This window comes from Sturnira hondurensis, unplaced genomic scaffold (genome assembly GCF_014824575.4).
Source record: "Sturnira hondurensis isolate 20B ecotype Veracruz unplaced genomic scaffold, ASM1482457v3 Scaffold0008457, whole genome shotgun sequence".
NCBI classification, from domain to species: Eukaryota; Metazoa; Chordata; class Mammalia; order Chiroptera; family Phyllostomidae; genus Sturnira; species Sturnira hondurensis.
The window spans coordinates 234,232-306,320 of record NW_028081088.1 but is presented as its reverse complement, the minus strand read 5'-3'; the positions used below and the strand labels follow the sequence as shown (position 1 = coordinate 306,320).

Sequence of the window (72,089 nt, the reverse complement as noted above, 5' to 3'; positions counted from 1 at the left end):
AACACCAGGTCCTGCAGCCCAAGGTTCCAGTGCAGCAAAGATAAGTCCCCATAACTTCTGGATACAAAGTTGAGTGGAGACGAATTTAGTGCAATTAAATCCTAGAATCCCAGACAGTTTTTTTAAAGAAATCACACACAGATTTACTCATATTTAATCATTGATCAACAGCACCAGGGTAGGAGGTTGAAAGGCACCAGTGGCATGCAAGGGAGAAATGAAGTGTCTGATGTCAAGGCAAGTGTTGGAGGACAGTTTTCTCCCAGACATAAAGTTGAACAGAGTCCGTTGTCACTTTTCTCATCCCTCCCTACACAGATCCGTTGAGCCAGCATGTGAGTGCCATATCAGAAACTCCATGAACCATGATAAAGCCATTGGTCCTGCCCTGGAGTTTCCCTAAGGCAACATACCATCCAACGTATAGGTTCACCCAAGGTGTTGACAGTGACATTCCATATAATGGCTGTTTTTGGCTTGTTCTTCACAACTGCCTAAAACCCTATCAGTTGCTAAGTGCTCAGAGGTCCAGGCTTCCAGTGTAGTTTCACTGCCAGTGTATGTTCAGAATTTGGCTTCTCCTGGAACACTGCAAGCCCAGAACAATAGCAGTCATCTTCAGACTGTTTTATAGCTAATTCAGGGTTCCCCTAGAAAGAATAGAGGTGGATCCTGGTCTTGGCCTGCCCTACTTAGATAACCCTAGAGACTGTGCACCCAGTGGAGAGCTTCAGACTATCTATGAGCTCGACTGCCTTGCCCCTGCACAAATGATCCCCCACAGAGGGAAAAAGTAGTTGGTCTCTGGTCACAGAAAGTCCTTGCAGCTTACTGCTGTATGTAAATATCTCCCACTGACCTGCAAAAAACAATCAAGGCTCAACTACAAGAGAAGGATATACTCATTCCACTCAATGAGTGCATCTCAAGTACCCAGCTTGCATTATAAGGAAGAATGTGAACCTGATCCCTACAGAGTACCTAATATATTAAGCTACACTACCAAGACAGGGAGTCAAAGTAGTTCTACCTACTACATAGAAAGAAACACACAGGGGCTGCCAAAATTAGGAGACAAAAAATAAACATACAAATCAAATATCCGTAAAATACTAAACAAAATTAAGATAAGTAGTCTGTCAGATGTAGAGTTCAAAATACTGGCTATAAGGATGTTCAAGGAATGTAGTGAGGATCTCAACAGCATAAAAAAAGATCCATTCAAAAATAAAATATATACTAGTGTAAGTTTTTTAAAAAATAACAATTTATAGGAAAACAATAGTACAGAGCATGACCCAGAAGAAGAAGAAAAGAAGAAGAAGAAGAAGAAGAAGAAGAAGAAGAAGAAGAAGAAGAAGAAGAAGAAGAAGAAGAAGCCAATAAGAATGGCACAAAGAAAAAAGAATCCAATAAAATGAGGATAGTGTGAGAAGCCCATGGGAAAACAACAATCATTCCAACATTTGTATTATATGGATGTAAGAATGAAGAGAAAGAGCAAGAAACTGGAAATTTATTTGAAAAAAATGAAAGAGAACTTCTTTAATGTAGTAACGTTAATAGACGTGCAATTCCAGGAAGCAGAGAGAGTTGCAAACAAGATGGATGCAAAGGGGCCCACTCCAAGGCACATCTTAATTAAAATGCCAAAGGTTAATGATAAGGAGAAAATATTAAAAACAGCAACAGGAAAAGCAGTAAGTTACCTTTAGGGGAACTTCCATAAAACGATCACCTTCTCAAAAGAAACTTGACTGATCAGAATGAATTTGAAAGTAATATTCAAAGTCATGAAAACTGGGGAATAGAACTGCTCTACCCAGTTAAATTATTATGTAGTATCAAAGGGCAGATAAAGGGCTTCCCAATAATGTACCATGCTCATGGGTTGAAAAAATTAACACTATCAAAATACCCAAAACAAGAAGCAATTTACACATTTAACACAATTCCTATTCAAGTACCAATATCATTTCACATATATAAAACAAACATTTCAAAAATTTATATGGAACCATAAATGACCCCAAATAGCTGCAGTGACTTTCATAAAGAAGAACAAAGTAGGAGGTATCACAATACCTGATATCAAACTGTATTACAAGGCCACTGGAATCACAACAGCCTGGTACTTTCACAAGAACAGACACACAGATCAATGGACCAGAACAGAGAGCCTAAAAATAAACCCAAGTCTCATTGGTCAATTAATGTTTGACAAAGGGGGCAGAAGTATAAAATGCAGTAAAAATAGTGTTGGGAGAGTTGGACTGCTATGTGCAAAAAAATAAAACTTGATCACCAACTTACACTATACACAAATATAAATTCAAGGTGGATAAAAGACTTAAATGTAATTCGTGATACCATAAACCTCCTAGAGGGAAACACCAGCGGGAAAATTTAGACTTTCTATACAGCAACATCTTCACTGATATGTGCCCTAAAGCAAGGGACATAAAGGAAATATTAAACAAATGGGACCTCATCAAATTAAAAGAGCTTCTGCAGGGGTAAAGAAAACAGCATTAAAATGAGAAGAAAACCCACTGTAAGGGAAAACATATTTTTCAATGATTCCTTAGACAAGGGTCTGATCTCCAAAATGTACAAAGAACTCACAGAACTCCACTCCAAGAAGAAAAAAATCCAATAAAAAATGGGCAAAAGACTTGAACACTTCTCCGAGAAGGACATACAGAGGGCTCAGATACATATGAAAAAATGCTTAGCATCACTGGCCATCAGAAAGATGCAAAGTAAAACCACAATGAGATACCACTTCACACTGGTGGGAATGGTCATCATAAACAAAACAACAAACAAGTGTTGGAGAGGATGTAGAGAACAATGAACACTAGTGCACTGTTTGTGGGAATGCAGCCTGGTCCACCCATTGTGTAAAACACTACGGACTTTCCTCAGAAAACTAAAAATGAAACTGTCTTTTAACCCAGCAATTCCACTGCTGGGATTATATCCTAAGAACCCTGAAATACCAATACAAAAGAATCAACGTACCCCAATGTTCATAGCAGCTCGATTGACGATAGACAAGTCCTGGAAGAAACCTAAGTGTCTGTCAGTAAATAAATGGATAAAAAAAAAACTATGGGATATTTACATGATAGAATACTACCAAGAAGAAAGAAAGAAGGAGCTCCTACCCTTTGTGACAGCATGGATAGAACTGCACAGCATTATGCTAAATGAAATAAGCCACGCAGTGAGGGACAAATACCATATTATCTCACCTTTAAGTGGAACCTAATCAACAAAACAAATCACCAAGCAAAATATAAGGTGAGACATTAAAATTAAGAACATACTGACAGTAACCAGAGAGGATGTGAGAGGGGGTAATGGGGAGAAGAATGAAGAAAGGTTTTTTTGGGAAAAACTATAAAGGACACATTGAGAAAACCAAGGAGAGTGGAAGCAGGGGAGGCAGGTGAAAATGGCTGGGGTGGGGACAAGGCGGGGGTAAATACAGACAACTGTACTTGAACAACAATAAAATAAAAATGAAAGAATAAAAAAGAATTTAGTGTGACTAATGTTCAATGTACTGCCCCGCCCAAAAGCACTTTCAACACCTCTTCTCTCTCAAAATTAAAGAAGTTCATCATCACCAAGCCATTTTATATGAAATGTTAAAGGACTTATTTAAGAAAAATTTTCCAGATGGCAGGGTGGGTGGAAGACAGTTGAAGAGGTGAGGGGTGTAACTACAAATAGGTAGTTACAGAGTACCCACGTGGATGTAAAGTAATGTTCAAGAAATGGATTTGCCAAATAACTTATAGACATGATCCATGAACATGAGCGATGGTGCAGGGATTGCTTCAGGGAGTGGGGGTACTGTGTACAGGGGGCAAAGGAGGAAATTGGGAAAACTGTAATATGACAATGAAGAAAATATAATTTACAAAAACAGAAGTATTTTTTAAAGATTTTATCTATTTATCTTTAGAGGGGAAGGGGAAGAGGAGAGAGGGAGAGAAATATCAATGTATGGTTGCCTCTTGTAGGTCCCCTCCTGGGAACTAGCCTGCAACCCAAGCATGCACCCTGACTGGGAATTGAACTGTGATCCTTTGGCTCACAGGCCTGCGCTCAATCCACTGAGCTCTGGCAGCCAGGGAAAAAACAGAAGTCTTGATGGCAACCAAAGTCTCCAGAAGAGGCCCTGACCTATACACTGAGACGTGCACGTTGATGGTGTAATGGGAAGAAGAGAGGGCTTGTGTCCCATCTGAGTTAATTAATTATGGACAGGAAGTAATGGCACATAACACAACACAGGAGGACCCCTGTAGCTACTGTCCTTTCTGGAAGGTTGGAAGCACCAGAAACTATGGCAATGACAAAGAGCCAGACCAGAGTCCTAATGGGCAGTCATTCAAATGGCATCCTTGTGAAATTCAGGCATCGGGACTGTCAAACACTGAATTTAAAATGACTCTGATTACTTAATAGCAGCTATTAAGAAGAGGTAGGCAGACATCGGGATCATGAAGGTAACTCCAGGTGAGTGATGGAAACTAGAGGAAATGGTTGAACTGAGAAAATGACAACACTGCCTCAGAAATGAACACAACAATGAACAGACTCATGAGCAGACCCCTGGGTGTCAGGAACTCAGGATAAATATCCCTGTAAGAAATTGCCTCACCCTGGCAGGATGGATTTTACAAAATGACACAAAACAGAAGTGAAATGAAATAAATGCTGGTGAGCGTGTTGAGAACTGGAGCCTTCCCACTCTCTGGATGAGAAGAAAATAAGAGTGAAATTATAATTTCCAATTTATATTTATGTAATTTTGCCATTGTACAGTGCATTCCTCATGTGCTGTATTATATGGAAAATTTCTTTTACAATTAGGAAAAAATCAAAATAATTGTGTTTAATTATTCCTTATTTAAATAGACATAGAGTAACAAGATTGCTTTCTATAATTAGTGACACAGTTAATAAGAACGTGTGTTCTACTTTTCCTGTCATTAATGAGTTATAATCGGAACCCATTTACTGTCAAATAAAGACATGGAGTGCTAGAACATCTAATAAAGGATCAAATCATTACGTACTGACTGAATGCCTCATTCTGGCCCAAAGACTTATTGTTAGGTTGTTAGAAAGACCCTAAAGATACTAACTCAGGTGGTGTTGACAACGATGTCCTCCTTGACCAAACCTCAGTCAGCCTCCCCTAGGCCCTCTTCTCAATCATGTTTTGATCTTGGACTTCAGTGCCCATTCTTGTTATACCTGCAGTGCCCACTTTTAGCAAGAATCCTGTCTAGAGAGAATTGTCCCTCCATGTTATCTAATCAGATTGCACTGCTTTTAGCAAGAATCCTGTCAGAATGTTTCAGCAAGAATCCCCTTTCCCTTGAAGTTTCCTTTTAGTAATTCCCATCCACTGACCCCTGCAACCTTCCCCTTGCTTTCAAATATGCACTTTCATGGTTGTGTTCAAAACCAAGCCCAGTTCTACTTTAAGGTCTGTTTTCCTATATTCCAATAGTTTGTGATTAATATTTGTCATATAGTAAACAGCAAGCTTGTTTTTCCACCAAATTTTCTTTTGAAATCCTGCAGGATCAAGCTACACAACTTCTAGGTGTTCATTCAATAATAAAAACAAAGACTTGAAAGAGATATTTGCACTGCCCTGTTCATTGCAACATTATTCATTTCAGCATGATTCACTGCAGTCAATATGTAAAAACCAACTCAGTGTCCATCAGTAGGTGAGTGGATTAGTATGTGCTGTGTAATCATGGCTGAATGTTACTCAGCCTTAAAACAGGAAATCCTACCATAAACCAAATGTGGTTGAAATTAGTTGACATCATGATCTGTGAAATGAAGCCATAATGGAAAGGCACATATTGTATGCTTCCACATATACTATGAATTTAAACAAGATTTCAATTCCAGCAACATCTGAAGGCATTTAATACCTAGGTGTTGCAGATGGTAATTTCAGGAGATGGGGAATCAGTGGATTGTCTGCTGCCCTGGAGTCCCACTGCTGCCAGTGGGAGAACCAAAGACGGGGTCTCCTAGAGGAGACAGCTCCTGTCAGGACAGTGTCAGAACTGGTGATGGATGCTGTGCACTCATAGGAGCCTGGAGGTGTTTGCTTCTTTGTGCAGAGGTGTCCATCCCTCAGGGATCTGATGAGAGTGAGGGAACCATCAGTCTGAATGGAGTACAGCATCCCACCTGGGAACAGTGATGAAGGGACAGAAAGCCCAGCCAGCCACTCTAGTCAATTGATTACAGAGTCAAAAATTCATTCAGAGAGTCTTCCCTCCCTGGGTCTGTTGGATCAAACCTTATATACAACTGGTCAGTCGGAGTGGTTCAGCTTTATTTTCACCACCAACATCTGTGGCTTTGTGGACAAATGACATAGTTATAATCAGAAATGCAAGAGACTGGTTCATCAGAAGTAAATTTCAGAATCCTCCTGTCCACCGTGGTTCATCCATTTTCATGGCTGCCCTTGACCTGAGAGAATGCTGTCACCTCATCCACATGGAATGAATGTCACCTGGGCATGAAGTCACATGTTGTGGGGATCAGTGTGCAGAACTGGAAGGAGATACTCTAAGGCATATGGATAGTGGCATTATGCAAGCCTGGCACTAACACTTTCCAGGGTTTTTTTTCTTTGTGTTGTGATTTTTCTCCTCATGTAGCAAGCTCAAGTTGTCTTACGTCATTTTCTTTAGAAATAGCCTCACATATTCATTAATACAATGGGTTGGCCAAAAATTAATTAGTTTTATTCTGTAAGAGATTTATAGTAGTACTTAGCTTGCTTTATCTTTATTTGATATAATTTTGTTTGAATTTTGTAAGAGCTGTCATATTCAGCATGCATTAAGAAACTTCAGAATTAATGGATTTTTATATTAAAACAGAAAATACACATTTTGACATATTATACTTAATTATATTAAGAAAGATAAAATAAAACTTAAACACAAAAAATATCTCAGTGTATTGAGGTGGTAGTGTGAGTAATGAAACATATCAAAATTGGTTTGCAATGTATCATGGTGGAGATTTCTCACTGGATGATGCTCCATGGTCAGGCAAACCCACTGAAGCTGATGATGATGAAACCTACACAACACATGGTATCAATAAATGTTATATTATGGGTGGTAACCAGCATACTCAAAATATGCCAATCCATTAAAATTGATGAAAATGGAAAAAAAAAACTTTCTGGACAGCACACTGATTTGAAAAGTAATCCATCACCTGTACTCAGCCATGCAAAGTGAAATCTTTCCTTCTGTGACAATGTGGATGGACCTAGAAAGTATTATGCTGAGTGAAGTAAGTCATAGAAAGATATACAAATACAATGTGATCTCAATTATATTCAGAATCTAAAGAACAAAATAAATAAACTGGCAAAATAAAAACAGACACATAGACATCAAGAACAGACTGGGAATTTTTAGGTAGGAGGAGATTTGGGAGCAAGGGAGGAAAAAAGTAAGGAGACTAAAAATTACAAACCAGAAGTTGCAGATTAAACACAGGGATATAGAATACAGCACAGTCAGTAAAGTCAATAATAGTGTAAAAAAATCTGAGTGGTGCCAGGTGGGTACTGGACATATTGGGCCATCAAATCACAAATTCTGTAAATGTCTGATCATTCTGGTGTAGGATATAAGCTCACATAATTTGAAATATAGAGTATCAACAGAAATTGAAATGAAGAAAAAACTATCTCAAATTTTAGGGAGGCTAAGGCAAGAGTGTGGAGCTGAGTGGAACAGCAGGAGACATGGCAAATTCCAGGAGTGTGCTCACATGTTTCATCTTTACGGGGGAAATTCAGAATATCTTGTAGGAGTCTTAGTGACTACCATGGATAACCTCGACCTAGTATTATTCTCCTCTGGTTCCTACCTTAGAAACTAACTGAATGGTGCTATCGGGGCTTACTATAAAAATCTGACTTGCTGAAGGGCCTTTCCTGTCTTTCCCAGAGTGTTCAACTCTGTGCATGACAAACATTCATTTTCCCCTTGGTGTGTGTATGGTCAGTCTGAACATCAACACAAAGCTGTTGTGGGGCCCTTTCCCCTTTTTGATGTCACAGAAACTTGGTGCTGAGACCATTATTCCCAGTCAATGAACCATCACCAAAGGGGTCATTGTTCTCTTGGGTGTAGTCCATATGGCTCTGGTGCTTGCTGTCCCATATTCACATGCCCTGCTGCTGGACATCTTGGACACTGATCTGTGTGGGGTTTCGCTACAGTATAGAGCTGAGGAGAGCCTCTGGGTAGATTCGGCTGATGAGAGTCAGAAAGATTGATGATTTATTGGAGTTGGGAACAAGAAAGTGTGCAACATGCTCTGCTTGTTGTCCATGTGAGAATGATGTCTTCCTTTACCATAGACTTTCCTTTTTTTCCCCAATATTCTTTTTTTAGTATAATTTTGATTTAATTCTTGTTCAAGTACAGGTTTCTGTCTTATATTCCCAACCCTGCCCGCCCCCACCCTTAGTTATTGTCCATGTGTCTTTTATACTTGTTCATGTGCGTCCATTCCCGTTTCCCCTATGATTCTCTCCCCTCTCCCATCTGGGCCCTGACAACCTGTTCCATATTTGAGTGTCATTGGTCGTATTTTGCTTGCTTGTTTGGTTTGTTTAGATTCCTGTTAACGGTGAGATCATATGATATTTGTCTTTCACCGACTGGCTTATTTTGCTCAGCATAATGCTTTCCAGTTCCATCCATGATGTTGCAAAGGGTAGTAGTTCCTTCTTCCTTTCTGCAGCATAGAATTCCATTGTGTAAATGTACCATAGTTTTTTGATCCAGTCATTGACCGATGGGCATCTAGGTTGCTTCCAACTCTTGGCTATCATAAATTGTGCTGCTATGAACATTGGGTGCATAGGTTCTTTTGGATTGGTGTTTCAGGGTTCTTAGGATATACTCCCAAGAGTGGAAATTCAGGGTCAAAAGGCACATTCATTTTTAGTTTTCTTAGAAAATTCCATACTGTTTTCTATAGTGGTTGTACCAGTCTGCAGTCCCACCAACAGTGAACTAGAGTCCCCTTTTCCCCACAACCTCTCCAGAACTTGTTGTTTGTTTCTTTGTTTATGATAGCAAATCTGACTGGTGTTAAGTGGTATCTCATTGTGGTTTTAATTTGCATCTCTCTGATAGCTAGTGATATCGAGCATCTTTTCATGTGTCTCTGGATCCTCTGTATGTCCTCCTTGGAGAAATGTCTGTTCAAGTCCTCTGCCCATTTTTTGATTGGGTTGCTTGTCTTCTTTGAGTGGAGTCGAGTGAGTTCTTTGTATATTTTGGAGATTAAATCTTTGTCTGAGGTATAATTGGCAAATATGTTTTCCCAAACAGTTGCTTCTCTTTTTATCTTGATACTGTTTTCCTTAGACATGCAGAAGCTTTTAATTTTGATGAGATCCCATTTGTTTATTCTTTCCTTTATAACCCTTGCTCTAGGGGACGTATCAGTAAAAATATTGCTGCGTGGAATATCTGAGATTTTCTTGCCAATGCTCTCCTCTAGGGCTTTAATGGTTTCACGGCTTATATTTGTCTTTTATCCACCTTGAATTTGTTTTGGTGTATGGTGTAAGTTGGTGCTCAAGTGTCATTTTTTTGCATGTAGCTGTCCAGTTCTCCCAACACCATTTGTTGAAAAGGCTGTCTTTACTCCATTTTATGTTATTGCCCCCTTTGTCGAATATTAATTGACTGTAGAGTGTTGGGTTTATTTCTGGGCTCTCTGTTCTATTCCATTGGTCTATGTGACTGTTTTTGTGCCAGTACCAGGTTGTTTTGATTACAGTAGCCTTGTAATACAGTTTGATATCACGTATTGTGATCTCTCCTACTTTGTTCTTCTTTCTCAAAATTGCAGCAGCTATTCGGGGTCTTTTCTAGTTCCATATAAATTTTTGAATTATTTGTTCTATGTCTGTGGAATATGCCATTGGTACTTTAATAGGTAATGCATTGAATCTATAAATTGCTTTGGGTAGTATGGACATTTTGATGATGTTAATTCTTCCAATCCATGAACACGGTATATGTTTCCATTTGATTGTGTCTTCCTTGATTTCTGTCTTCAGTGTTGTGTAGTTTTCTGCATACAGGTCTTTTACCTCCTTGTTTAGGTTTATTCCCAGATATTTTATTTTTCTTTTTGCTATATCGAATGGTATTTTCTTCTTGATTTCTGCTTCTGCTGATTCATTGTTAGTATACAAAAATGCCTTTGATTTCTAGATATTGACTTAGTATCCCGCTGTTATTTATGAGTTCAAATTCATTTATTAGTTCCAGCAGTTTTTTGGTAGAGGCTATAGGGTTTTCCATGTACACTATCATGTCATCAGCAAACAATGCCAGTTTTGTTTCCTCCTTTCCGATTTGGAGGCCTTTTATTTCCTTTTCTTGCCTAATTGCTGAGCCTAAGACTTCCAACACTATCTTTAATAGAAGTGGTAAAAGTGGACAACCTTGTCTTGTTCCTGATTTTAGTGGAAAAGCTTTTAGGTTTTGCCCATTGAGTATGATGTTGGCTGTAGGTAGTTCATATATGGCCTTTATTATATTGAGGAATGCTCCCTCTATTCCCACTTTGCTGAGTACCTTTATCATAAATGGGTGTTGTATCTTATCAAAAGCTATTTCCACATCTATTGATATGACCATGTGGTTTTTGTCTTTGCTTTTGTTTATGTGTTGTATTACATTTACTGATTTGCAAATATTGAACCCTCCTTGCATCCCTGGGATGAATCCCACTTGGTCGTGGTGTATGATCTTTTTGATGTATTGTTGGATGTGATTTGCCAATATTTTGTTGAGGAGTTTAACATCTATGTTCTTCAGCAATATTGGCCTAAAGTTTTCATTCTTTGTTGTGTCTCTATCTGGTTTTGGAATTTGGATGATGCTGGCTTCATAAAAAGAGTTTGGAAGTTTCCCATCATTTTGGATTTTTTGGAATATTCTGTGAAGAATAGGGTTTACCTCTTCCTTAAATGCTTTGTAGAAATCTCCTGTGAAACCATCTGGTCCAGGGCTTTTGTGACATGGGAGTTTTTTGATTACTGCTTCAATTTCATTTGCTGTTATTGGTCTGTTCAGGATTCCTACTTCTTCATTGAGTTTTGGAAGATTATATTTTTCTAGAACTTTGTCCATTTCACCTAGGCTTTCAAATCTCTTTGCATACAATTCTTCATAGTAATTCCTTACAATCCCTTCTATGTCTGTGGTATAAGTTGCAATCTCTCCTCTTTCATTTCTGATTGTGTTTGTTTGGGTCCTCTCTCTTCTTTTCTTGATGAGTCTACTTAAAGGCTTGTCTATTTTCTTTACCTTTTCAAAAAAAAAAAAAAACAACTCTTGGATTCATTGATCCTTAGAATTGTGCTTTTAGTCTCTATGTCATTTAATTCTGCTCTGATCTTGGTTATTCCCTTCTTTGTAATTGCTCTGGGCTGTCTTTGTTGTTGTTCTTCAAGTTCTTGCACGTGCAGGGTTAGGCTGTTTGTTTGAAATGTTTCTGTTTCCTTTGAGTAAGCCTATATTGCTATGAACTTCCCTCTCAGGACCACATTGGCTGTGTCCCATAAGTTTTGGGTTTGTGTGAGCTCACTTTCATTTGTTTCCAGAAACTTTTTGATTTCTTCCCTAATTTCAATCTTTACCCCTTCGTTGTTTAATAGTATACCATTCAGTCTCCAAGATTTTGGGTTTTTGGGGTTTCTCTCCTGTGGGGTTGGTTTCTAATTTCAGTCCCATTTGGTCAGAGAAAAAGCTTGGTATGATTTCAATTTTCTTGAATTTGTTGAGTCTCGTTTTGTGTCCTATCATGTGGTCTATATTTGAAAATGTCTGATGTGCATTTGAAAAGAATATGTATTTAGCTTTTTTTGAGATGAAGGGCTCTACATATATCAGTCAAGTCCATTTCATCTAGGGTGTTGTTTAGTGCAGCTATATCTTTGTTGATATTTTGTTTGGAAAATCTGTCCATTTTTGACAGGGGGATGTTAAAATCCCTTACTATAATTGTGTTGCTGCCAATATCTTTCTTGAAGTCTTCTAGGATTTTTCTTATATATTTGGGTGCTCCTATGTTGGGTGCATATATATTTATGAAGTTAATGCCTTCTTGGTGAAGTGACCTTCTGGGTCTCTCTTTATGGCCCTTTTTTTGAAGTCTGTTTTGTCTGATATTAGAATTGCTACCCCGGCTTATTTTTCTTGACCGTTTGCTTGGGAAATTTGTTTCCAACCTTTCACTTTTAGTCGGTGATGCTCTTTTGTCATGAGGTGGGTCTCCTGTAGGCAGCATATGTGTGGGTCATGCTTTCTTATCCATTCAGCTGTTCTATATCTTTTGATTGAAGCATTTAATCCATTTTTGTTTAAGGTTATTATTGAAACGTACTTATTCATTTCCATTTTTGTACCACAGTTCCCCTCTGCCTTTCTCTTTTCCTTCCTTTCCTTAAAGCAGTCCTTTTAGTATTTCTTGTGGAGGTGGTTTGGTGGAGGCATATTCTTTTAGACTTCTTTGGTCTTTGAAGCTCTTTATCTGGCCTTCTAGCTTGATTGAGAGCTTTGCTGCGTAAAGTAGCCTTGGTTGTAGGTCTCTGGTTCTCATTACTTGAAATATTTTTTGCCATTCTCTTCTTGCTTGGAGTGTTTCCATTTAGAAGTCAGTAGCTAACCTTATTGGGGCTCCCTTGTATGTTACTTCCTTTTTCTCCCTTGCTGCCTTTAAGATTCTCTCTTGGTCTTGGAATTTTACCATTTTAATGATGTGTCTGGAAGTGGGCCTCTATTGGTTCCTCTTGAATGGGACTCTCTGTGATTCCTGGATTGATGTAACTTTTTCTCTCATCAAATTAGGGAAATTTCCCATCATTACTCTTTCAAATAAGTTTTCTACCCCTTGTTCTTCTTCTTCTCCTTCTGGTATTCCTATTATTCGAATATTATTATGTTTCATATTATCTTGCATATCTCTTAGTCCCTCTTCATTCTTTTTCAGCCTCTTTTCCCTTTCTTGCTCTTTCTGGGAGATTCTTTCTACTGTGTCCTCCAACTCGCTGATCCTATCTTCTGCCTCATTGATCCTGCTTTTCATCCATTTCCTCTTGGCCCTTGCTGATAGTTTCTATTTCCTTTTTCATGTTGATATAGTTTGTGGAGAGCTCATTGTAGCACCCCTCTAATTTCTGGTAGCTCCCCTCTAATTTCTGGTAGGTCATTGTGAGCTCTTTGAATTTCCTGATAACTAGTGTTTTGAATTCAATATCTGATAGCTGACTTGCCTCTCTTTCATCTGACATTATTTCTGAGACTTCCACCTTTTCTTTCATTTGGGCATTGTTTCTTTGTCTTCCCATTGCTTATGAGACTCTTCTTGTTAGCTTCAGCTTCTTAAATTGATCTGTTCTGACTCCCTAGGTTTATGGTGTGAACTTCTGTGGTAGAATACCTGTGATAATCAGTGACACAGTCTCCTGCAGGTATCTTGATGTATTCTGCTTCCACCTAATCCTTTCTTTGTGTGTGTTTGATCACCTGGATGGGGAGGGAAAATGGTTTATGACCGCAGGAGAGTACTTTATGATATTTATAGTCACAGCCGATAGGGAAAAGATAGAAGGTCTTTCAGCTCTATAGAGTGTTAACTGTAATCTTCAACCCAATTTGCCACTTTTTAGAAAGGATAGACTAAATATAAATTCTTGTTGGGGAGGGAAGGCTTGTGAATTGTATCTAGAAAGCAGTGAGGTTGTGGGTGGTCAGATTTTGAGGTAAGCTGAGAGTAAAGAATAGTTAATAGATGTTGCCTGTGATCAAGAAGAGTTAATCTCTACAGTAATAAAATTCAGAAATCTTTAAAGTGGGCTAAGATCTGAGAGATGTGTTGTGACGTATTTACAGTGGTATAGAAAGCAACAAACAAACAAACAAACACACGAAAAAAAGGGAAAGAAAAGTGAGGAGAAAGCAATAAGTTTGGGGTGAAAGGAAGAAGGACTAAAACAGGAAAGAATAAAGGAGAGTAACAGAGTACTGAAAGATACAGCAAGAGTAAAATTAAAAAATATGAGTACTGGAAAAAGTTTTTTTTAAAAAAAGTAAAAAATAAAACTCCTTCCTTGTTGGTTTCAAACTGTCCAATCTGGTTTTTCTGGTTTTGGCAGGACCCCTCTGTGGGCTGGGCTGTTGGCCCAGGTGCACACCCACCCGCCAGCAAGGATACTAGACTGGGGTGTGTGTGACTGCCCTCCCAACAGGCTGCCTTGGGTCCCACGGGATCTGGTACTGGTCCTTTCCAGTCCTGTGGCTGGGTGAGAAGCAAGTCAAGCTGCCTTCAGAGGAGAACACCTCAGTCCACTTTCCAGTAAAAACTTCTCCAGAAAGTGTGCCTCTCAGACCAGCCCAATCCCCAACCTGACTGGTTACGACAATGCTCCTCTCAAATTTCCTGGGCTGGCAGGCTGGTGGGCTGGCAACCACAGAGATTACAACTGAACATGGCCCCATGCCCTTGCCATCCTCCCTGCACACCTAGGCAGACAGGTCTCTGCCACCCAGCCCCGCCTAGATGGTAAGGGAGGGTGCCAGCTCTTCCCAGGACCAGGCAGTCGGCCCAATGCTCCCCTGTGTGCTGGGCTCCCTATGAGTTCTCCGAGGCACTGGCTGCCTATGGAAGCCTCTACACCCCTAACACAGTGACAGCGGGGGCTCTGAGGCATTTCAGGCTGGCAGAGTGCAGCTGGCCCTGCCGCTGCTGCTTTTGTCTTTACTCACAGGTGCTGCACTTCCGATGAGTCCTCTGTGGCAGACGCCTTGATGCTAGCCATAGATAGAAGCCTCTGGGCACAGGAACTGCAGCAGCAGCAGCTCTGAGGTCTTTTCATGCCAGCCAATGGCTGCTGGTCATGCTGCTGCTACTTTTGACTTTACTCTGGGGTTCCTGGCTCTGGAGGGCTGCCAGCCCTGCTGCTGCCACTTTTGTGTTTACTCACAGGTGCTGGGGTCCTGATGAGTCCTCTGTGGCAGTTGCCCCTGTAGCTGGGTGCAGGCGGAAGCCTCTGGGCCCTGACCGCAGGGGCAGCCCCAGCTCCCAGATCTTTATGTGCCGGCCAATGGCTGCTCTCCTGCGGCCGCTGCCACTGCCCTTGACTTTACTCAGGGTCGCCGGGCTCCCAATGAGTTCTCCATGGCAGAGGTCCCTGTGGCTGGGCACAGACGGAAGGAAGCCTCTGGGCTCCGACCAATGAGGCAGCTGTGGCTCAGAGGTCTTTATGAGCCAGCCAATGTCTCCCGCTGGCCTGGCCGCCACCGTCCTTACTCCCGTCCCTGAGCTATCGCATTTGTATAGGCTAGTTTACAAACTAAAACAACATAGGATACAAAAGGTACAAAATTTTGGAAGAATGGCGAGTTTCTAGCCCTGGCTGACATAGCTCAGTGGATTGAGCGCGGGCCTGCGAACCAGAGGATCGCAGGCGATTCCCAGTCAGGGCACATGCCTGGGTTGCAGGCCGGTTCCCTGCAGGCTAACTACCAGCAGGGGTCGTACAAAAGGCAACCATACATTGATGTTTCTCTACCTCTCTCCTTCCCCTCTAAAGATAAATAAATAAATAAAATCTTAAAAAGAAAAAAAAAAAGAATGGCGAGTTTCTGCCTCAGAGCTCGTCCCCTCTAGAACACCCAAAGAAGAATAACCCTGTCACGGTTCGCCAGGCCAGCCTGATCCTAGGCTGTGCCCAGAGTTTCTTCCCATCCAAAATACTGTTCAGTAACAAATGCAGACAGCTGCGGCATGATCACCCAGGCTTTCTTACCATGGACTTTTCTAACTCAGAGAGTTCAGAGATGTGTGCAGAATCAGGAATTCAGAAAATATGCCTGCAAGAAACTGTTATAAGAAGAAGAATATGCACAGTAAACCATCCCAAAACTCAAAGTGCCCCTGTTCCTGGGATGGTTTTTGTTGTGTTGTGTTCAGTGATCCTGAACAGCTTCTTGGGGTCTCAGCTCCTCCTGCAGGAAACTTTGTCTCTAGGCACACACTGACTTCCCCTCACAGTGTCTCTGGCACAGCAAGAGCAGTGTCTTCAGCTCTCAGGCTGTTTAATCCTTTAAATAGACTTGGCTCTTGGAGGTGTCCCTGATGAAGCTTAGCTGGCATTTCACTGTTGGTTGTATGCTGTACTTCCACCGCTCCATATAACATCAACTCACTCCAGACACTTCCATGGAGCCCGCAGCTCATTAAAAAGAATCCAGAAACAGCACAGGTAAACAAGAGGGTCTGGAAGTGCTTCACCAGGCTTGGGCCTAACTCATGAAGCTACACCTTAGGCAGGGCCCCTAGGGACAAGGTGCATCTGTCCCTGTCAGTCACATGTAGTCAATGCCATACCCATGTCTGACATCTGAGACACTGACACTGGGGGGTCTGTCACCAGGAACAGGAATAGACACAGTAGACTCCTCTTATTCTAGAGTACAGCTCTGCCTTCTACAGAGACCTTGGCCTCATGTGAGGAGAGAGCTGTGAGTCTACTACAAAGGGGAGGTTGTGACCTGGAACCGGCAGATAAATTTGCCTATGGTCAAGCCTTTATCTTATAAGTGGAGAGGGCCAGAGGACACTCACCCTGGTCACTCTCAGGCTTCTGTTGGAATGTCTCTGCTCTTAAATTCACTCATCTTGTTTGTCAGGAGTAGCAGATCACCTGGTTTATTGGACACAATGGAATGATATCAAAGGACAACCTGACCTTTGTGAGCATAAGAATAGATAGATGGTGGACCAGATGAGTAGAAAACTTTAGATTCTCATGCATTTTACAAATTAGAAAACAAATTCCCCTTGTTCAGAGAGTTTCTAAGTCCCAAAAGTCTAGTATACATATAATTATAAAAATTTATATATTTTCATACGAATAGTATCTACTTCGGTAGAAACAATAAAGGAAAGTCATAGTAAATATCTAATTTCTTTATTTCTGAACTTTTATAAGATGCTGGTAAGTTTGCTTGCTGTAGAGTTATTGTTGTTGCTAATTTTCAATATTGGTCCATTTAGCACAGTTTAATTCACAGATATGTTCCACATGCACAGTGTTTCATGGTGTTCAGCTCAGAATAAATGCCCTGTACAACCTTGTCCATGTGTCAACTCACAGAGCAAGGTTTGTCCCCATCATAAGCCTCCCTGGCTGAGGGGATTAGGCACTGCAAGGGCTGCTCCTTGTGCTTCCAAGACAGTATCCCTGCCCAATGTTTATCTGTGCACTGAGAGTCCATCACCATCAAGAGAGTGTGGCAAAAGAGTATGAACACATGTAGAGAATTTTAACACCCCCGGAAACCCTTTATGCTGAACCTCTTTCCTCTCATCCCCCAATGGCTTGCTGACTGTGACATCAAGTGACTGGGGTGGGCACAGCACAGTGATAATTATTCAGTAAGAGGTTACTCTGCACCAAATGCCACACTGTCATTATTGTATATAATCTTTCAGAAGTTTGAAAGCATGACAAGCTTAGTTAAAATGATCAAACCGAAGTGGAGCCTCAAACTTCCTGGGCCAATGACCCTCCTGAATGGTGTTACTGCCCAGGCCTTCAAGCACAAATCAGCCAGATTCTTGTGATGGGTGACTGGGTGGACCATGAATTTGTAGGTCCTACCTCCAGTGAATCCTGGACCTGGCTCCATGTTCTGTGGTAAATACTGAAATGGTTCAGGCACTATATCCACTTCTAACACTGCCTTCCTGACCTCCACCCAGGAAACTTGTCTGTGTAAGAAAAAAAAAGAAGAAAAACTGTCATTGAATATCACTAAAAGAAAACCCACGCTTTACTTTTTACAATAAATATGACAGCGACTCTTCAGGAAGTCAGCCCTTGTGATCGTGTTACACAACAATCCTAATCCACCCTGGGTGCGATAACAAACTCCTGTGGTTTGGGTCACTGCCAACAACAGACATGTATTTCTCACAGACCTGTTAGTGGGAAATCTAAGAATAGATGCTGGCAGATTTGATGTCTGGTAAGAACCTGCTTACTAGTTGGCTGTTTGTTCTCTGTGATCTCAGAGGGTGGACAGGACAAAGGAGCTTTCTGACTCCTCTGATACAAAGGCCCTAATGCTGTTCAGGAGAGCTCCACCTCAGGAGCATCATCGTCCCAAGGCCCCACCTCCTAATACCACCCATGGGCCTCTGGTTTTAATACATGAGTTTTTGAGTGACAAAAGCACAAGCTCACGGCAACAAGTGAATCAAATCATTACTCCACGCAGATGAAAAGCTACACAAGTAGAGCTCCCCAAAATGAGGATGCCCATAATTCTGAGGAAGATTCTCACCTTTTGGAGCAGAAATGGGACCCAAGCTATTCATAACAAACTGACAACCTTGTAGACTGGGCAGGTTCTATGGTGGAGTTGAAACCAAGATGTCATGTAATGTGTTATTATTTTCATTATTGCTTACATATAACCATAACCTTCATTTCCTAGGGACTCAAATCATTTTTACTCCTGATGTTTGGTAGCTTGGTGCTCTCACTCATGTTTCCTAGATGTTCTGTGAAATAAGGAGTCAGGCTCTAGTGTTTGATGTTGGATGCTGACATGTTGAGGTTCAGTACTCTCTCTCCTTCTGTTCACTTCTGCTGAATCTGACATGGAAGTAGGATTATCCCTAGTTTGGTGCAGATGGACGATGGAAACCACACAAACCACTCCTCTGAGTAGAACCCAGCTTGGGGATGAACAATAAAACCTGGACCAGATCTTTATCTGACATGATGCAGCCACACCTAGCTTGCTAAAAAGTCTACCCTGCTCTCAACAGATTCCTCAATGAATGGACAAACTTTCCACAGCCCCTCTGTGTGTGTGACATCATCACTCTGGACACCACAACAAGGTATGGTAGGGGTCCCTTTATGTCCACATGTTGTCAACTGCCATTGATGCCATGGATGTGTAATTAAGTCAATTACCATCACCCCTGGATTTTTTCCCCTCTGGTACTGGGTTCCTATAACTCTGGTGTCCACTGTCCAGCATGCATGTGCCCTGCTGCTGGTAGCTTAGACTCTGATCTGTGTGGGGATGGGCTGCTTCTTGTTTCCAGCAGAGCCTCTGATTGGATTCAACTGATTTGGGCCAGGAGGTTTGATGATTCATTGATATTTCATTAGAATACGAGAAAGCAAATGTATGTGACTCCTTGATTTTGGAGCATATGAGAGGGTTTTCCTTCTATGACAACAAGCCTATATAACTCAGATACTAAAGAAGTCAGCACAGAAGCATTAAGGGAGGGAGGCTCTGACAGGGAAACTGGTGTGTGGAGAGTCAATCACACACCTTCATCTGCAGCAGCTCCCAAGATGGTTACTGTGCTCAGTGTGACCTGAGAACTCCCTGAGGTCCCAAGCGTCCCCTATAGCCCAACCCTCCTACCTCCCACAGGAGGTTTATGTCTAGGGTCACACTGGCTTTCCTTCACTGTGTATCTTCTCACAGTAATACATGGCCATGTCCTTGGCTCTCAGGTGTTCATTTGCAGGTAGATTGTGTTCTTGCCATTGTCTCTGGAGATGGTGAATCGATCTTTCACAGAGTTGGCATAGTATTTGCTACCACTACTACTACTAATGTATGAGACTCACTCCAGCCCCTCCCCTGGAGCCTGGCAGAGCCAGTGCATTCTGTAGTTACTGAGGTTGAATCCAGAGGCCACACAGGAGAGTTTGAGGGAACCACCAAGCCTCACTAAGCCTCCCCCATACTCCACCATCTGCACATCACACTGGACACCTGTTAACACAAGAATGTTGGTTAGGAAACTGTCACTTTCCACTGTTTTTCTCAGCCGTATCACTTGCATGCTCAGTGTCTCGCATTATCCATGAATTACCTCTTAAAATATCAACAAGGAAAATCCAGCTGAGCCCAAACACTCTGGTGAGTTGTCTGTGTTCTGTCCTGAGCAGGAACTGGGAACACCTGGGAATGCTGGGCTGGGCTCCTGTCCCAGAGCTTCAGGTTCAGGGCTGGGCTGCTTTTCGTGAGCAGAGAGGTGCCATTTACATGCCTTCCTGCTATATACGGAGCTCTGGGGCTGGACGCTGACAAGAACCACATAGTGCCAGAGTGTGACACATCGAAGGGTTGAAATAGTGCATGACCTAGGGTAGTAAATTCTTACAAAACAGGGGGATTTAAAATGACTGATGCCTTTTAAAGTCACCAGTAGTGAACTCTCCAAGAGGATTCAATGTTCACAAGCTGAGGGAGAATTTAAAAAAGCAGGCGATTGTCGTTCATGTCCCAGGAAGATCCAGCTGACCCCTTTTCCCCTACAAAACAATCAGGGTGCAAACTACAAAGAGAGTGTGACCCTAGAGCACATGGACCCAGTGTTGGGGGAGGTGGAACATCTGTGTGGATCATTGGAGACAGAAGTGTGAACTCTACAGAGAGCAGACTGTGCTCCAAGGTCATGTTCATAGAATAAAAATTGGTGAAAAATGTACAGCAGACTCACTGCCTCCTTTTGTTTTTATTCTCTAGACTCTGTGGTAAAACCATATTCAAATATGTGGACATAGAAGAAATTCAGTCACGACCAGATCTGCTTTGTTGAAGATGGAGGTGGAAACTGGGTAGTGAGTATATTGACATTTTAGGAAGTTCATTATGGAAACCTTGATGCAAACCACTAGTAGAAAATAACTGATTTAAATAAAATCATAATTAATATGAAGAACATTATTTTTATGTATCCATTGATTGGAGGATGAATAAGTCATTCAACACTTCCTATTAGTGGACCTCATGGATTTACCTTTATATTAAAACTGTTCATCATTGCTGGTTCAGCCTGATGCTCACTGTCAGGATCTGTGTTTACATGCACATGTGAAATAGCTGTAATCAGAGAGCAGGAGACAGATTCAATTTGGCACCCTTGTTCTTCTATAGTTGATTTCAAAAGAACCATCTCCTCTTTCTGTCTCTGTCTCTATTCATGTCTGCATGAGACCCATGGGAAACTTTCACTAGGGTTGTACCTTATGAGTGTCCACTGAACTTGAACCTGAAACACTGAATATATCAATGTGCAATGTAGGAAAATAGACTCCATGCATGGGGGTGAATTACTAGGGATGGTAAAAGAAACTCATTTGAGCTGAAACACTTACTCTGACCTCCAGACTCTGCAAGAATAAATATGTGTAGATGACTGTGCCAGATTTGTGATTAGTTCAGTTTTCATAGGAATATAGTGCAGGTTGGATGTGGGCCTCCCATTGTGAAGCATGTCCTCACCCTCCTCTCTGATGTATGATGACCACTACTGGCCAGGGACCAGGACACTTGAAAGGCTGTGATCTCAGATGAGGAGACTTCTTAGAATCTCACCATAATTTATTACCAATAGAACAATGTGATGTCATAGACTGTGCTGGATCCTGGAACACTGTCCACCTTCATCTTTGCTACCAAAATGCCATATCTGTGATGCATGGCCAGACAAAAAGGACACAGACTTTTATCCTTGACTTTCATGTACTTATTTTCACCAACCACACTTGCACTGTTCAGATTATAGGGGTATGCTCTAGAAATTTCTGGAAAGACCCCCAAACTTTCCCCTCACCAAGATACCCAGATGGAGCCTACAAGTTGTCTGTGAGGGACTCTGTTCTCATTAGTGTGGAAGCAATGAGGTATCTGTCCCATGTCATTCTAAGTCCTGAGCACATTCCTACTCTTGGACTTGATTGCATGGGTAAGAAATGGGAGAGCAACTGGGTTTTGAGACAACTTCAAAAAATGTCAAAGGACAGCCCTTTTTTCTACATTTAAAATTAAAAGTTGGACTGGATGAGAGGATTCCAGTATTTTGATTTCATCAATTTCAATTGCATATTTAAAATGATTAACATTATACCAAATCATCTTCCATGTAGGAGACCAGTTTGTTTTGGCCTGGCAAATGTGACTCAGCTCTGCATGAAAAACATACAAAAGTGAAGTGATGGGCAGGATCCTGACCTTCAAACCAAGTTTTCCCATGGGAGTCAGGCCTAGAAAATACATACAGATTGCTATGGCTTGCTCTTGCGAAAACTCCATCACCCTGGTCTAAAACAAAAAATATGTATAGTCTATCTTCAAGATAATATCCAAATCCTGTATGAGTTTTCCCAATGAAGAGCTAATCAGCTCATCATCATTCCCCTCTGCATGTTATTTTAATTTTTCTTGATTGTACCCAAAAATTTTATTGTAGACCATAAAATTCTATGTAATAGAATTTAAATATTTCTCTGATGTAAGACCTCAGGAGAAAAGAAAAGCCTGTCTAGACAAGGGTCAAGGAACTCCCCTCTTGAGGGAGTGGCTGAGGCATCCATAGGCACTCTTCCCTTGAGAGAATAGTCATGCCATTCCCTTTTTCTCCACAGGATTGTTGTCACCTGTGCATTCATTCTTGTCATCAGTTACAACAGGCAGGCTCTGCTGGCCAAGGTCTGCCACACAATCATCTTCCCAAGTTCAAAGAAATGTATGAAGTAGAGTCATCATTGCTGAATTTGATAATCATAATGCCAAATACGATAACATTTAATGTAAATTTGGTTGTAAAATTAATAGCAAAACAAAGAACAATCTTTCCCTTGACCTGGATGAGGACCATGGTCCTGCAGGTGGTGGTATGGGTGAAACCCCTGTCCCAGTCCTTGTCTAGTGAATGGGCCACGCTGCTCATGACCTGCTGCCCATTGGCCAGTCAAGACCGTGCCGCTGAGACAGGTGTAGACATGCTGTATCCTTCCTTTCATCTCACTTCTCTCAGGGCAGTGCTGCCACTTCCCATAAGTGAGCTGCTCAGGAGGCCTCCAAAGTTTCTCAACCACATGAGATGCTGAGACTGTGGAGTTACCATCTCCCAATGACACAGAGGCCCTGACTTTGGGTCAGAAGATGTTTTGAGACCGGTGAGGATGACAGGATCTTCTTGCTGGTCATACAGATCAGTTTGGTACCTGCCATCCCCACCTTCCCCGAGACCTTGCTCAGGGGATCTGGAGACTGATGTCCAGGGAAGGGGTCTAGGAGCCCATGATGGGCCAAAATTACAGATAGAGGGAAGCCAGTGTACAGAGTAGTTAGTCATATTGCATTAAATGACTAAACTGAAGTGAAACATACAAGGGGATTTAATAGCCTGGTAAGTGCTTAAAACCTGATTTACTTCACCAAACCTCATATAATCCATAAACAGAAAATATCCACTGAAGCACCATTATTTTATAGGTCACAGAAAGGCCTGCAGTGCATTTGAGAGACTGATAACATCTGTGGAACACGTGGAAATCAAGGAGAGAGTGTACTGTGAGGGTCATAGAGGAGTGTCCAGGTTAGTTCTGGTCCAAGGACTCAGGACTCAGTCCCAGGAGGAACACGAGTGCCACGGTTTCTGGAAGCAGGACCAAAGCTACTGTGGGCACTCCAGTTCCAAGGCCATCAAGCATGATTGTCACACTCATTCCCTGAAGGACTTCAATGGTCAGGTAGGACCTCCCACATGAGTGTCTGACACCTGAGACACCCACACTGTGCGGTTGTTACCAAGGACAGGAGGAGACCCAGTAGTCTCATCTTATTCAAGATGATAGACCAGAGCTCTACCTTCTGCAGAGACTCAGCCCGTGTGAGGAGACAGGTGTGAGCCCCCATATCAAAGAGGAGGGTTTAACTTGGAATCGCAAGAAAAATTGGCATGCAGGGCAAGTTTTTTCCTATAAGTGGGACAGCACTAAGTTTCAACTACCGGGTCTTTCAGGAGCCTCTATGGGGACATTTTTCCCTTGAAATTACTCAACCTGTGACTCAGGTATAGGGGATCACCTGGTTTCTGAGACACATTGGAAAGAGATCAACAGACACCCTCACTGTTATGAGCATAAGAAGAAATCGTTGACGCCCTGTGCAGGGGTGGGAGGGTGGCATTTTAAAATTCTCTTCCATTTAGTTTTAAAAGGTATATCATTAGGGTACAGTTTCTGAATCAGAGGAAATATCACACAATTATAATTCATAATTATGAAATATAATCACAATTATATCCATGATTAACAAAAATAATATTATAATTTCACACAAGAAATATCTACCACAGTAGAAAATTTTGAGAATATATCAGTCATTATATATGTACTGTTTCTTTTCTTATTAAACATTTTTATTGTTGTTAAAGGACAGTTTTCTAATTTAATCTATGTTGCCATTTTGTTTCCAGTAAATCCCTCCCAAACACAGACAGGTAAGACATCGTGAACTCATTTTTAAAGTTTTTTTGCTCACTTATTGTTAGAGAGAGGAGGAGAAAGGGGGAAAGGTAGGGAGAGAAACATCAATGTTTGGCTACCTCTCATACACCCCTCACCCGGGACCCTGCCCACAACCAAGGCATGCGCCCCAGCATGAAACCAAATCAGCGATCTCCCACTTCAAAGTCCTGCACTCAATCCATTGAGCCATAACACACCAGGCAGGGCCTGAATTATTGACTTTGGAAGTTATGTGATGGTGTCTAAGCCCCTTGTGCAAATTATTTTCTAACACAGGCCTTTTGCACATTGTGGAGACCTCAGAATAACCACAGCAGAAATACTCACAATTTTACATGAATGAACAACCAGAAAATTTAAAAAACATGATTATGTATGTTTACAACTCAGAAATCTACATTTGTTGAAAAGATTATGGCAGTGGCTTAACTGACCTGTTTTCTCAGACTAGTGTTGTCAGTGATGTTTTGGTTCAGGGGGCAGGAAATGAAGAGAATTTTAAGTACAGATTGGCTCATTGTAAAGGGAACTTCTACCTGCACAGGAAACCCTCACTCTGAGCCTTTCTAAGCCCTGTTTCTGGAGATGATCTCTATGGTAAGAGGGTTCTGGAATCATCCACACAACATATAATATACTTAATATATAATGAACACTTTCTTCCATCAGACATGCAATTTGGAAACATAGTCTTCATGTTCTACTCCATATTTATTGGCTTAATGGATGTTTGTCGGGACAAACTTCTCTAATTTTAGCAAAGTGTACTTTATCAATATTAAAATGGATCTTTTGTTAGGTGTTATTTTTTTACAAAAATCTTCCCAGAAAAATATTAGCTTCCACTGTCCATGTTTATTGGTTACAGCAGGTATAGTAATTAGAGCAGACACTTTAAAAATAAATAAGAAGAAGATGCTGACTTACGGTCACAAACAGAGTATTACTTATTTTCATGAACACAGTTCACTAGACATATGTGTTTAAAGACTTTTGTAGGGGAGGAGACAAAAGGAAGTACAGGGCATGACAGAGATAGTTTACATCATTTTAGAAAAGAGGAGTTTGTTAGAAATAGAAATGTTGAAGATTCTGCAGGTAGAGATCTAGGGAAACAAGGAACATGTCCCTAGTGTTTGCTAGTACACTAGTGGAAAGGGGATTGCTTGTTACCCATTCACATTTTCACAGTTTCTCTGTTACAGTTGGTAACTAGGTCACAGGTGTGGGAAATGAATACTTAGAAAGCTTTCAAGTCACTAATTGTCTGGTCACACTATGACTCACCCAAGCTGAATAATTCACTGGGGCTCCATTTAAAAAAAAATATCTCAACACTGACAGGGAAGAGAGGACACCCTTGGCTGGAGGAGCCATGGTGATGGTGTGTCCAGAGAAACATCATTTCATTGAAGCAAGACAATTGACTCAATCCAAGTTTTTCATCATCCTAATCCTCAACATCACCATTATCTTCATTACCATCACCATCATCATAAAGATAACCATCATAATCATTGCCATCACCATTATCATTATCATCACCATCATCATCAACATAAACTGCCTTCTTATAATCATTCTTCCTTTCGTTCTCTGTACTCATGGATATTGTTCACACATAATGAAATTTATCTCATGCTTTGCTCATTTTTATGGTTAAATAAAATAGGCAGTCACGATTTATATTATTTTATATTTGACTTGTCAAATGAAATCATATTCCTCTCTCTTCTCCATCTGCCCCACACGGAAAATCTGATGAGTCTAGGTCCCCTTTTTTGATGTCACTGGGAGACTGAAACCACACAATTTCCCAAAGCACATCCCTCTCACATAAACCTCTACAAAATAAAAACCCTCAGGAAGTTCCTTTTTTGTGCCATCAAAGCATGTTTATCTTGGAGAAGTACCCTTCCTGTTCTTCCCAGAGATTTAAACTATGTGCATGATAAATGTTCTATGTCCCATTGGTTTGTGTTTTTCATGAGCCCAGGCATCTACACAAAAGTTTGTGGGTCAATCTGCTTCTGCATGACATAACCTACACATGGTGCTGTAAGCCTGATGGCAAGTCAATGATCATTACCACTAACCATCTTTTGTTCCCTGGTGTTGGTCCCTATGCTCTGCTGAACATTGCCGAGCAGGCATGTGTCCTGCAGCTGGCCAGCTTAGAAACTGAGCTCTGTGGGACTGTGCCACACTGTTGGGTCTAGCCCAGACTCTAATTATATTCAACTACAAGGGCCAGAAGATTTGATTATTCCTTGGAATTGGACACAAGAGTGTCTGAAAATGACTCTGCCTCTTGTCCATGATGGAAAGATGTCTGTCTTTACAATAAACACTTCTAACTCAGAGAATTCAGAGGGAAGCACAGAATCAGGAATCCAGAGACCTTGCCTGAAGGAAACTGTTACAGAAAGAAGAAACCACACAGGAAACAGCCCAACCCTCCACCTGCAGCTACTCCTGCGGTTGTCCACATTCAGAGATGTTCAGTGCCCATCGATGGTCACAGCCCCTCCTGCTGGAAGTTGCAACTCTTGCCTCACTGAGTTTCTGTCTCTGTGTGTCTCATGCAGTAATGCATGACTGTGTCCTCAACTTTCTAGCTAGCTGTTCATCTGTAGATAAGCATTGCTTTCTTTAATTTATTTTATTGTTGTTCAATTACAGTTGTCTGCATTTTCTACCCATCACGCTCCTCTACCCCCACCAAACCCACTTCCCTTCCTTTCTTTTACCCTGTTTTGGTTTGTTCATATGTCTTTCATAGTAGTTCCTGAATATCCTTCACACCACTATCCCTTCCCACCTCAGCTTTGGTTACTGTCAGATTGTTCTTAATCTCAATGTCTCTGGTTATATTTTGTTTGATTTTTTCTTTTGTTGATTAAGTTCCAGTTAAAGATGAGATATGGTATTTGTTCCTCTCTGTCTGGCTTATTTCATTTAATATAATGCTCTCCATTTCCATCCATACTGTCACAAAGGATAGTAGTCCCTCCTTTATTTCTGCTGTATAGTATTCCATTGTGTAAACCTGTTGTAGACTGCTCTGCCTGGTTCTAGGAATTGTATCTAGACCCCTTGTGGCTAAGGGTGAGGGATGAACTCTGAAATTGGAGCTGCAGGAGACAAAGCTTGTCTTTGGTAGCAAATGCTGCCTCAGTTTCCTCTCCCTGCCCCCAAAGCTTGGTCAGTAGTCAATGTCCCCTCACAGTGGGGGGCAACCTAAGCCAGACTTGATCATGTGGGAGGCCTTCATAGAAGGACTCGGGTGCTGCAAAAAAGAGCAATGGACTCTCTCCACCAGGCTTTGACATAACCCAAGTCCCCATGTTCTGTGGGAGAATCACTTCCTGGCTCTAACCCCCTAAAGCCTGAATACCTGTTGGGAGAGGTGCAGCTCCTTGCCTTTCTAGAGTGTGTCCTGGGGAAAATCTGGCATCACAAAGACTTCCTGATAAACCTGTGTAATCTCTGCTAAGCGTGCTTTCATTCATATGTTAAGGGTTTGAGCAGGAAACCCTAAAATTATGTTCCTGACAGACTCTGACTCAATCTAAGCCCTCAGATTTTTAAAAAATATCATCTACTGTTTGATTCTTGCTGCTCTGTATTCCTGTGTATTAGAACCCAATAAAAGGCCCTTGAGGAGGGGGCTCAAGGCCTTTTTCTCCTCAGAGAAACTGGCTGCTACTGGCCTTTTCCACTGAGAAACTGGCCACTGCTCATGGCCTATATCCTCTGGGAAAATGACCACTTCTCCTCCCTAAGCAGATCACATCGTGTATTAGCCATATTTACTCTCATCCGTGGCACACAGGGGAACTTGAGAGGAAAGTCTCCCACACATAAACCTACCATAGATCCACTCCTTTACTGATGGGCATTTAGGTTTCTTTCAGCACTTGGATATTGTAAATTTTGATGCTATGAACTTTGGGGTGAATAGTTTCTTTTGGATTGGTGTTTCAGAGTTCAAATCCCTAGAGTGAGATTGCTGGGTCAAAGAGCAGTTTTATGCTTAGTTTTCTGAGAAAATCCCATATTATTTTCAACAGTGACTGCAACAGCTTGCTGTCCCACCAACAGTGCACTGGGGTTCCCTTTTCTCCACATTCTTTTCAACATTTGTTTGTTGATTTGTTTATAATGGCCATTCTTGCCAGTGTGAAGTGGTATTACATTGTGGTTTTAATTTTCATCTCTCTGATGGCTAGTGATTCTGAGCATCTTTTCAAATGTCTCTGGATCCTCTGTATGTCCTCCTTGGTGAAGTGTCTGTTCAAGTCCTTTGTCAGTTTTCTAATTGGATTTTTTGCCTTCCTGGAGTGGAGTTGTATGAGTTCTTTATATATTTTGGAGATCAAACCCTTGTAAGAGTTTTCATTGGCAAATATGCTTTCCCACATTGTTAGTTGACTTTTTTTATTTTAATGTTGTTTTCTGTAGCCATGCAGAAGCTTTTTAATTTGATGAGGTCCCATTTGTTTATTTTTTTCCTTTATGCCCCTTGCTTTAGGGGAGATGAGCAGTGCTTTTAAAATAATCACTTGAAACAGCAAAACTGACATACACTACTGCGGTGTATTCTATTGTGTAACTCTTAGTTTTGTTTCTAGTAACACCTTCAGACTCCAGTCTCTTTCTTGGAGGCTGGATGATCCAGGTTACAGAACAGTCACTGAACCTGAATCCAGAGCCTTTGGAAGAGAATTTCATATTCCAGCAGGCTGTCTCAGGTACCCCTCAGACTCCATCAGCTGCACATCACATCAGACACCTGTAGACAAGAGTCTCTCATTAGAAGTACACACCCTCAAATTCACACACTCAAATTCTACTTCATTCACAATGTTACATGTAAAAGCATTAAAACGGGTTCTCGGCTCAGCTCAAACTTCATGGTGCTTTCTCTGTGTTAACTGCTGGAGTGATTGCAAACAACAGAGACTCTGGAGCTAGGGCTGCTCTCTCAGGTGCAGGGTCAGTGGCAGGGCTTAGTTTATCAGCACAGGGAGCACACCATCTCCATTTAGTCCTCCAATTAGGGACACTGAAATGAAGTCCATGGGTAAGAGACCCTACTTGATTCAGAGGGACAAGTATCCTGGTTGTGATAGTGGGAACTTTATAAGAGGATGGTTAGTCTGTGTGCCATAAAGTTATTGTCGTTGCTAATTTCTACCATTGATCAGTTTAACACAATTTAATTCACTGAGATATTCCACCTGCACAGTGTTCTTTGCTATTCACCTCAGAATAAATCCCTTTGAAACCCTGTCCATGTGTGGACACACAGAGGGAGGTTCTGCCCCCATTGTCAGCCTCCTGGGTCTGAGGTCAGTGGTCACTGCAAGGGCTGCTGTTTGTGCTTTCAATACAGAAATCCTGCTCGTTGTGCATCTGTGCACTGAGAGTCCATCAGTGTTGAGAAAGGGAGTTGGAAGAAGGAATAAACATGTAGAATGTTTTAACTGCCCTAGATATATTCTGTGCTTAGCCTGATCCCTTTCTGCTCCCAATGGCTTATCATCACCTCAAGTGACGGACGTGAACACCACAAAAAAAAACACTAATATGCAAGGGGGTACTATGATCCAGATGCCACACTGTCATTATTATATACAATATCCGGGAAGTTTGAAAACATGACATGCTTTGTTAAAATGATCATAGCTAAGTAAACACTTTAACACCCTTGGCCAATGCTCCTCCTGAGTGTTGATCCTGTCCACACCTTCAAGCACACATCAGCCATGTCCCTGTGACATGGTGACTGGGAGAACAACAAATTTCACCTCATTCTATGCTGATGTGATAAATACTGAAAAGGGTTCATGGATTAAACCTACTTCCAACGCTGCCTTCCTGCTACATCTGTTTAGGAGCCTACCATAATGTCCAATCAGAAAATTTTTATGTGTGGAAGAAAATAACAGAGAAACACTGCCCTAGAACATCACCGGAAGAACACCCAGGAAGTATTTTTTACAACACCAACAGCAGTGAAACTCTAGACAGTCAACCCATGTGGTCATGTTACACTACAGTCCCAAACCATTCTGGTTGTTGTAACAAATTCCTGTGGCTGAGACACTGGTTTAAAAAAAAAGAAATCTATTACTCACAGATCTGATGTGAAAATGCAAGGATAGATGCTGACCATTTAGGTGACTGGTAAGATTCCACTTTGTAGATGGCTGTTCACTCTAATCTCAGAGGATAGATGGGTCAAGTCAGCTTCCTCAGTCCTCTCTCATGAAGGCCCTGCCTCCATTCATCAGAGCTCCACCCTGGGACCAACTCTTGTCTGAGGCTAGGCATTCTAACACCATAACATGAGTCTCAAATTTTAATGTGTGAGATTTTGAGTGACACAGTAACTCATAGGAACACAAAAGAAATCAAATCATGTTTCTGTCCACTGGAGTGAAAAGGCCACTCCAGCAGACCTACCCAAACTGAGGATCCCTATAGTCCATGGAAACTTCTTATCTTTGGAAGTAGAAAAGGAATACAAGTCCTCCAGAGCAAGCTGAATATCTTGTATAACAACAGGTTCCAGCCTAAATTTTGAGCTAAGATACCCATATAATTTATTATTATTTTCTCTTGTTGCTTACATATAGCAATTATTTTCATTTTCTAGGGGCTGAATTTGTTTCCTACTGATAATGGCTGCTTGCTTCATGTTCTCATTAATGATTCCTAGGAGCTCGATGTAATAAAAAGTGAGGATCATTTTTTTTTTTATGTTGGATGCTGACATGGTAAGATTCATCCCTCTCTCTCCTCTTGTGCACAGGTGGGTAATATATAGAGAAAGAAGTGACTCTCTCTAGTTCTATGTGGGTGGAAGATTAGAACCACGCAAACCGACCCTGTGAGGAGGACCCTCTTCAGCCTTGTCATGGATGAACAATAAGAACCAGAACAAGGCCCCTTACCTGATGTGAAACAGACATTCCTGACTTGCTGAAAAGTCTTCCCTGTTCTCAACAGACTCCACAATGAAGTGGAAAACTATCTCATAGTCCCATTTTGTGTGTGACATCACCATCCTGGACACCTGTGCCAAGTTAGAGTGGAGGTCGCTCTACATCTACATGATGTCACCTGCTATTGGTCGTCATGAACATGGAGTCAGGTCAATACTATCTCCCCCAGGGCACTTGTCCTCTGGCACTGGGCTCATATGCCTTTGTGCCCACCGTTCAGCATTCTTGTGTCTGCTTCTGGCTGGCTTGGACTCTGAGCTGGGTGGGGGGCCGGCTGGGCTGCACTGTTGGGTCCAGCAGAACGTCATGTTGAATTTATATGGTGTGGATCATGAAGATATGATGATTCAATGATGTTTCACTAGGATACAATTAGGAAAATGTAGGTATCTTTCTGTCTCCTGTGCATGTGAAAATATTTTCTTCCTATTATAGGAAGCCTCTGCAATTCACATGGTTAAGATGTCAGCACAGAATAATGAAGGAACTGAGGTTCTCTGAGAGAAACTGATGTGTGTTGAATTAACCCCACATATGCCAGGATACCAACACCTAATGTGCATTTGCAGCTGTTCCTGACCTGAACCCAGTACTCAATGTGACCTGAGCACCTCCTAGTGTCCTGAGTGTCCCCTGAAACTGCCTTGTCTCTTTCAGGGAAGTTTGTGTCTGGGCTCAAAATGACTTTCCCTCACTATGTCTCTCACACAGTAATACACGGCTGTGCCCTCAGCTCTCAGGTTGTTCATTTGCAGGTAGAGCTCATTCTTGCCATTGTCTCTGGAAATGGTGAATCAGCCTTTCAAAGAGTTGGCATAGTATGTGCTACCACCATTAGTATTAATTGCTGAGACCCACTCCAGCCCTTTCCATGGAGCCTGACAGACCCAGCTCATCCGGTAGCTACTGAATGTGAATCCAGAGGCTGAACAAGAGTGTCTCAGAGACCCCCAAGGCTTTGCCAAGCCTCCCCAAGACTCCACAAGCTGCACTTCACACTGGACACCTGCAAACACAAGGACATCAAGTCAATAAACTCTTGCCCATCCACCTTATATTTCAGACGTATCCACTCACATAATTAGTGTCTCCCATTCTCTAGAGATTACCTGTTAAAACAGCAACAATGAAAACCCAGCTGAGCCCAAACATCATGGTGAGTGGTCTGTGTTCTGTCCTGACAAAACTTCAGGAACACATGGGAATCCAGGGATGGGATCCTATTTCAGAGCTGCAGGCTTTGGGCTGGGCTGCTTTTCATGAGCAGAGGTGCCCTATTTGCATACCCTCCTACTACATAGGGAGATCTGGGGCTGGATGTTGACATGAAGGTCATAGTCCCAGAGTGTGAAATATCTAAGGACACATCTCTGTTACCAGTTACTCCCCATATTTGAGCTTGCATTGGTCCATGAGATGTGTACATGACCAAGGAGAGTGAATTTTCATGGCGAGGTTTTTAAAATAAGAGATGCCTTTGAAAGTCAGCAGTAATGAACACACCAAGGAAATTCAATGCTCATGACTGCAGGAACATCCAGCAGGTTCCTGTTCTTGTCATGGGAAGTCCCATATGTCTTATTTCCACTAGAAAATACAAAACAATCAAACTATGAAGTAAGGAGAGAGTGTGACTCTAGAGCTCCTGGACATGGTATTGGAGGAGATGGAGGGTCTGTGTGGTTCTTTTGGAGATGGAAGTGGGAACCCTTCACAGAAGTGCACAGTGTGGACTGGAACATATTTCTCTAGTGGAGTTTGGTGCTGAAAATGCAGCATATTCACAGCCTAATTTTTTTTTTAGTTTTTTTTTTAAATTATTTAATTATTTTTCAAGTACAGTTTTCTATCTATTACCCCCATCCCATCCCACCCCCGTGCTCCCCCTCCCTCCCATTTCCACCCTTCTCAGTTGTTGTCCATGTATCCTTTATATATGTTCCTCTAAATCCCTCCCCTATTTCCCCTGAAATTCCCTCCCCTCTCCCCTCTGGTCACTGTCAGCCTGTTCTCTATTTCAGTGTCTTTGGTTATATTTTGCTTTCTTGTTTGTTTTGTTGTTTAGCTTCCTGTTAAAGGAGATATCATATGGTATTTGCCCTTCAACACCTGGCTTATTTCCCTCAGCATAATGTTTTTCAGTTCTATCCATGTTGTTGCAAAAGGTAGAAGCTCCGTCTTTCTTTCTGCTGCATAGAATTCCATTGTGTATATGTACCATAGTTTGTTTTTGCATTAATAACAAATTGATCAATATTTATTAGGTCATTGTGGTTTATACATACACATGTATATTTACATATATATTTCATTTTTTAAATTTATTTCAATTTGGAGAAATATCCCTCATTAAGGCAGGAGCAACTGAAATCATCAAAAAGTTATTAAACTAAATTAAATTTTGCAGTGAACATTATCACAAATTTACATATATTTAAACTCTTGTGAGGTCACATGTGACAAAATATCATTATTGAAAAATATTATAGACTATTTTAATATCAAATGCTTGTTTTAAATCTTTTCCCCAATTTTTATTTAATTATTTTTCAAGTACAGTTTTCTGTCTATTACTCCCATCCCATCCCACCCCCATGCTACCCCCTCCCTCCCATTTCCAGCCTTCTCAGTTGTTGTCCATGTATCCTTTATATATGTTCCTCTAAATCCCTCCCCTATTTCCCCTGAAATTCCCTCCCCTCTCCCCTCTGGTCACTGTCAGCCTGTTCTCTATTTCAGTGTCTGGTTATATTTTGCTTGCTTGTTTGTTTTCTTGTTTAGCTTCCTGTTAAAGGTGAGATCATATGGTATTTGTCCTTCAACACCTGTCTTATTTCACTCAGCATAATGCTTTCCAGTTCCATCCATGCTGATGCAAAAGGTAGGAGCTCCTTCTTTCTTTCTGCTGCATAGAATTCCATTGGGTATATGTACCACAGTTTTTTGATCCATTCATGTACTGACGGACACCTAGGTTGCTTCCAACTCTTGGCTATTGTAAATTGTGCTGCTATGAACATCGGGGTGCATATGTTCCTTGGAATTGGTGTTTTAGGGTTCTTAGAATGCAATCCTAGCAGTGGAATTGCTGGGTCAAAAGGCAAGTCCAATTCTAGTTTTCTTAGAAAATTCCATACTGTTTTCCATAACAGTTGTACCAGTCTGCAATCCCACCAACAGTGGACCAGAGTCCCCCTTTCCCCACACCCTCTTCAACATTTGTTGTTTATTGCTTTGTTTCTGATAGCCATTCTCACTGGTGTAAAGTGGTATCTCATTCTGGTTTTAATTTGTATCTCTCTGATGGCAAGCGATATTGAGCATCTCTTCAGGTGTCTCTGGATCCTCTGTATGTCCTCCTTGGAGAAGTGTCTGTTCAAGTCCTTTTCCCATTTTTTTAATTGGGTTAGTTGTCTTCTTAGAGTGAAGTCATGTGAGTTCTTTGTATATGTTGGAGATTAAAACTTTGTCTGAGGTATCATTGGCAACTATGTTTTCCCATACAGTCGGTTGTCTTTTTATTTTAATGCTGTTTTCTTCAGATGTGCAGAAGCTTTTTATTTTGATGAGATTCCATTTGTTATTCTTTCCTTTATATTTCTTGCTCTAGGCGACATATCAGTAAAAATGTTGCTGTGTGAAATATCTGATATTTTCCTGCCAATGTTCTCCTCTAGGACTTTAATGGTGTCACGGCTTATATTTAAGTCTTTTATCCACCTTGAATTTATTTTGGTGTATGGTTTAAGTTGGTGCTCGAGTTTCATTTTTTTTGCATGTAGCTGTCCAGTTCTCCAAACACCATTTGTTGAAGAGGCTATCTTTACCCCATTTTATGTTACTGCTCCCTTTGTTGAATATTAATTGACTATAGACAGTTGGGTTTATTTCTGGGTTCTCTATTCTGTTCCATTGGTCTATGTGCCTGTTTTTATGCCAGGACCAGGTTGTTCTGATTGCAGTGGCCTTGTAATACAGTTTGATATCAGGTATTGTGATCCCTCCTACTTTGTTCTTCTTTCTTAACATTGCAGCTGCTGTTCGAGGTCTTTTATGGTTCCATCTAAATTTTTGATGTGTTTGTTCTATGCCCGTGAAATGTGCCATTGGTACTTTAATAGGTATTGCATTGAATCTGTAAATTGCTTTGGGTAGTATGAACATTTTGATGATGTTAATTCTTCCAATCCATGAACACGGTATAGTTTCCATTTGTTTTTGTCTTCCTTGATTTCTTTCTTCAGTGTTGTGTAGTTTTCTGCATGCAGGTCTTTTATCTTCTTGGTTAGATTTATTCCCAGATATTTTATTTTTGTGTTTGCTATATCGAATGGGATTTTTTTCTTGATTTCTGCTTCTACTGATTCATTTTTAGTAGACAAAAATGCCTTTGATTTCTGGATATTGACTTTGTAATCCGCTGTTTTGCCTCATTTTTGTTTTCATTTCCTAGACGCTGGGAAAATTAAGTTCACACATTTAAGACACAGAAGAAAGTCAGTCATAAGTACATGTGCTTATGTGGAGATTTATGTAAAAATTGGGGAGTAAGTAGGTTGAAATTTTAGGAATTAGATTATATAAATCCTTGGTGAAAACAACTAATAAAAATAACAGATATAAATAAAATCATAATTTATATGAAGAACATTATTTTCTTTATAAATTGATTACAGGATGAATAAATCATTCAAATAACCCCCCATTACTGGAGCTGGTGGATCTGATGTTATGTTAAACTGTTCATCATTGAGGGTTTAGCCTGATGCTGTCTTTTAGGATCTGTGTTTCCATGGACATTCAATGCAGCTGTTATGAGGGAGCAGGGGAGGGAGTATAATGGAGCCCTCTGATTCTTTGACAGTTAATTTCACAAGAACCATCTCTTGTCTCTCACGGTCTCTATTCATGTCTGCATCTGACTCATGGGAGTGTTTGACCATGGCCATACATAATGGACATCCTCTGAACTTGAACCTGATGTAATGATAGTATTGATGTGCAAAATGGAAAACAGTACTCCATGCATGGTGATGAATTTCCATGAATGGTGAGTGAAGCTGGTTTGAACTGACAGTTTTACACTGACCCCTAGAATGTACAATAAAAAATGTGTGTAGATTGTAGTGCCAGGTGTGTGATAGTTGTTACAGTTGACACAGGAATATAGTACAGGCTAGATATAGGTCTTCCATTGTCAAGGGCATCCCTATGACACTCCTTGCTGTGTGAGGACACCAGTACTAGCTCAGAGACAGGGGCACTCACAGGTCTTTGAGCTCATGTGAGGAGAATCCAAAGGAGCTTACCCTGAGGGAGGGCTGAAAGAAGGCTGTGATATCACAGACTATGCTGGATCTTTGATTTTGCTGCCAGAATGTCATCTGTGTGATCCTGGGCCAGAAACAAGAACATAGAAATTCCCCTTTACTTACTTACTTACTTACTTACTTACTTACTTACTTACTTACTCACTCACATACTTACTTTCCTCAAATACAATTCTATTTTTTCACAAATAAGCGAATTTCCTAGAACTTGCTTGCCAACACCTTGTCCAAGTACCCAAAGATAACACTGACCAAGGATTTCCAGATGGCACCTCAAAGAAACACTTCATTTAGAGGACGAGGAGGCTCCAAATGTGCCCCTGCACAATGACAACAAATAACAGGAGTCCTTTCTTTAGCACCTTCCCTGCCTCTTCCCTGCTATGTATCTTGTCTCCTGAACCGTTCTCTGAGTTTCTGATGTGCCCATAGCACCATCAGTCCCGGTCTCAGACCCTACCTGTGTGTGAGGAAGTCAGGAGGCCCATCACTCCTCTGCTCAGCCAAACTGCCCCACCCCTCATGGTCTGTGACACATTCAGCATGTGGGTCATCACACTGTGTTTCTCACACAGTAATATATGGCCAAGATCTTGGCTTTGAGACTGCTCAGCCCTATGCAAGCTCTGCTTATGAACATGTCTGCAGGCATGGTGACTCTGCCTGTGAACCTCTGTGTGTACTTTCTTCCACTATCACTGGGGTGATTATCCCCATCAAATGAAGCCCCTTTCCTTGGGCCTTTTGCACCCAGTGCATCTAGTTGCCTGTGAAGGTGTATTGAGAAGCCTTTCAGGAGACATTCACTGATACCCCAGGTTTCCTCACCTCAGCCTCAGACTGCACTAGTTGTACCTGGGATGGGTCACCCATGGGGAGAAGACAGGAGTTTTTGGAAATGTCCTTTGTCCTTGGTCCCCTCATAAACCCAGAGACTGGAGAGCCTCTTACCTACAGCCATGGCAGAGGGCTATCCAGCTCCAGTCCATGGTGAGGGGCTGTGCCATCAGGACTTCTGGAGGGGTGGTGTGGCCGTAAGTGATGCTCTTAGGGCCCAGACACACTAATATTCCATCTTGTCTACCTCTCACTTCTGAATATTCATGAAGCCAAGTGTTTCATACCTGAAGTCCTTACCTGAGCTGAGAGAAGTTAGAGGACACAGAGAACATATTCAATGGGACTCTGATAGACCCAGTTCTAATCCCTGTGTGAGGATATGCGTCCCTTGCCAGGTCCCTAAGTTCTGTAAAGAAAAAGCTCCTCCTCCTGAGAAACAAGCCCCTGCAGGACATGCTTCTCATTCGTAACCCAACTTTGAGTGAGATAGAGACACCTGGTCGAGTCTGGCCTTGGTATATGAATTGTCTTATTACTGGGCCAATGTGTCTACAAAATTCTCCACCTAGTGAGTTAATAAAGTAATCCTTGTGTCCAGCTCCTTACAATTGAGATATAAAGAAGCCATAGACATGCCCTTATTGGCTGTGATCCTCATGCCTTATACTTTTGTAAATGCTATAATGGAATAGAGTATTTACAGTCACCTCATGACTGACTTTACTTTAGATTTTTTTATTGTAAGAGGAAGATGCAGGACCTCAGAGAAAATTCCTCCCTAGATTCCTCTCTGCCGGATTCTGTGTCCGCTGCCCTGAGCTCCTGGATCCCCAGTGCCCCCTGATGCCCAGCCTGGGTCCTGCAGTTGTGGGCCCTGTCTGGGCTCAGAGGGCATGGATATCTCATTGGCAGTAGTTGAGAATTGAAGACAGTGCCCTTCCTTCGCAATGCTCCCACAGGGATGCCAAGTGCTTTGACATCTCTAGTCACAGAGAACTGATCTTACTAAACCCCAGTGACTCTGCAGGAACCTACAAACCAGGGCACTATTAGCTACAAGGAAGCCCCTTTTATGGAGCTGCCTGGTGCGCTGACACTGCCAACACTTCTGAGTCTGGAAGTTCTTGGGCATTTTGGAGGCCTCTTGTGTCCTCAGATTCCTCCATTTGAAGGTCCCATCTGAGGACCCTACATGAGGCCCTAATCCCACTACATTTCTATTGCTCAATTATTCACACATACACACACAGTGATGATTTTCATCATAATGCTCTTGAAGTCTCCTTTCTCCCTGTTCCTACCATATGGGCTGGGCCTCGAGATGAATTCTAGGTCTGACTGTTACTTGCTCGGTGAGTGAGGTCAACTCTGTGAGAAACACACTTGTTTTTATTCCTTTATCAATTCTCCATAATGCTGGTTGTCTTTCCTCCTGACCACCTGCCTTGAGGACCTCAGACCCAAGCATCCCACACAGATACAGAGCCAGTGCTCAGCGACCACCAGCTGTATCTGCCAGGGGCTGCAGGAAACACCTTCTCCTCCTGCATCTGGGTTTCTTGTTCAACCATCATTGACATTCCTTCACTGATGAAGTCATCAGAAGTGAGGACTCAGGCCCTGCTGGTTGTTACTTGGGCTCCCTTTCCAAGTTGCTCTTCTCTGGGGTCAGTCATGGAAGAGCTGTGTGATGTTTCCCATGTGGACTCCATATCCTCCAATTGAGCAGCCCAGCAGTCACTGACTTCTCAGTTCCTGGGACAGACACGAGCATCTATTCTGGTTTTTAGTAGCCGAGGGATGTGACAGGTAGTTACTACATAAGAAAGTGAGATAAAGTATCCATTTCCACAGGATTGGGGACTTGTGCTGGATTTATTGAGCATGTGCCAGTTCTGTGTGCCACCAAGTCACTGGAGTCAATGCATAGTTACCTTCGATGTTGATATTGTCATAATCGTGTATTACTGCTCTTGGCACCTATATCAAGCAAATATACTTCTTGGAAAATATAAACAATATTTTTAAATATTTTTATTTATTTATTTGTCTTTAGAGGGGAAGGGAAGGAGAGAGGGAGAGAAATATCAATGTATGGTTGCCTCTCGTGCATCCCCTGCTGGGAACTGGCCTGCAACCCTGGCATGTGCCCTGACTAGGAAGTGAACCATGATCCTCTGGTTTGAAGGCCCATGCTCAATCAACTGAGCTACACTAGCCAGGGCCACATATTCACAAATATTCATAATTTAATTAGTCAAATACATCTTTTTTGTTTGTTTGTTTCAGTGTATGTACATCATGGGTATTCCCACATGAAAGCAGATTGCATTTGGATATTATATGAGATCAATATGGAGAAAAAAATTATTTGCAAGATCAAATACTGAGGACTTGTGACCTTGGCTTGTCATCAGCTTAGTCTGCTGACACTGTCACACTGAGCTCTGATTCCACACAGTAGTGCTCATTCCACCCTCAATGATCTCTGAGTCATCACAAACCTCCCAGATTTTTAATGGTCATCAACAATTAAAAATGGTCATCACAACCTCCCAGAGGTCCTACAGGAGAGCCCCAGACTATCAAATGGTACAGGTAATATCAGGAAACAGCTTTGCAATTTGTAGCATGACATTAATGGGATCCTCCCTCATGGTCATTGAGTTCCCAGTACTGTTTCAAGTAAACATAGGAGTGGGCTCTCATGGGCACATTGTCTATGAAGGGCACAATTGCAGGCCTTTTTCTTTACACAGCATAGCCCATGGTCCTCTAGAGAAGCAGACAAAAATGCACATTTGCATTTACAATTATTAGGAACTGATGTTCATATTCTGGGCAGTGAGGCCTCCCAAATTTCGATGAGCTCTGGTGGCTGGCAACAGACACAGGAGAGCTTCTGTAATAACTCGGCCTGAGTTAAAGGCTGAGAACAAGGGTACCCAGGACAGGTGAAGACAACTGTTTCAGCTCTAGTATTCAGTACATGGGTAAGAAGAACTTTGTTCTTCACTTATGTTCACTTTTTGTTCCAGTCAGCCATTCGGTTGTGTGGAGGGTGCCCACCCGCATTGAAGAGAACCATCTGCTTTACTGCACCACCAATTCAAAGTTAAGTTCACATGTAAACACACTATGGACAGACTCGGGAATGACTTTCAGGTGAATGTTTTGGCACTTTGTCATCTGCTCAAACTAACACAAAAATTAGCAGACACAACACAGATATTTAGGGGAACAGTTTCTTTTTTTAAATATTTTTATTTATCTTTAGAGGGGAAGGGAAGGAGAGAGGGAGAGAAATATCAATGTATGGTTGCCTCTCCTGTGTCCCCTGCTGGGAACTAGCCCACAACCCAGGCATGTGCCCTGACTGGGAATCGAACCGCGATCGTGTGGTTTGCAGGCCCACGCTCAATCCACTGAGCTATGCCAGCCAGGGTGGGAACAGTTTCTTGTATCTCAGTTATATGAGTCTGCTCAATATGTTTAGATGGAGAAGCTTTCTAAAATGTGGATATATAAGATATATCTTATATATCCACATTTTGAATGTGAGATGGAGAGGAAGCTCCGGGCAAGAGATTAAAATTGCTCCTGAAGAAGCCCTGTGTTCGGGACCCCTCTGTGTGGTTTCCAAGACTGCAGCCCCATGAGACCAGGCTCTGAAATCGGCTAGCAAGTCTCCCTGGAAAACAAGATAACACAGGTCACAAGCATGACCCGACTCTAACACTGAGGGTTCCCATGGGAATCAGGCTTAAAATGTGCATCATATCCTTTGAAGCTTGATCTGCTTTGTTTTGCATAGCCTGGTGATGTGAACCACATGTTTAAGTTCAAGGCATAAGGAGTAAACTCCTTATCTCATGAAACACAGCTTAAAGACCCTCTGGCATCAGCATGACTGACAGACCCTGACCTATGAAAACTCTCTGTGCTACTTCAATTGTTATCTATAGATAATACCTGTTTTTGTATCACTATAGCCTTTTGACATTGACTGATGAGCTATGCGTGTATGCTGTATAAACTTACACATATCATTTCCAATAAAAGCCTTCTTTCTAGTGGAGAAGGGCTTGGGGCATTCTCCGCTAGAGGGAATTGCTAACACCCTTCCCTCTGGAACAGCAAGATTGTTTCCAGGATGACTGGTTTACCATCCACAGCAAATAGGAGAATTCTGCTGGACAAAATTCCTCTCACACCTTGTTTCCTGAGTGCCCAGTGCAGCCCAGCACTCCTGTACCTCACAGGTAGGCTTCTGTCAAGTCTTATGCTGACTCCCCCTCACTGTGTCTGTTACATAATAATACATGGCCATGGCCTCAGTTCTCAGGCTGCTCATTTTCAGGTAGAGCTCATTCTCAGTATTGTCTCTGGAGATGGCCAATAGGCCTTTCAGAGAGTTAGATAGTATGTGGTATTTCCATCAATTTTATTCTACAAACCCATACCAGCCCCTAGCATAGTGCTTGACAGACACAGCTCCTATTGTAGCTACTGAAGGTGAATTCAGAGGTCCTACAGGAGAGCCCCAGAAACCCATCTACCTTCTATCAACCTTTCTCCAGACTCCACCATCACAGTGTACACTGGCAATCACAAAGATGTCAGGTCAGGAAACTGTCCCTCATCCTCTGTTTCTTTCCATCATATGCCCTGACATATGCAATGTCTCTCCTTCTTCATAAATTACCTCTTAAAATATCAACAAGGAAAATCAAGATGAGTCCAGACTCCACAGTGTGTGCCCTGTGTTCTGTCCTGAGCAGGGACTGGGAACACCTGAGAATACCAGGCTAGGCTCCTGTCCCAGAGCAGCAGATTCATAGATGGGATGCTCTAAATGATATGCATATAGGGTCCCTTTTTTCATGAGTATATGGGCCCCATTTGCATGTTCTTCTACTCTACACAGAGTTCTGAGTTTGCATGCTAAGATGAGAAGCATGCCCTGATAGCACTACTTATCCAAGAGAGCATGTCTGGCATGTCTGGTAACAATGACTCCCATGTCTTGGGAAGTTTGGCTCAGTTAGTTGGAGTGTCATCCTGCGACTAGAGGTTAGGGTTTTGATCCCACGTCTGGGTGTGTGTAATCCTCTCCCTGGGTGTTAGAATGTGCTAGGGCATGGAGAACCCAAGCTACCGCTATGCTGGAGCAAAGAATGTGTGCATCACCAGCTGAATGCCTGACCATGAGTTACCCTATTATGGGAAGCAGCTGGGGTATAGCATCTGGTATCCTGCTGGAAACTGGTTGAACCTTCACTACCTCTCTGTTCTCTCTTGACTTTTTTTTTCCCAGAAACAATGTCCATAAATCTCCAAGACGTTGTGTTGCCAAATCAGCCATCCATGAACAGAGGACCCTGTCTTGAAAATACTTATACCCTGGACACCTGGGTCAGATCAGCAGGGTGACTCACCCTGTAAAGGGGACGACTACACCCCCTTAAAAAACACTTATACCATTTCTGATGGTGCTGCAGTCTGCCAAACTCAGACCACTTGATCTCAGTATCCCACTTTAGATAAAAGCCCTTACAGGAACTAGTATAAAGGACACATGGACAACAATTAAAAAAGTTGGAAATGGGACGAAGGTGGGGAGCACTGGGCGGGTGGATGGGAGCAAAAGAGAAAACTGTACTTGAACAACAATTAAATTAGAAAGAAAAGAAAGAAAAAGAAAAAAAATAGATAAAAGCCCTTCATTGAAGTTTTCTGGCTCCCGGTCCTTTCCTAACTACCTTGGCTACCTAACACTGGTCATGTATAAGTAATCTCTCTCTCTCTCTCTCTCTCTCTCTCTCTCTCTCTCTCGCCTTTCTATATCCCTACTTTTTTATCTAAAATTAATGAAAAAGTGCCCTCTGGTGGATAGAAAACAATAATAATATGTGAAATAAAATAATCCCCGCATTTGCTCCTGTGCCTTCCCAAGTTATCCAACTGTTCTGAGAGATGGGTACAGGACACAGGAGTGTGAGTCATAAGTGGAGAGGAATTTGAAATGAGAGATGCAGTTGAAAGTGGCCATCTATGAACACATCAAAAAGAATCAATGCTCATGACCAGAAGTGTAGGGGGGACTTTCAAGGAAAGTCCCCCCATGTGCTACGGATGAAAGTAAACCCTACCAAGACATACGATTTGCTTGGGGATGAGAGGTGGCCAATCCCTCAAAGGGGAAGGGCAAAGAGCCCCCTGCTCAAGGGGCTTTTATTGGGTTCATTTGCACAAGAATACAGGTAAGGATCAAACAATAGATAACATTCAAAGAACTGTGAGGGCTTATTCTTAGTCAGGGTCAGATTGCTAAGGAGCCATAAAACTTTGAGGAACAAACTTCTTGCTTGGACCCTTATCATTTAAATGAGAGCATTCCAAACAAAGCAGGTTTCACAAGATTTTTACATATTCTTTCTTATGCCTGATTTACCCTGGATACCCGCCCTTTCCAGTACATGGCTGCGCTGCCTTACCCATCATAGGTTTTTAGACTTAAGTGGATTAGAGCCAGGAAGCGCTTCTCCCAGAAGGAAATGGGAACTTGGGCTATGTCACAGTAGCTGGGGAGATGAGGGTCCACCCCTCCTTCTTTGTCACATCCCCCTGATTTCTTCCATGATAGCCTCCCAAGTGATTATGTCTGGCTTAGGTTGCCCCTCTCTGAGGGGTAGTACCCACCATGGACATTGACCATGATTTGGAGGCAGGGGAAGAAGCAGAAGCAGCACTTTCTGCCAGAGACAAGCTTTGTGTCCTGTGGCCCACACTCTGGGAGTTGCCCACTTAGCCATGGGAAGCAGTTACAATTCCTGAAACCAGGCAGTGTGGTTCCCAACACAGAAGGATAGGTAAAATACAAGAGGTTAATTTTCTGGAAATGGGAAGTCTCATCTGACAATGCTTCCCTTACTAGGAGATCAGAGTATGAACCAAGGACAGAGTGTGATGCTAAAACACATTGGAGCATATGGAGTGTGTGTGGATGATTGGGAGACAGAAGCATGAACTCTACAGAGAAGCCGACTGACCTTCAAGGTCATGTTCCTTCATCATGTTATGGAAAGAACTCAGGCCAAACACTGGAGAAAGTGAAGTGGTTCTTTTATTTATGCTCATGGACCCAGAAGAGGCAGTCTCCAAATTCTGGGCCCTAATCAGTGGGGAGCAATTGCTTATATAGGGTGAGGGGTGGTCTGTCACTTAGACCATTACTTCTGGTGGGAAAGCAAGAAGCAGCTTACAGAAGTGAAATGTTATCTCTAATACACAGAGACACAATGTTGTCTCTAGGACAAGCAAAAAAAAAAAAACAGGAAAAAAGTCATTCCCTGAGTACTGTGCTGTGTTTTAAAATAACTGCCAATTTCCTCTAACATTCTCCCCTTTTGATGCTATAGGCCGTTATTGGCTACTTTAGCATCACCTATAGCTGGCTGTTATCTAGGCTTCTAGACTTCAGTAAGTTTTGGTACCTATATTGGTATTGTTGGAGGGCAAGGACTTTTGCTGTGGCCCACAGTCTAGTCACTGTGGCCTCTAGCGTCTGGATTATGGTCCACAATATGCAGGCCCCAAAGCTTATTCCTAGGAAGATAATAATTAGGGGTCCTAGAAAGGGAAGCAGCCACTGGAACCAGGGTAGAGGATTTATTCCCCAATTTCTCCAATTCCAACTTTCTATTTCTTTGGCACGGTGGTTTATGTTCTCCCTGATTTCTTTAACTTTCTTTTCTATGATCCCTGACTGATTTACATAGTAGCAACATCCCTCTCCTAGGAACGTACAGGTCCCCCCCCCTTTTTCCTCAGTAAGAAGGTCTAGGGTCTGCTGGTTCTGGAGGGTTACTTCTTCTAGGGAGTTAATCTGCTGTTGGATTGTAGTCAGAGAGTTTGCCACTTTGTCCATGTCATTATTAAGCTGGGATGATAGTTTATAGTAGGTGGCTGCTGACCTAGGGCCCTGACACCTGCGCTGACTACTACAGCTATTCCTATCCCAGCCATGGAGGCTATAGCTGCCCCTCTCTTAACCTGGGCAGGCTTTCTCTGTCCCCACCTGAAGAGTTTCAGCATTTCTTGTGGGGTCTGAATGCTTATGCTGCGGTCTAGGAAGACTTGTAGACATATCCCTTCCCCCAGTCCAGTTGTTTGGATAAGTAAGCTACTGGCTGCTGCCAGGGCCCACCTTGCTGGGTGAGAATGCCCAGTGCTACTTTCTCTTTTTCATGCGTATATAGATTGAAGGGTCGGCTGTGGTCTGGTAGCCCCAGTGCTGGGGCTTGACTGAGGTGGTCCTTTATGGCCTGGAAAGCTTTTTCTTTCTCTCTCTTGCCCAAGAGAGAAACACTATGCCTGGCCCCTTTAATACCTGATATAATGGTTTAGCCAGGGCAGCATATCCTGGGATCCAGATCTGGCAGAACCCAGCTGCCCCGAGGAACTCTCGGAGCTCCTTCCGAGTCTTTGGAGTTGGTAGGGCTATGATTATTTTCTTTCTCTCTTGGCCTAGAACTAGCTTTCCCTGAGAGATGACAAAGCCTAGATATTTCACCTGAGTCCAGCATATTTGTGCCTTTTCCATGACACCTGGTATCCTGTCCTAGTCAGAAGTTCGAGCAGCTGGCAAGTGCCCTCCCAGCACTGGTCTCCAGTCTCTGCTGCGAAAAGGAAGTCATCTACATACTGTAGCAACACCAGGTAAGTCTCCATCTTGGTGAATGACCTTAGGTCCCTGGCCAGGGCCTCTCCGAAGAGAGTGGGAGAGTTTTTGAAGCCTTGCGGCAGTCTGGTCCAGGTTAACTGGGTTTTTGATGCAGTGCACAGATCCTCCCATTCAAAGGCAAAGAACAGCTGACTTGCCTTTGCAACCCAGAGGCAGAAAAAGGCATTATTTAGGTCCAGACAGGTGAACCACGGGGCTCCTGGTGGGGGCTTACTGGGGAGGGTATATGGGTTTGGCATTACCAGGTGTAGTGAGATTGTTGCCTCGTTCGCTGCCCTCAGGTCCTGGACCGGTCTATACCTACTCCCATCTGGCTTCCATACTGGCAGAAGAGGGGTGTTCTATGAGGACTGGTACAGTATGAGTATGCCTTCTTGTAGATGCTTGTGGATGACTTCCACAATGACTATCCTGGCCTCTCTGGAGATGGAGTATTGGCAGACCTGCCTTGGGCTGGCTCCTGGTTTTAGACCTATTAGTATGGGTGGATGATTTTCTGCAAGTCCTGGCGGGTTATCTTCCGCCCATACTTTGGGATATTTTTCTCACAGGTTGACTTCTTCATCTACTGCCTCTCCCTTCCAGTTCCCTTCAGCTCCCTGATATAACCTATACTCTTCCTCGTGGGGGACCAGGACTACAATGAGGTTTGGGGAACCAAACTGTAGCTTGACCTCTCCTGATGGATGGAAAATAATGCGGGGTGCTAGTTTTGTGAGCAAGCCCTGCCTTAGGAGCAGTACAGGGCATTCTGGTAGGTACAGGAACTCATGCTTTATCTGGTGGCTTCCAAGTTCAGCAGTTCAGACCTGGCAGAATTTTGGGGGGCTATTGGGCAATCCCATGGCTCTGGCTATAGAGATTTCATGACCCAACAGCAGTGCAATGGGTGTAGTCACCACAGAGTGTTCTGCCCCAGTGTCTATCATAAATGGGAGTGTTTGGCCCCCTACTGTCACTTTGACCATGGGCTCATGAGGGCCAAGATTCAGTGAGCCTGGTCCCTCCTAGTCTGAGTCCAAGCCATCCAGGCTGAGGACCGTAGGTGCCTGTGACCCTAGTCCCTTTTGCCCACCTGTCGGCCTTCTCCTTTTCTTATTATAAGGGCACTCTCTTTTCCACTCCCCTTTCCCTTTGCAACAGGTGCACTGGTCTGGGTCTATTTCCCAGGGTGCTGGTTTATTTCCTTTCTCAGATGGCTGTTTTCCTCCTCCTTTAGTCAGCCCTTTCTTGCTCAGTAGGGGGTTACCAAGAGCAGCTGCCAGAAGAGATGCCCTCTCCCTCATCTTTTTCTGGGACTCTCATGCTGCCATCATCTCCCTGTTGTTGTAGACTTTGTTAGCAATCTCTATTAACTGGCTTATATTCATGCCGGCAAACCCTTCAAGTTTCTGGAGTTTCCTCCGGATGTCTAAGGCTGACTGGCACATGAGGGCTGTGTTGACCATCCTGTGGTTATCTGGTCCTTCTGGATCAAGTGGGGTGTAGGCCTGATGAGCCTGCCATAGGCGCTCATAAATATCCCCTGGGCACTCATTGGGGTGCTGTGTGACATCAGCTACTTTTGACATGCTTGTACGTCATCAGGCACCTGCTTGGATCCCTCGGAGGAGGGCATCCTGTTAACCCTGGAGGGCGGCCCTCCCTCCCTCTGTATTGTGGTCCCAGTCAGGCTGGGTCTCAGGAGCCATCATCCTGGCCCTTTGGACTGGGTCAAGGATGCCCACTGGTGCTACAGTCTCTAAGTATTGGTGGGTTTCCTCAAGGATACGCCTCCACTCCTCTGTGTTAAACAGGGTGAAGGGAAGTTGCTGGAGTCATGCCAGGTGGGTCGGTGGGTCTGCATAATGGACTCCATGAGGTCTATCAGGGCCTGAGTCTTCTCTGAGTAGGATGGGGTGTGGTGCTTCCAGTTTAGCAGATCCGTGGTGGTGAAGGGCTGATAATAGGCAATGGTCTGCCCTGGCTCTTCCATGCCATCTGGCCCAATTTTCTGCAGGGCCTGAGTCTCCCTTAAGGACATTTGGACAACAGGTCAGTGTTGGAGACTTGTCATAACCAGGGAGGAAGGTGGCTCAGCTGGAGCTGGTGTGGGAGAGACTGAGGGTGGTGGAGTTTCAATCTCTGGGGCCTGCAGGAGAGCTCCCAGAGCATATGGGGGAGGTAGACTGATAGGAGGCTATTCCTCTGGCTCTCCTTTGAAAATGGGGGGGGGTGGCATGTTTCTCTTGACCAGGCGACTGAAACACTGGATTGCGCCACTTTTGCCTACTGCCAGCCTTTTCTACCATCTTAGGCTTCTGACCTGAACACGGCCAGAGCCATGACGGCATGTCCTGTGTTAATTCCTGCCGTCTGTCTATGTAAGTGTACTGATCTGGGTGTCTTGACTTGCCTGTGAGTTTTAGATGTACTTCCCAAATTATCCTTAAGTTTAGGGTTCCCCCAGGAAGCCAGCCTACCCCAATTATTGGCCACTCTGATGTACAGAAAGTTTCTAATCAGTCTCGAGTCTTTTAAGGTCCTGGCCCTGAAACCGATCAACGTTCTGCAACATGTAGTCTAGTACTGTTGAGGGTCCTGAGCCCATGATGTACCTCCCACAATGGTGCAGACAAACAAAGGGATGGGGTTTTCAGTTTCTCCTGCCTGGCCTCTCCTCTCCTGAGGGACTTTGGTCTCTCTTAGCTAAGGCTTCCCACATAGAATATGGGTTAAACTTCCAGACGTTATACCATAGGACAGACTGAGAAACCTCAGGTTGGGTCCCTCTCAGACTCCGTAGGTTTTTACCCATGGAGCCACTACTCAGTCACTCACCCAAACACACAGACAAACACCTGACAAACATCCTAGAGTTTATACAGTCCCGCCCAAGTAGGACTGCCCTAACCAAGTGGGGATACGTTTCCCCTACCAAGTGGCCAATTGGCCTTTAAAGGACTTACTGGCTAATTGCCTGCCTGAGAGGTGATCAGTATCTCCTTCCACCACAAGGGGTGGGTCTAGTCTTGGGTCCTAGTTTCTGGGGCACTTACCAATCCAAAGGTTGTGTAACTCCTCAAGCTGGACCAGTTTGCTCCCTCTCCAGCCCAGGTAGAGGGTGGGTCTCACCAGCAGCTAACCGCAGAATCCAGGATGGGTGAGGACCTGAAAAACCAGAGTGCATGCTTCCTCTCCAACACAGGGCTCAACAGAGCTTCTGAGACCACCTCACTGGAGGCAAACACCTGCTCATGTGAGTCATTTCCCAGTCAGGGAACCAAAATATTACGGGAAGAACTCAGGCCAAACACTGGAAAAAGCAAAGTGGTTCTTTTATTTACCCTCGTGGACCCAGAGAAGGCAGTCTCCAAATTCTGGGCCCCGATCAGTGGGAAGCAAATGTTTATATAGGGTGAGGGGTGGTCTGTCACTTAGACCATTACTTCTGGTGGGAAAGCAAGAAGCAGCTTACAGAAGTGAAATGTTATCTCTAGCATACAGAGACACAATGTTGTCTCTAGCAATCTTTCTGGCATGCAGGGACAAACAAGAAACAGAAAAAAAAGTCATTCCCTGAGTGCTGTGCTATGTTTTAAAATAACTGCCAATTTCCTCTAACAATCAGAGCTCAGTGCTGAATGTGCAGCAGATTCACTGCCTCATATTTGTTTTTATTTTCTAGGCTCTGTGGTATAACCAGGTTCAAATATTGAGGGCACATAAGAAAATCAGTCATGACTAAATCTGCTTAGGTGAAGATGTAGTTAAATATTGTCAACAAAGTATGATAAATCACAAAAACTTTATTATATAAAAACTTGATGCCAATTAAAAGTGTAAAATGATAGAAAATAAATACAACCCTAACTGATATGAAGACCATCATTTTTCTTCACCCATTGATTACATTTAAATAACCTCTTCTTCCTGAGGCTGGTGCATATGACTTTCTACACAATTATTCAGCTGTGGTGGCTCAGCCTTAATTTCACCCTCAGCATCTGTGGCTCCGTGCACATGTGACATAGTTCCAATCAGGAATGCCAGAAGCAGGTTCTTCCCTGGTTCATCAGAAGTACATTTCAGAAGCTTCATCTTCTTCCCCTTTCATCTGGTTTCATGTTTGCACAGGACCTTTCAGAATTTGGTCACCTCATCCATATATGTTTGGTATCACCTGGGCATGAAGTCATGTGCTGTGTGGAGGAGTGTGCAGACCTTGGAAGAGATTGTCCCAAGAACACTGACATGAAGTTAATCATGGCTGGAGCCAACATTTCAACGTTTCTTTTGCTTGATGCTGTGATTTGCCTCCTCTTGTAGAAAGTTCAACTTGCCTGTGACTTTCCTCAGAAAGCTTCATGTAGTCATGCAGTTATAAATAGATTGGGTTGTCCAAAAAGTTCATTTGTGTTTTTTTTCATAATATGGCTATAGGAATGGTTAGTTGTCTTTAACTTCATTCAAAAACAATTGCATTAGATTGTATTGGGACAGCTATCATATCAGCATGCATATAATTAAATATTCAAAATTGGTGAATTTTGTGTAGACATTTTTATATTGAAGATGGAAGAAAATATGCAATATTTTTGCCATATTATGCTTTATTACTTCAAGAAAAATTAAATGCAAGTGAAATTCTAAAAATAAATAATGAAAAAAATTGTGCAGTGTATGGAGAAGGTGCTATGACTGATCAAACATGCCAAAAGCAGTTTGTGAAGTTTTGTGGTGAATATTTCTTGTTGAATGATGCTCCACAGTCATGTAGTCCAGTTGAAGCTGACAGCAATCAAATAAAGACTTTCATTGTGAGCAGTCACCTTTATACCAAGCTGCAGGTAGCAAATATAAAAATATGTGTCTCATCTTGTGGAAAAAGTAAATGGCCAACCCTTTAAATTAAAAATTATGTTATGTTTTTTTAATTCCATAATCAAATAATAAAATAAAATGAAATCTCACCATTTGGACAAAGTGGATGGACACAGAGAATATAAATAAGTCAGACAGAGTAATACAAATACCATGTGATCTCACCTATATATAGAGTCTAAAAAAACAAACAAAAAGAGACCGGAGGTATTAGATACAGACTCATAGATCCAGGGAACAGACCAGTGGTTTCAGGGAAAAGGGGCCTTGGGAGCCTGGGTGAAAAAGATAGAGTGATTTAGAAGTACACATGACAGTTACAGATTAAACACAGGGATGTAAAGTACAGCACAGTCAATAAAGTCAATGATATTGTAATAACTATGTGTATTGCCATGTGAGGAATGGAAATGGATGGACATCAGGTCATAAATTGTGAAGTGATGACTCTGGCTAGAAGCCAGAGCTTCTTATGGTGATATAGAATGTCAACTGGAAAGGAAAAGTGAAAAAAGAGAAGTAACACAAGTGCCAGGGGGACTAAAGCAAGGGTGTGGGGCAGAGTGTGACAGGCAGGAGACATGCCTGAGTTCAGGACTGTGATCACATGTTTTATCTTTAGTGAGAAAATTCAGAGCATACTGTTTGTTTATTAGAGACTCCATTGGGAACCTCTACCTAGCTTTCACTGGTGGTTCAAACTTCAGTAATAAAACTGGAGGCTGTTACAGTACTTTTATAATCTGCCTTGTTGAAGGGCCTTTTCTGCTTCTCCCAGAGATTAAACTCTGCATGAAAAATGCTCCTTGTCCCCTTGGGGTGTGTGTCTATTGTCATCTTGTGCCTCTAAGCCAAGCTGTCCTGGGACAATCTGCCTGTGTTGTCACCTATGCATGGTGCAGTGAGCATGATGACAAGTCAATGACTGTCACATTGGAGATCTTTATTCTCTGGCGTTGGGTTCATAGCCCCTAGTCCCCACTGTCCAGCATGCACGTCGTGCTTCTGGCCAACTTGGACATTGAGCTGCGTGAGCTGGGCCACACTGTTGGATATGGAACACTCTGGTTGAATTCAGCTGATGTGAGACAGAAGGTTTGATGACCCATTGGTGATTTATTAGTACAAAAGTAAGTAAATATATATATATATATATATATATATATATATATATATATATATGTGTGTGTATATATATACACACACACACATGCAATTCTCTGACTTCAGTTCATGTAAGGCAGTTTTTCTCTTATTACAAGTATCTGTAATTGAAATATTGAGATAACCACAGAATCATGAAGAAGGTAGGATCCCAGAGGCAAACCTCTGTGTGGAGACTTAACCTCACACCTACCAGTACGAAAGCAACCCTTAACCTATACCTGCATCTGCTGCTCAGCTGTTCCAGGTGCTGAATTATGTCCTTATGCCCCTGTGGTGTTCTGAGCTCTCCCTGCAGCCCAGCCCTCCTATCCATCTCCAAAAGGGAGATGTGTGTCTTGGCACATGTTGAATTCCCCTCACTGTGTATCACAGAAAGTAATTCATGGTCATGTCCTCAGTCATCACAGACCACAGCTGCAGGGAAAACTGGTTCTTGGATATGTCTCTGGAAGTAGAGGTGTGGCTCTTGAGGGATGATCTTTAATAAGTGTTTCCACTTAACCTATGCATTTGATGCACTCTAGTCCCTTCCCTGAAAGCTGGCAAATTCACTCCAGTGGTAATAACTGCTGATGGAGTAACCAGAGAAAGCACAGGTGAGGGGGCTTGTCTGTCAGAATTCACCAGTCCTGGGCTGACTCTTACAGTTTTACCTATTATAGGACTTCTTGGGACAAGGAACATCACCCCTTTTCAGTTTTGCACACTGGATAAAACCCCATAGATGCGTGTGTGGCATTGGTTACACTCACACTTTAGGTCTGTCACCAGGCAGAGGGGAAGGTCCAGAGTCTCTTTTCTAGACAATAACTCTGTCTTCCCCAGAGAACTCAGACTCATGTGAGGATACAGCTGTAAGTCCCCACAGCCCCAGTGAGTATTTACCCGGGAGCAGGGAAGGAAATTTGTAGGTATAGCAGCCTTTCCCACATAAATGGAGAGGGACTGAGGTCAGGTATGCTGATCATTCGGCACCTCTCTGGGGATATCTCTACTCTTGAACTCACTCAACATGCACATCAGAGATAGGGGTTCCCCTAGTTTCTGAGACATATTGAAATGACATTAAATGATGGCCTCACCTTTCTGAGCATAAGAAGAAAGTGTAGACTAGATGTGTAGGTGACATTTTTGAATCCTGAAACCTCTTTCAAACAGATTTAAAAATAATTACCATTTGTTCAGATAGTTTTTGTAACCTAATGCTCAAAGATGTCTACAATTAGCAATTTTTTATAATTGTAATCTTACATGCAGAGAATGTCTACCTTGCTATAAAAATTAAAAACATAAAGCAAGTCATACTTTATGAAGTGCTTTTTCAGCATCTATTGTTCTGATCATGTGATTTTTGTCCTTCATTTTGTTTATGTGAGATATTATGTTAATTTGCACATATTCTACCATCCTTGCATCACTAGAAAAAATTATATGTGATCACAGTCTATGATCTTTTAAATATATTGCTTCATCCTAATTGCCAATCTTTTGTTGAGAATTTTGGCACCTATTTTCATCAGAAATATTGGTATAGATTTCTTTCTCTGTTGTGTCTACACCTGGTTTTGAAATTAAGATGCTACTGGACTTGTAAAAATAGTTTTGAATCCTCCTTCCCCTTGAATATTATGGAATAGTTTGAGAAGGGTAGCAGTTAGGTTTTCACTAAATGTTTGGTAAGATTTACCTGTGAAATCATCCAGTAAACTGCTGGTGAGGATGTGGAGGAAAGGGAAGCCTAATACACTGTTGGTGGGAATGTAGGCTGGTGTAGCCCCTGTGGAAAAGAGTATGGAATTTCGTCAAAACACTAAAAATGGAACTGCTTCTTCACCCAGTGATTCCACTCCTGGGAATATAGCCTAGGAATCCCGAAACACCAATTCAAAAGAACTTTTGTATCTCCATGTTGATAGCAACATTTTTACAATGACCAAGTACTGGGAACGCCCTAAGTGTCCATCAGTAGATCACTGGATACAAAAGATGTGGTACATTTACACAATGGGATGCTATATAGCAGGAAGAAAAAAGGAAATCCTTTTTGCAACAGCATTGGATAGAACTGGAGAATATTAAGCTAAGTGAAATAAGCCCGTGAGTGAAAAACAGATACCATGTGATCTCATCTACAAAAGGAATTTAATGGACACAATAAACTAATTATTTATTTATTCCAGCCTGTTCCATAACCACAGGCTGGAAACATGAAATGCCCTGACAGGAACCAGAGAGGAGGGAGGAAGGGATGATGGGGGAAAGAAGTGGAAGGGACTAGTGAAAGAATGCACATTAATGATTCATGGGCATGCGCAACAGTGTGGGAATTGACTGTGGGAGTGGGGGAGGGATGGACACAGGAGGCTAAGGGGATAAATTGTTAAAACTGTAATAGAATAACAATTAGAAATAAATTAATATAATGGAATACATTTTTAACATTGTTTTTTCTTTATTTATGATATTATTTTTACCTGCGGAACATTGCACCAAGCACAGGCAAAGAAGACTCATGAGAGGGTTTTTTTTTTTTTTTTTTTTTTTTTTTTTTTTTTTTTTTTTTTTTTTTTTTTTTTTTTTTTTTTTTTTTTTTTTTTTTTTTTTTTTTTACTTTTAGATGATTTTGATTGTGTCTACAGTTCTTCTCTTCCTTCATGCATAACCCGGGCATTGCAGACCCTCTAATCTGATTGCATGACACATAATTTTGTTTTTATATGGAGATAATATTTGAAATAACAATAGTAATTATACTGTATACCATGGAGAATTATTCATATTGTGAAGTGATTACGAAAGTGGTTTAACTGAACTGTTTTCTCAGTCCACTGTTCTCAGAGAAGTTAAGGTGAATAGGGAAGGAAATAAGGGTAATTCTCTATAAAAAAGAAAACTGTACTTGAATAAGAATTAAATAAAAATAAATAAAAATAAAAAGGGTAATTCCAAGCATAGATTTGCTCATAGAAACGGGAACTTCAATCCTGAATGGAAATCCTCACTCTCATCCTCCCTGTGTCATGCATGTTTCTGGGATGATCACTGTGGTCCTAGGATGCTGGGCTCTCCCCCACAACATACAAGGCTCTTATTGTATAACAGACACATCCATCCATCAGACTTATAGTTCAGAAATGCGTTCTCTGTATAGACTCATTTTTAACTCCCTTAATAGATTTTGGGTGTTTTCTTGGACACATATTTTACATTTTAATAAGTTTCAATTCATCGCTACTTTATTTAAGGGATTCTTAATTGAGTGTTTTTACAAAAAAAAAAAAACAAAAAAAAAAAACCTCCCCACAAAAGGTTGGCTTGCATTGTCCATGATGCTGGTTACAGCAGCCACAGTGAATGGAAAAGGCTTTGGTGCCAGTAGTGGAATGCTGTTGGAAAAATTACCCACAAATCTAGAAGTAACTTTGGTACTGGGTAAGGGGCAGATGCTGCACTTATTTTAAGTCATGGCAGAAGTATGCCTGATTTTCTTTGAACAGGGTATACTAGAAATATGTGTTTAAACACTACTACAATGAGGAACCATAATAAAGTACAGGACATGACAGAGACTATGTCACATTAGTAAATTCCCAAATTATCAGAAACAGCACTATATTAGAAACAGAACTGTTTAAGCTTCCGCAGGTTGAGATCAAAAGAATAAGGAATATGTCACTACAAAATGGTGGAAAGGGGAATCATTGTTATTCATATTCAAATTTTCACAGTGTCTCTGTTATATTTGGTAACAATATTAGAGGTCCAAGGGATTAGTATTTGGACAGCACTGAGTCTGTTAATCATCTGGTTACACCATGACTCACCCAAGCTGCATAATTCACTGGGACTCCATCTACAAAATCTCTCAACACTGCCAGGGAAGAGAGGGCACCCTTGAATAGAGGAGCCCTGCTGATGGTGTGTCTGTATAAGAAGTCATTGTTTCATTGGGCCAAGAGCCTTGTTTCAGTCCCTAATCATCATCCATGTCATCACCACCACCATCATCATCATCGTCATCATCATCATCATCATTAGCTTACTTGTAATCATCGCTGTCATTCCATGTAGACACAGTAGTTGTCTATGCACAGTAACTCATTATATCAATGTTTTCCTAATTTTTTATCATTGTAAAGTGGAATGGATTGTGAGACTGTTTTGTTTTACATTTGCTGACAGAGACGCCTACGATCCTCTTCTCCATCTGCCCCACATAGGAAATCTGATAAGAAAGTCTGAGTCTCCTATTCAAATGTTACAGGGAGATTCAAACCACACAGCTCCTATGAGCAGAATTGTCACTCTCCCATTAACTTGACAAAATAAAGGCCCTGATTCAGTCTCCTTTACCGGCTCTATCAAAACCCCACTGAGTTTCTGAAGGGCTCTTCCTTTTATTCCATGCATTTCAACTACATGCATGATATACACTCCATGTCCCCTGGGTGTGTGAGTTTTTCATCAGCCGGGACATCAACACCAAACTATTCTGGGTACTTGTGCCTCATGTGCTGTCAACTACTCGGTGTGTGAGCATAATAATCAGTCAATGACTTGATATGACAATGACTTGTCATATCAAGTCATTGACAGTCATCATCTTGGGTCTTTGTCCTCTGGTGGTGGGTTCATGTGTCTCTAGCTTGTAAACTGAATTGTGTAGGACTGGGCTGCATTGTCAAGTCCAACAGAGTCTCTGATTCTTTTCAGCTGATGTGGGTCAGAAGGTTTAATGGCTTATTAGAATTGGGCATAAGAGTGGCTGAAAAAGATCCACTGCCTTTTGTGTATGAGAAAATGTTGCTTTTCTTTACAACAGACTTTACTAACTTAGAGGTGAGCACAGAATCAGGAATCCAGAGAGGTTCTCTGAGGGAAACTCTTAAGTGGAAAGGAAACCACAAAGGAAACCAACCCAAACCTCCAACTGCACATTCTGCTGAGATGGTCTGTGTGTCCACAGACACAGAGCGCTCTGTGTCCATCACAGCTGTTCATGCAGGAGGTTTATCCATAGGCTCACACTGAGAACCCCTCACTGTGTATAGTAGTACAGTAATACATGCCCATGCCCTCGGCTCTCAGGCTTCTCAGCCCCATGTATGCTGTGATGGTGGGCTTGTCTGCAGTCATTGTGATTCTGCCCTGGAACTTCTGTGTGTAGCTTGTGTTACCATTGTTAGAGTTAATAAGTCCTATCCACTCAAGCCTGTGTTCTGGGGGCTGGCACACCCACTGCATCCAGTACCTTGTGAAGGTGTATATGGAAGACTCACAGTAAACCCTCACTGAGGACCCAAGCTTCCTCATTTCCGCCATCTGCACCTGGGCATGGATACCTGTGGAGAGGAGAAATGAGCTTGTGCAAATGCCCCTTGACTGTCCATGGCACGCTCCTCAACCCAGGGATTGGGGAGCCCCTTACCTGTAGCCACTGCCACCAGGAGGATAGCTCTCAAGCTCCAGTCCATGATGCAGGGCTGTGTCATCATGATGTCTGTAGAGGAGGGTGTGGCAGTTGGCGATGCTCTGGGGGCATAGACAGATCCACACTTAATCTAGTCTACCTCTTCTCACTTGCATATGCATAAGTCATAGTGTTTTCTAGATGAAGACCTGACAAAACCAGAGAGAAGTGAGAGGGCACAGGAAACATTTTCAGTGGAAGACACAGGGTCCAGGTGTAATTAGTGTTGTAAAATATGTGTCCCCTGACAGGTCCCTGAGGTCTGTGGAGACATAACTTCTCCCACCAAGGAACAAGCCCGCACAGCAAATGAGCTTCATTAAGAACACAGCTTGGGAGAGAGGAAAATGGTGGCAGAGTAGGATGGAGTGACTCCAGTTCTCGTAACCCTGGGAGAAAATCCTGGCAGACCTACTGAAAAACAGCACAATCAATTGCCCAACTAACAATTCCCCAGCATTTATGAAAATAAGAGACCAGAGATAGTGATGAACCAGACAGCTACAGCTCGTTGGGGTCTCAAGGACGCAAGTAAGGATGGAGGTGGTCAGGCCAGTGGCAGCCATTGGCCCGCATGTTAAAACCTCAGAGCCGTGCCTGCCCCAGTGGTCTGAGACCAGAGGCTTCCGCCTGTGCCTAGCAACAGGAGTGTCTGCCACAGAGGACTCATCAGGACCCCAGCACCTGTGAGTAAACACAAAAGTGGCAGCAGCAGGGCCCGCTGCCCTTGGGAGCCAGGCACCCCAGAGTAAAGTCAAAAGCAGCAGCGGCAGGACCAGCAGCCATTGGCCGGCGTGTAAAGACCTCAGAGCTGCTGCTGCTGCAGCTCCGGGGGCCCAGAGGCTTCTGTATTTGGCATCCATCACAGAGGACTCATCGAGAGCCCAGCACCTGTGAGTAAAGACAAAAGCGGCAGCGGCAGGGCCAGCTGCAGTCTGCCAGCCTGAAATGCCTCAGAGCCCCCGCTGTCACTGCATTAGAGGTGTAGAGGCTTCCATATGCAGCCAGTGCCTCGGAGAACTCATAGAAAGCCCAGCACACAGGGGAGCATTGGGCTGACTGCGTGGTCCTGGGAAGAGCTGGCTCCCTCCCTTACCATCTAGGCAGGGCTGGGTGGCAGAGACCTGTCTACCTAGGTGCGCAGGGAGGGTGGCAAGGACAGGGGGCCATGTTCAGTTGAGATCTCTGGTCGCCAGGCCACCAGCCGGCCAGCTCAGGAAATTTGAGAGGAGCATTGTCCTAACCAGTCAGATTGGGGATTGGGATGGGCTGAGAGGCACACTTTCTGGAGAAGTTTTTACTGGAAAGTGGACTGACGTGTTCTCCTCTGAAGGCAGCTTGACTTGCTTCTCACCCAGCCACAGGACTGGGAAGGACCAGTACCAGATACCGTGGGACCCAGGCAGCCTGTTGGGTGGGTGGTCACCCGCATTCCAGTCTGGTAGCCTTGCTGGCGGGTGGGTGTGCACCTAGGCCTACAACCCAGCCCACAGAGGGGTCCTGCTAAAACCAGAAAAAACAGATTGGACAGTTTGAAACCAACAAGGAAGGGGTTTTGTTTTTCTTAAACTTTTTGTAAAACTTTTCTCAGTAATGATATATTTTTTAATTTTACTCTTGCTGTATCTTTCAGTACTCTGTTCCTCTCCTTTCTTTTTTCCTGTTTTAGTCCTTCTTCCTTTCACCCCAAACTTATTGCTTTTTCCTCACTTCTCTTTCCCTTTTTTGTGTGTTTGTTTGTTTGTTTGCTGCTTTCTATACCACTGTAAATACTTCACAACACACCGCTCGGGTCTTAGTCCACTTTACAGGTTCCTGAATTCTATTACTGTAGTGATTAACTCTACTTGCTCACACTCTATGTCTACTTATTATTCTTTACTCTCACCTTACCTAAAAATCTGACCACCCGCAACCTCACTGCTTTCTAGATACAACTCACAAGCCTTCCCTCCCCAACAAGAAACTTATCTTTGGTCTATCCTTTCTTAAAAGTGGCAAATTGGGTTGAAGATTATACTTAACACTTTATAGAGCCTAAAGATCTTCTATCTCTTCTCTACTGGCTGTGACTGTAAATATCATAAACTACTCTCTTGCTTTCATAAACCATTGTGCCTCCCCCTCCAGCTGATCACACACACACAAAGAAAGGAGTAGTTGGAAGTGGAGAACATCGAGATACCTGCAGGAGACTGCACCACTGAATTTCACAGGTTTTCTACCACAGAAGTTCACACCATAAAACTAGGGAGTCAGAACAGATCAATTTAAGAAGCTGAAGCTAACAAGAAGAGTCTCATAAGTAATGGGAAGACAAAGAAACAATGCCAAAATGAACGAAAAGGTGGAAGTCTCAGAAATAATGTCAGATGAAAGAGAGGCAAGTCAGCTATCAGATATTGAATTCAAAACACTAGTTATCAGGAAATTCAAAGAGCTCACAATGAGCTACCAGAAACTAGAGGGGAGCTACCAGAAATTAGAGGGTGGTGCTACAATGACCTCTTCGGAAACTATATCAACATGAAAAAGGAAATAGAAACTATCAGCAAGGGCCAAGAGGAAATGAATGAAAAGCAGGATCAATGAGGCAGAAGATCGGATCAGCAAGTTGGAGGACACGGTAGAAAGAATCTCCCAGAAAGAGCAATAAAGGGAAAAGAGGCTGAAAAAGAATGAAGAGGGAATTAGAGAAATGCAAGATAATATGAAACATAATAATATCCAAATAGTAGGAATACCAGAAGGAGAAGAAGAAGAACAAGGGATAGAAAACCTATTTGAAAGAGTAATGATGGGAAACTTTCCTAATTTGATGAGAGAAAAAGTTACACAAAACCAGGAACCACAGAGAGTCACATTCAAGAGGAACCGAAAGACACCCACTTCAAGACACATCATCATTAAAATGGTAAAATTCCAAGACCAAGAGAGAATCTTAAAGGCAGCAAGGGAGAAAAAAGAAGTAACATACAGTGGAGCCCCCAAAAGGTTAGCTACTTGACATCTCAACATAAAGACTCCAAGAAAGAAGAGAATGGCAAGAAATACTTCAAGTAATGAGAACCAGAGGCCTACAACCAAGGCTACTTTACGCAGCAATGCTCTCAATCAAGATAGAAGGCCAAATAAAGAGCTTCCAAGACCAAATAAGTATAAAGGAATATGCCTCCACCAAACCAGCTTTACAAGAAACACTAAAAGGACTGCTTTAAGGAAAGGAAGGAAAAGAGAGAGGCAGAGAGGAACTGTGGTGCAAAAATGGAAATGAATAAGTGCCCATCAATAATAACCTTGAATGTAAATGGAATAAATGCTTCAATGAAAAGACATAGACTAGCTAAATGGATAAGAAAGTAAGAAAGCATGGCCCACACATATGCTGCCTACAGGAGACCCACCTCAGGACAAAAGACTGTCACAGAATAAAAGTGAAAGGCTGGAAACAATTTTTTCCAAGCAAATGGTCAAGAAAAAAAAAAAGCCGGGGTAGCAAATCTAATATCAGACAAAATGGACTTCAAAAAGGGGCCATGAAGAGAGACCCCAAAGGTCACTTCATAATACTCAGGGGAAGAATCCACCAAGAAGACATTAACATCATAAATGTATATGCACCAAACACAGGAGCACACAAATATATCAGAAAAATCCTAGAGGACTTCAAGAAAGATATTGACAGAAACACCATTATAGTAGGGGATTTTAACACCCCACTGTCAAAAATGGACAGGTCTTCCAAACAAAATATCAGAAAATATGGCTGCATTAAACAACACCCTTGATAAAATGGACTTGAGATATATTGATATATATATATATATATATATATATATATATATATATATATATATATAGAGAGAGAGAGAGAGAGAGAGAGAGAGAGAGAGCCCTTCATCCCAAAGAAGCTGAATATACATTCTTTTCAAATGCACATGGAACAATTGCAAAGATAGACCACATACTAGGACACAAAATGAGCCTCAACAAATTAAAGAAAACTGAAATCATACCAAGCATTTTCTCTGACCACAAGGGACTGAAATTAGAAACCAATCTCACAGGAAAAAAAACAAAACACCCCAAATCATGGTGACTGAATGGTACGCTATTAAACAAGAAATGGGTCAAGATTGAAATTAGAGAAGAAATCAAAAAGTTTCTGAAAACAAATGAAAATGAACTCACAACAACCTAAAACTTATGGGACATGGCCAAGACAGTCTTGAGAGGGAAGTTCATAGCAATACAGGCTTACCTAAAGAAAATAGAAACATTTCAAGCAAACAACCTAACCCAATGCCTGCAAGAACTTGAAGAACAAGAACAAAGTCAGCCCAGAGCAAGTACAAGGAAGGAAATAACCAAGATCAGAGCAGAATTAAACGACATAGAGACTAAAAGCACAATTCTAAGGATCAATGAATCCAAGAGTTGTTTTTTTTGAAAAGATAAGCAAAATAGACAAGCCTTTAAGTAGGCTCATTAAGAATAGAAGAGAGAGGACCCAAGTAAACACAATCAGAAATGAAAGAGGAGAGATTACAACTCATACCACAGAAATAAAAGGGATTGTAAGGAATTACTATGAAGAACTGTATGCCAAGAACTTTGAAAACCTAGGTGAAATGGACAAATTTCTAGAAAAATATAATCTTCCAAAACTCAATGAAGAAGAAGCAGAAAGCCTAAACAGACCAATAAGAGCAGATGCAATTGAATGAGTAATCAAAAAACTCCCATCACACAAAAGCCCTGGAAAGGATGGTTTCACAGGAGAATTCTACAAAGCATTTAAGAAGGAGGTAAACTCTATTCTTCACAGACTATTCCATAAAATCCAAAATGATAGGAAACTCAGAAACTCTTTTTAGGAAGCCAGCATCATCCTAATTCCAAAACGGGATAGAGACACAACAAAGAAAGAAAACTTTAGGCCAATATCGCTGATGAGCATAGATGCTAAAATCCTCTACAAAATATTGGCAAATCGCATGCAACAATACATCAAAAAGATCATAGACCATGACCAAGTGGGATTCATCCCAGCGATGCAAGGATTGTTCAATATCTGCAAATCAGTAAATGTAATATACCACAGAAAAAAAAGTAAAGACAAAATCCTCATGGTCATATCAATAGATGCGGAAAAAGCTTTTGGTAAGGTTCAACACCCATTTATGATAAAGGTACTCAGAAAAATGGCAATAGAGGGAGCATGCCTCAACATGATAAAGGCCATATATGAAAGACCTACAGCCAACATCATACTCAATGGGCAAAAACTAAAAGCTTTTCCACTAAGATCAAGAACAGGACAAGATTTTCCATTTTCACAACTTATATTAAATATAGTATTGGAAGACTTAGCCTCAGCAATTAGGCAAGAAAAGTTATTAAAAGGCATACAAATTTGAAAGGAGGAAACAAAACTGTCATTGTTTGCAGATGACATGATAGTGTACATGGAAAATCCTATAGACTCAACCAAAAAACTGCTGGAACTAATAAATGAATTTGGAAAAACAGCGGGATACAAAGTCAATATCCAGAAATCAAAGGCATTTTTGTATACTAACAATGAATCATCATAAGCAGAAATCAAGAAAAATCGCATTTGATATAGGAAAAACAAAAATAAAATATCAGGGAATAAATCTAACCAAGGAGGTAAAAGACCTGTATTCAGAAAACTACACAACACTGAAGAAAGAAATCAAGGAAGACATAAACAAAAGGAAACATAAACCATGTTCACTGATTGGAAGAATTGACATCATCAAAATGCCCATACTACCCAAAGCAATTTACAGATTCAATGCAATACCTATTAAAGTACCAATGTTATATTTCACAGACATAGAACAAACACTTCAAAAATTTAAATGGAACTATAAAAGACCTCAAAGAGCAGCTGCAATTTTGAGAAAGAATAATAAAATAGGAGGGATCACAATACCTGATATCAAAGTGTATTACAAGGCCACTGTAATCAAAACAGCCTGCTTCTGGCATAAAAACAGGGGCATAGACCAATGGGACAGAACAGAGAACCCAGAAATAAACCCAACTGTCTATAGTCAATTAATATTCGAAAAAGTGGGCAGTAACATAAAATGGGGTAAAGATATCCTCTTCAACAAATGGTGTTGGGAGAACTGGACAGCTACATGCAAAAAAAAATGAAACTCGAGCACCAACTTACATCATACACCAAAATAAATTCAAGGTGAATAAAAGACTTAAATATAAGCTGTTACACCATTAAAGTCCCAGAGGAGAACATTGGCAGGAAAATCTCAGGTATTTCATGCAGCAACATTTTTACTGATATGTCGCCTAGAGCAAGAAATATAAAGGGAATAATAAACAAATGGTGTCTCATCAAAATAAAAAGCTTCTGTGAGGCTAAAGAAAACAGCAATAAAATAAAAAGACAACCAACTGTATATGAAAACATATTTGCCAATGATACCTCAGACAAAGGTTTATTCTCCAAAATATACAAAGAACTCACACAACTTCACTCTAAGAAGACAACTAACCCAATTAAATAATGGGGAAAGGACTTGAACAGACACTTCTCCAAGGAGGACATACAGAGGATCCAGAGACACCTGAGGAGATGCTCAATATTGCTTGCTATCAGAGAGATACAAATTAAAACCACAATGAGATAGCACTTTACACCAGTGAGAATGGCCATCATAAACAAAGCAATAAACAACAAATATTAGAGAGGGTGTGGGGAAAAGGGGACTCTGGTCCACTGTTGGTGGGATTGCAGACTGGTACAACCATTATGGAAAACAGTATGGAATTTTCTAAGAAAACTAAAATTGGACTTGCCTTTTCACCCAGGAATTCCACTGCTAGTATTGTACCCTAAGAACCATAAAGCACCACTCCCAAAGTTCCTATGCACCCCAATGTTCATAGCAGCACAATTTACAATAGCCAAGATTTGTAAGCAACCTAGGTGCCTGTCAGTACATGAATGGATCAAAAAACTATGGTACATATACCCAATGGAATTTTATGCTGCATAAAGAAAAAAGGAGCTCCTAACTTTTGCAACAGCATGGATGGAACTGGACATCATTATGCTGAGTGACATAAGCCAGGTGTTGAGGACAAATACCATATGATCTCACCTTTAACAGGAAGCTAAACAAGAAAACAAACAAGCAAGCAAAATATAACCAAAGACACTGAAATAGAGAACAGGCTGACAGTGACCATAGTGGAGAGGGGAGGGAATTTCAGGGGAAAGAGGGGAGGGATTTAGAGGAACATATATAAAGGATACATGGAGAATAACTGAGAAGGGTGGAAATGGGAGGGTGGGGGGAGCACGGGGGTGGGAAGGGATGGGAGTAATAGACTGAAAACTGTACTTGAAAAATAAATAAAAAAATGTCAAAAGAAAAGAACACAGCTTGAAGAGACATAGAAATCCCCTGGAATATTTCTGGGCTTTGATGCCTGAATCTCCTTCCCGGATCAGTGTCTCCAAAATGTCGCCCAAATTAATTAATAGAATATCCCTGTTTCCATATCCTTACAGTTTAGATATAGAGAAACCGTGATATTTTCTCTGTTGCCTGAGTCTCTCATATATTATTTAGTTTGATAAATTCTCTGCTGGAATAAGATATTTACAGTCATCGTATGTCCACCATATTATGCACATTTTCATGATAAGAGCAAGACCCTGTCCCTCACAATCAATCCCTTCCCAACTCCCTCTGCACCTGCTCTTGGGCAGCAGACCTGAGTTCATGGGTATTTCATACCCCCTGCTGCCCATCCTGCACCCTTCAGGGAAGTGTTCTGTCTTGGTTCACAGGCCTTGCACCTCTCAGTATCTCAAGCCCAGAATTAAAGGATGAGCCCTGACTCCACATTCCCCCTTGGGGACATGATGTACTTTGACCTCTCTGGATACAGAAATCTGGCCTTCCTAAACCCCAGTCACTCTTCAGGGAACCCCACAGCTAGGGCTCTTTGAAGCCACCAGGGAACTTCTTCTTGGGAGTTACATAATGTACTGACTCAGTCAACTTCCATGAGCCCTGGATCTCATGGGCCCTTGGGGGTATATGATGTCCTCATTTTCCTTTGCTTAAAGTTCCTTTTGAATATCCCTGCATGTGGCCCCGATCCCACTGCCCATCTACTGCTTGATAAATCTCTCTCTCTTTCTCTCTCTGTCTCTGTCTCTGTCTCTGTCTCTCTCTCTCTCTCTCTCTCTCTCACACACACACACACACACACACACACACAGATAAATTTCATGGTGCTTAAGTCCAGATTTCCCTTCTCCACACTTCCTAGCACATGCACAGTCTCCAACACTCAGCCAAAGCTAGTAAGTGGCCTGCTGTGACAACAGACCAAAAGCAAACACAATTGATATGAAGACAGCAAAGTGCTTGTCCCTATGTTTTTTTTCCCAGCACCTAGGACCTGCAAAGTAGACGGTAAAAAGGGTTCTGGTTTGTCCTGGGGTGGCTCACACCCAGAGGACCTTTTTCCAGTCAGTGTAGTCATATGACCTGACATATGCAGGGGTTGGGTTATCATTGATCTAAAGCCCACGGGTCCCCATTCTGAGAGCACACAAGCTGGAGACATGAGGGCAGGACCATGGAGGTCATGGGACAAGCATCTCCCCAAGAGCAGAAGCAGATGATGATGGAGAAACAGGGGATGCAGAAAAGTGTTCCTGGATGGTCAGAGTCCTTGTGGTGCAATGACTGTTTTTTTTTCCACTTTCCCTCTGGAGTTCTGAGCACACCCTGAAGATCTGCTCTTTTGTCTTTGCACAGAGAGGGGTGTGTCTGGGATTACACTGACTTTATTTCTCTGAGTCTCTCACAGTGTAATATTTGGAGGTGTCTGCCTGCATGTTTGCAATGTTCTGAATCATCCTTTTAGATGGAGCCTGTTACAGATGAAGCATAGATGCCATCTGACTTGAGATTCCTTCTAGTAAGATCTACTAACTCCAGACTTATGTCGTTGAGCCTGCAGAATGAAGTTACTATCAAGTCAGTCAATGTACCATAGTTTGCCATGTTTTTTTTTGGGGGGGGTTCCATGTTTAATGCACATTCCCCCCCAAAAATTGAGGGAAAATTAAGAATGCACATTAAACATAGATAGTACCAATTTTGTGTCTATATAAATGTTTTAATTGTCTTATTTATACTTATGCATTAAAAGTGCAACTCTAGACATCAATAATGAAATCCATATGCAAAATAATGCTTTGGAGCATGATAATCAGTATTGTTTTAAGCATAAATAAATAAAAATTGAATAAAATATTAAATGAAGGGCTTTTTTTCCTAAAGGTTTGGGCCAAAACCGTGGGTGCATGGTATACATGGCAAAACATTGTAAATCCAGAACATTACAGAAGAGGCTCAGAGGCACTGAAGGACAGGACAACCTGCAAGGACACAGCCCAGGCCTGGGCTCATTCCTGCCTAAGAATGAGCTTCAGTCCCAGGTCTAGCAGTGCTGCTGTTTCAGCTCCACCCTCCATACTCACAACCTTCCTATCATCATAAAGGCGATGTGCAGTTGGACATACAGGAGAAGAAAGATGCTCTGCAGGGAGGTCAGAAGAGATCAATCTCATACCAAGAAGGGAACACAATCAGGAGTCACTACAAGCATGGACTTCTCTGGAGCCAATGGAAGACACAAAGTTATACAATGGTGTCATGGTAAGGAAATTCTCCAGAATCAGCCCTGACTGATTCACAGACACATCCACAGTGAAACTCTGGCAGGAGGTAGAGGGAGCTCCTGTTTCAGCTGAGTTAATTAATTGTGAGCACACATTAATGACCCATGTCACAGCACAATAGGGCACCTCGAGCCAATGCAATGCCTAGCAGGTCTGGGTGCACCAGAAACTACAGGAGTACCGAACAGCAACACCAGGTCCTGATGGATGCACTTGCAAATGGCATTACTGTGGGTCTCAGGTATTGGGGTTGTCACACTCAATTTGAATCAACTGGGATTACTTGTTAGAAGCTCATAAGAAAAGGTGGGCAACCTTCAGGATTACAAAGGTAACAGCAGGTGACTGATTGAAAATAAAAGAAAGAATCAGATGGAAAAATGACAATAACACAGACCCCAAAATGAATAAATCTATCCACGGGCTCAAAAGCAGGCTCTTAAACATCAGGAACTCCAAATCATAGCCCCAGTAGGGAATCGCCTCACCCCTGGCAGGGCGGCTACTGTAAATGACAGAAAATAAAAGTGAAACAGGTCAAGTGTCAGTGAGTGTGTGTGGAACGGGAGCCCTTGCACTCTCTAGAGGGGAAAATAAAATTATGCTGCCACACAGAAAACAAGATGTAGGTTCCCCCTCTACCCTCGATATTTGAAACTCTGCATGATTGAGCCATGCAGCTTCTAGTTGCTTATTTAGTAATAAACACCAGGACTTGGAAGAGGTACTTGCACTGCCCTGTTCACTGCAGAATTATTCACTGCAGTCAATAGGTAGTAACCACCTCAGTGTTCATCAATGGGTGAATGGATAAACACATTATATACTCGTGGCAGAGTATTACTCAGCCTTAGATCAGAGAAAATCCTTCCATAAACCACAACATGTTCGAAAGTAGGGGGCATGCTCCGTGAAATAAAGCTGTAATGAAAGGCAGATATTGCATGTTTCCTCTTATAGTATGAATTTAAATTATATTTCTTTTCCAGCAGTAGATGGAGGTGCTCCATGTCTGGGTGTGGTGAACAGGTGACTGAAGGAGATGGAGGATCAGTGGAGTGTCAGCTGCCCTGGAGTCCAGTGTCTGTGAGAGAACCTAAGATGGAAGCATGATGGGCATCTCTGTGTGGTTTCAAAGATTTGAGCCCTGTGAGAACAGGCTCTGAAAGGGGCTGGTAAGTCTCCCTGGAAAACCAGGTAAAAATGCAGGTGGCAGACATGACCCAACTCTAACGCCAAGGGTTCCCTGGGGAATCAGGCCTGAATGTACATCGTGTCCTGTGAATCTTGCTCTGCTTCCTTTTGTATAACCCTGGTGATATAAACCACATGTTTATGTTTAAGGCATAAAGAGTAAACTCCTTATCTCATGAAACACGTCTCAAAGAGCATCTGGTGTCAGCATGACTAACAGACCTTGAACTATGACAGATCTCTGTGTTTCTTTAATTGTTATCTACAGATAATACCTGTTTGGATGACTATAGCCTTTTGACATTGATTGATGAGTTATGCACGTATCCTGTACACACCTACACATACCGTTCCCAAGGAAAGCCATTTGGCAGGAGGACTCAGGGTGTTCTCCACTAGAGAGAATTGTCACCCCCTTTCCCAGTGGAACAGCAAGATTGTGTCTGGGATCATTTATTTCTCATCCATGGTGGATGGGAGAGCTCTGATGGATAGAGTTTGCTCCACATCTGTCACTCGAAAAGGTTCAGAGGCTACTAGCGATCGCCACAGTCAGGCACATCTAGATAGACAGGATTTGGCACATTTCACCCTACATAAGGGACATCAGCGCAGTGTGCTTTTGGTTAAGTCACCCGTGTGTCTAAGATGAGGGAAAGGGGAGTTCTTCCAGGGCCGCCTTTCTTGTAGCCCCTTTGCTGTTTCATCTTCTCTCCTCCTGCCACTTCCAGACATACTGGGCAGAACAGGCTTACAGAACTAGCTGGGTGGAGCCAGGGCTGTTTGCTTTCTTACCTTTTGGGAAACGTGGTTTGATCTTCGTTGTTTTGTAAAACCCTAGGATCTTCTGCCTCTGCGGTTGTGGCTGTGCCATTTGGGCCTTTAAAGTTTATTCACTGTACTGGTTGGTGTGAGATAGTGTCTCTGCTGTTTGGGCTTCATGCCGTTTAGATATTGTCAGGGTTCTTTGTAGCACCAGGTGGTGTGAGATAAGATTCTAATGCTAGCGTCTCATTTCCTCCTCTTAGAGGATATTAATTTGAGAATACTGGTTTGCTTGAATGTTCTCTTTGCTTCAGATTTTGTTTTTGTTTCTGTTTTGAAAGGAACAACTCAATATCAGTCTTGAAATGTTTTGCTAAACCTCTGGTAAATGGACTGCTGGTAAACCTCTGGTAAATTATTAAAGTGGGTTTAAATTTAATTGTTGCCTCTCAAAATTCTTAACATAAAATATATGCGTGTTTTGTCTGGGGTTGCAGATATAAGTTCATATTATTTACTCTGTTACAAAATTTGTGAAGAACATGTCTTGGGTAATACTTAACTTTAAAATCTCAATGATACTAAGAATTAATAAATGTAAGTAATTAAAAAAATTATAATGATTTTAAGTAATAACTTGATACACACACACACACACACACACACACACGCACACACACGCTTTCCCAAAGTCTTTGGTGGCTTGGAACTTTGGAGATTTTCTGGGTTGAATTGTGAAAATTACTATTATTTTGTATTATGCAATTACACTTGTCCTCATTTTCCCCCAGTACTCTCCCCTGCCTTACCCACCCCACACCTTCCACTTTGAATGCCTCCATTGTCTTTATCCATGAGTCCTTTGTACATTTTTTAAATATTTTATTTATTTATCTTTAGAGGCGAAGGGAAGGAGAGAGGAAGAGAAACATCAATGTATGGTTGCTTCTCATGCATCCCCTGCTGGGAACTGGCCCCTGCCGGGAATTGGCCTGCAACCCAGGCATGTGCCCTGACTGGGAATTGAACTGTGATCCTCTGGTTCACAGGCCCGAGCTCAATCCACTGAGCTACACCAGCCAGGGCCCTTTATACATTTTTTTGACTTACCCCTTCCACTTTCAACTCTGGTCATTGTCGGTTTGCTCTTTATTTCCATGTTTATGGTTCTACTTTACTTGCTTCCTTCTGTTATTTATTAGGTTCCACTTGTAGGTGAGATCCTGTTGTATTTGTTTTTAACTCCCTGAATTATTTCATGTAGTATATTGCTCTCCAAATACATCAATGGTATCTCAAATGGTAGGCATTCCTTCTTTCTTTCTGCTATGTAGTATTCCATTGTGTAAAAGTACAAGTTTTTTGATCCACCCATTTACTATGGACGCTTAGGCTGTTTCCAACAATTGGCTATTGCAAACTGTGCTGCTATGAACACCGGGATGCATAGGTTCTTTTGAATTGGTGTTTCAGGATTCTTAGGGAATAATCACAGCAGAAGAATTGCTGGATCAAAAGGCATTTTCATTGCTGGATCAAAAGGCATTTCCATTTTTAGTTTTCTGAAGAAATTCCATACTGTTTTTCCACAGTGACTGCACCAGTCTGCATTCCCACCAACAGTGTACTAGGGTTCCCTTTGTTCTAAAAACTCATCAGTACTTTTTGTTTGTTGATTTGTATATAATGGCCATACTGAGTGGTATTAATTGGTATCGCATTGCAGTTTTAACTTGCATCTCACTGATGGCTAGTGATATGGAGCATCCTTTCATATATCTCTGGGCCTTTTGTGTGTCCTCCTTGGAGAAGTGTCTGTTCAGGACCTTTGCTCACTTTTAAATTGGGTTGTTTGTCTTCCTGAAGTGGGGTTGTGTGAGTTATTTGTGTATTTTCTAGATCAAACCTTTGTTTGAAATATCATTGGCAAGCATGTTTTCCATATTTTGGTTCCCTTTTCAGTGTGCTGAGGTTTTCTTTAGCTGGACAGTTTTTTTAATTTTAAGTAGTCCTATGTATTTCTACTTATTTTTTATTTTCTTTATATCCTTTGCTCTAGGGGACATTAAGGTGAAGATATTGCTGTATGGATTATCTGAAATTGTCCTGCCTATGTTCTCCTCTAGGAATTTTATGGTGCCATGACTTGTATTTAAGTCTGTTATTCATCTTGTGTTTATTTTTATGTAAAGTGTAAGCTGGTAGTCGAGTTTCTTTTCTTTTCTTTTAATCTAGCTGTCCAGATCTCACAATACAATTTGTTGAAAAGGCTACTTCTACTCTACTTTATTCTTCTGCCCCATTTGTCAAATATCCATTGACCATAGAGGCATGGACTTATTTCTAGGCTCTTTGTTCTGTTCTACTGGTGTATGTGACTGTTCTTATGGCAGCACCAGACTGTCTTAATGGTAATGGTCTTGTAGTATAGTTTGATTACAGGTACTGAGATCCATC

The 72,089-nt window shown here is 42.0% G+C and overlaps 1 long non-coding RNA gene and 1 gene segment (V, D, J or C); both read right to left on the bottom strand.

Moving 5' to 3' along the window:
• Positions 1 to 11,541: 11,541 nt before the first annotated feature.
• Positions 11,542 to 32,717, bottom strand: LOC118992912 (uncharacterized). Of its 4 annotated transcripts, XR_005067731.1 has the most exons (4): positions 32,604 to 32,717; positions 32,190 to 32,500; positions 19,761 to 19,768; positions 11,542 to 11,552 (listed from the first exon to the last, which is right to left on the bottom strand). It is a non-coding gene; the product is annotated as an uncharacterized LOC118992912 (long non-coding RNA). The 4 variants fall into 4 exon arrangements; XR_005067732.1 differs by lacking the exons at positions 11,542 to 11,552; positions 19,761 to 19,768 and adding an exon at positions 15,019 to 15,028; XR_005067734.1 differs by lacking the exons at positions 11,542 to 11,552; positions 19,761 to 19,768 and adding an exon at positions 17,073 to 17,083.
• A 24,745-nt stretch (positions 32,718 to 57,462) lies between these two features.
• On the bottom strand, positions 57,463 to 57,914 carry LOC118992902 (immunoglobulin heavy variable 1-3-like). The segment is given in 2 exon segments: positions 57,463 to 57,782; positions 57,869 to 57,914. Coding segments are annotated over 2 exon segments (366 nt in total).
• Positions 57,915 to 72,089: the final 14,175 nt, after the last annotated feature.